The sequence below is a fragment of the Eucalyptus grandis genome, chromosome 1 (assembly GCF_016545825.1).
Source record: "Eucalyptus grandis isolate ANBG69807.140 chromosome 1, ASM1654582v1, whole genome shotgun sequence".
Classification (NCBI taxonomy): Eukaryota; Viridiplantae; Streptophyta; class Magnoliopsida; order Myrtales; family Myrtaceae; genus Eucalyptus; species Eucalyptus grandis.
In genome coordinates, this window is record NC_052612.1 from 30,768,027 (window position 1) to 30,838,755 (window position 70,729).

At 39.7% G+C, this 70,729-nt stretch overlaps 6 protein-coding genes and 1 long non-coding RNA gene across 9 annotated transcripts; 5 read left to right on the forward strand and 2 right to left on the reverse strand.

Annotated features, from left to right (window-relative positions):
• Positions 1-6,984: 6,984 nt before the first annotated feature.
• Positions 6,985-11,878, forward strand: LOC104438443 (heat stress transcription factor A-3). Of its 2 annotated transcripts, XM_018874643.2 has the most exons (4): positions 6,985-8,028; positions 8,895-9,767; positions 10,285-10,373; positions 11,588-11,878. In XM_018874643.2, exons 1-4 carry the CDS (start codon positions 7,411-7,413, stop codon positions 11,592-11,594), a joined length of 1,587 nt encoding a protein of 528 aa, XP_018730188.2. In that variant the 5' UTR covers positions 6,985-7,410; the 3' UTR covers positions 11,595-11,878. The 2 variants fall into 2 exon arrangements, 1 of the variants encoding a protein (XP_018730188.2); XR_005548682.1 differs by having other exon boundaries at positions 8,895-10,373.
• A 2,659-nt stretch (positions 11,879-14,537) lies between these two features.
• On the reverse strand, positions 14,538-17,052 carry LOC104438427 (ribosome production factor 2 homolog). Of its 2 annotated transcripts, XM_010051581.3 has the most exons (7): positions 16,969-17,052; positions 16,810-16,891; positions 16,445-16,648; positions 15,632-15,877; positions 15,307-15,549; positions 15,145-15,210; positions 14,538-14,910 (listed from the first exon to the last, which is right to left on the reverse strand). In XM_010051581.3, the coding sequence occupies exons 2-7, from the start codon at positions 16,876-16,878 to the stop codon at positions 14,791-14,793; spliced, it is 948 nt and encodes a 315-aa protein (XP_010049883.2). In that variant the 5' UTR covers positions 16,879-16,891; positions 16,969-17,052; the 3' UTR covers positions 14,538-14,790. The 2 variants fall into 2 exon arrangements, with proteins under 2 accessions (XP_010049883.2, XP_039168048.1); XM_039312114.1 differs by having other exon boundaries at positions 16,810-17,037.
• Positions 17,053-19,720: 2,668 nt separating this feature from the next.
• LOC104438418 (polyadenylation and cleavage factor homolog 4) lies at positions 19,721-27,020 on the forward strand. The gene is made up of 7 exons (XM_010051568.3): positions 19,721-20,598; positions 21,712-21,813; positions 22,045-22,299; positions 22,492-22,611; positions 22,711-23,172; positions 24,290-26,059; positions 26,377-27,020. The coding sequence occupies exons 1-7, from the start codon at positions 20,206-20,208 to the stop codon at positions 26,389-26,391; spliced, it is 3,117 nt and encodes a 1,038-aa protein (XP_010049870.2). The 5' UTR covers positions 19,721-20,205; the 3' UTR covers positions 26,392-27,020.
• Positions 27,021-28,135: 1,115 nt separating this feature from the next.
• LOC104438407 (putative phytosulfokines 6) lies at positions 28,136-29,112 on the reverse strand. Its single transcript, XM_010051558.3, has 3 exons — positions 28,899-29,112; positions 28,720-28,787; positions 28,136-28,595 (listed from the first exon to the last, which is right to left on the reverse strand). The coding sequence occupies exons 1-3, from the start codon at positions 28,990-28,992 to the stop codon at positions 28,476-28,478; spliced, it is 282 nt and encodes a 93-aa protein (XP_010049860.1). The 5' UTR covers positions 28,993-29,112; the 3' UTR covers positions 28,136-28,475.
• A 17,437-nt stretch (positions 29,113-46,549) lies between these two features.
• LOC104438396 (PAN domain-containing protein At5g03700) lies at positions 46,550-48,097 on the forward strand. The gene has a single exon (XM_010051546.3). It carries the CDS (start codon positions 46,550-46,552, stop codon positions 48,095-48,097), a length of 1,548 nt encoding a protein of 515 aa, XP_010049848.2.
• Positions 48,098-53,377: 5,280 nt separating this feature from the next.
• Positions 53,378-55,710, forward strand: LOC104438382. Its single transcript, XR_005546770.1, has 2 exons — positions 53,378-53,439; positions 53,623-55,710. It is a non-coding gene; the product is annotated as an uncharacterized LOC104438382 (long non-coding RNA).
• A 5,571-nt stretch (positions 55,711-61,281) lies between these two features.
• Positions 61,282-63,801, forward strand: LOC104438376 (fructose-bisphosphate aldolase 6, cytosolic). Its single transcript, XM_010051514.3, is given in 4 exon segments — positions 61,282-61,439; positions 62,206-62,433; positions 62,641-63,114; positions 63,117-63,801. Coding segments are annotated over 4 exon segments (1,074 nt in total). The 5' UTR covers positions 61,282-61,411; the 3' UTR covers positions 63,461-63,801.
• Positions 63,802-70,729: the final 6,928 nt, after the last annotated feature.

Here is a 70,729-nt window from a genome sequence, read left to right on the forward strand (position 1 = left end):
TGAGGAAACATGACTATTTCGAGATTAATCGATATTGTTGCCATCAGTAGTGAGCAATTTCAGATTTTGTATAGATTATATCAAAGACTTACCCACTAGAATAGGTTCATTATGTTTTTTAACCTAGAACCTAACATTCTTGGGACTTGGAATCTACTCTATCACATATTCCAAAGTCAATTTCAGGTTATATTTTTATTATTAATTGAACAATTACAATAAATTATAATTTTTATGGTTAATATAAAAAAAATCATAAATTGGTAGATATGTGATAAATTTACCCAAAAATAATTTTTTTGACTACTCAAACTAGTACATTTTTAACAAATTTATTCCAAATCGGTACACTTATGACAAATTTACCCTTATATTAGTTTATGTTGAATTTTACTATCAAATTGCAACATTAGATGACATATAACAGTTGGTGTACTAATTTAGGATTTTACTTTCCACTTATACAATCGTAACATTTTTGTATTTTTCGTGGTATTATTCCAATTTAATGAAGGGTATATTTGCGACAAATGTACTAGTTTATGGTTTTTGGAGTTAAAAAAATTAGTTTTGGATAAATTTATTACAAGTATACCAATTTAGGGTTTGTTGTTGTCATTTAGAATAAATTTATCATAGATGTATCAGTTCAAGGATTTTTGTGATAAAAAAATTAGTTTTAGGTAAATTTGTTACATGTACATTAATTTGGGGTTTTCGTGGTATACTTTTAATGACCACTATTTGCTATTACAATCTATTGATTGTAACTTATATTTAGACACACGAAACATAAGAAACATTAACAATGTAAAAGTCTCAACCATAAAATAAAAGTTAAGACTAGTGATGTCATGAATTACTATAGAATTGGAAACATAGAATGAGAAAAACACAAGAACTTATTTCATGTTTTAGATTCCAAGGTCCATCTACCTAGATCCTATAACTTATCCAATGAAATAGGTTTCCTAATATTTTGAACCTATAACCCACCTTGCATATCTTAAAACCTGGAATTGGACAGGTTTCCTTTGGTTCAAATTTTTTTTTTTTTTTTTATATATTCCAAATCTTATCCTGAAACCATACTCACTCCTAATCACCATAATAAGCATTACACGACCCTATTGTCCATGGCTTTTGCAATTTTGTTAAAATCCTGCAATGTAATGTCAATGTTAAAATTATGACCATCGAAAAAAAAACATATAAATGTTACAATCAAACTTTATTAGAAAGTCATTTAACACTTTCACCATCACGAACGTTCTTATGAATATTTTAGGATGCGTTTGAAAAAATAAATTATTAAAAAAATGATCGTTTATATTATTTACAAAAATGAACGAACAGAAAAAAATGTAATCTTCAAATAAAACATTTAGGTATAAATTATTATTGGTAATGAAAATATTCTTTATTGATAACTTATACTAAGTGATATAAATGATCATTTATAGTAAAATAATTTTTAAATTACTTATTTTTTCAAAACAAACAGAGGTTTAGGGTATATATATTTCATGGAAAATTAATGATTTGCAAGATATTTTCCTGAAAATGATTGATGAATGAACAAGAAATATTTTCCTCGCTCGCAAAAGTGTATTTGTGTAAAATTAATGATTTTTGAAATATTTTTCTAAAAATAGTTATTTGCATAGCTTACAAAATATATTGATGTAAATTGTCTTTGATAATAAAAATAATCTTTTTGGATAATTATCTCGAGCAGCACGAGCTATCATAACATATTTTTAAAACTATTAATTTTTCATTAAATGAATAGGATGTTAATCTTCCCCCTCATTTCAGCCATGGGAGGATTGTCGGCGTTGGTAGTGAGGCTCTCTATATGTTTTGCAGGAAAATGAATTATTTTGAAATTATTTTCTTGAAAATGATGGTTTGTGTTATTTTAAAAAAGTGAATTAATTGAATATTTATTTATCTTTTATAAAAGTATTTAAACATGAAGTGTTGTCAATGAAGAAAATATTTTTCATTAACTAATTATTTGATCTACATAAGCGATTGTTTTTAGGAAATTATTTTACATATCATTCATTATCCACGAAAGCAAATGAAGCCTTTAAAATAAGCGAATCATGCGTAACGAAGATTTATCATACACCATTAGCTCCCTTTCTTTGATGGATGGGTACATTGAAGTTGAACGACCTCTTTTTTTTTTTTTTTCCCCATTATATATCTTACCAGAAAAAGTAGTTCTCAAAATAGTTATCTCTCAAGATGGTTTTTTTTCCAAATCAGGCTAATCTTATATTTAAAACATGTATATTACAAAATTTCCACAAATTGCGTCGGCCTCATGTCTCAATAACTATACAGCTCTTGCCAGTCGAGGGGGAGCGTAGTTAATTTAGCCAACCGACCCTTTTTCTAGACTAATCTTATATTGAAAAAAAAAAACATATAAATGGATTAAGAACATGTACTGAAGCTAAGTTTTTAATAAGTCTATTTTATGGCAAGCTAAAGTAGAAATTTTGACAAGTCCTGCCCCTCCCTCTCCCTCCCTTTCTTGACTTTTTTTTTTTGAACAAGCTCCCTTTATTGACTTTAGCCTCTCTTTTTTCTCCTTAACTTTTGAAAAAGAGGAATTTGACCTAATCTCTCCTTCCCCTCTCTCATTGTTTTTCCTGTTATTTCTTCTTGTTTCTTTCCTTGGATCTAGTTTTTGTATCTAGAAGCTTTGCTCTCAATTCTAGATTTGGAAGTTTTAATGAATAAGCATTCCTCCTTTAGTTTTATGTTCACCGTAATTTTGGTGCAAAACCTGTGCTCATGCAACTTGTTATTGTTAAAAGCTTTTATGTTTCGCACTTGCTAGAGGATTTGCTCCCACATGTGTCAAATATGAGCTCATTTAACATGTTAATGTTTTATCTGAGTGATGATTGTGTTAGGGTCGCTAAACCTAAATGCATACCGCGCTAAAGGTAAGGCTGCAACCACAATTAAAGATCTCAATGTGTGATTATCACAAATGACGACGTCTAATTCGATAATTGACCACTGATCATTTCGCTTTAATGCAATCACGTATTTGTTTATGAAGGATAAGAATATGATTATCTTTAGCAATGCTCTAATGATATACCTTGATTTCCTAGTTTGTATTGGAGCTCTATAGGCCGGCCTTGTTATGGCGACCTTCAAAATTACCCATAGATATTTTCATGTATTATTTTGATAATGAATGGAAATTTCTTTTGACAAAAAAAGAGAGTAAAATTTAACAAAATATATGACAAATACCGTTTCTTAGGCATAATATAAATATTTACAATTTTAGACATACCAATATCTTGATCAAATGAAATTGCACTCAAAGTATCAAATGAAATTCGAAATATCACAAATAAATTAAATATCAAATAATAAAAGGTACGTATCCTATTTTACGTCGTTTTCTATTGAGATTAAAGTAGTTCATTGTGTTATTTTGTTCCCGGTGCTAAAGCTTGAGTTTTTTTTTTTTTTTTCCTTTTTCATTTGAAAAGGTTAGGCTTTTCTTGGATTTTGCCAATAAGAACGTGACTTGTGTTGTCGAATTGACGAACTCAACACTCCAACCTCCAACTCAGCATACCAATTATTAAATCTAATCAAAGGATAATATTGGATTGGAAAAAAAAAAGGTACACAGGCGATACTGGTTTTGAGGTACGAATACATGTATCATGGGCGTCATTATATCTTTAAAAAATCTGTAAAATTTAAAGTTGTCGAGATTATATATAATGAATACTCATTAAAATAACTGGGACAATTATTATATTAACGAGAAGATTGTAACTAATTATCCAATTTTAGATGATCGTGTTTAAGATTCAATTTAATTAACTAATAATCATGCTAATTTTGGTGTTACGAATAAAAATTAAAACGATATAAATTTACCAATTATGAAGATATGATAGGTTCTTGTATAGGTTTTTCACATATTTATTGATGATCTATGTACCGTCATGCTTGATATACAATTAATAAATAAATAAATAAACGTACTTATATTGAGATAATTAACCAATGATTATTAACTAATAATATTGTAGTAAATATGTCAACAATAGAGGAAACAAGATGTAACATATGACTATTTCGAGATTGACTGATGTTGTTGCCATTAGAAGTCAGCGTTTCGGATTCCATACATGTTATATCAAAGACCTACCCCCTATCCACTAGAACATGTTTATTATGTTTTTTTAACCTAGAATCTACCATTTTGGGGACTTGGAATCTACTCTATCACGTGTTAGGTTATATCTTTATTATTAATTGAACAATTATAGTGAATCATTATTTTTAGGATTAATATCACCGAAAAAAATCATAAATACAACATATGTGATAAATTTATCAAAAAATAATTTTTTTGACTACTCAAACTAGTACATTTTTAACAGATTTATTCCAAATCGGTACATTTGTAACAAATTACCCTATATTAGTTTCTGTTGAATTTTACTATTAAATTGCAACGTTAGATGACATGTAATAGTTGACTGGTGTACTGATTTTGGATTTTAGTCTCCATTTATACAATTGTACCGGTTTTGTATTTTTCGGGATATTATTCCAATTTAACGAATGGTATATTTGTGACAAATGTACGAGTTTATGGTTTCTGAAGTTAAAAAAAATTAGTTTTGAATAAATTTATTACAAGTGTACTAATTTAGGGTTTGTTGAGGTCATTTAGGATAAATTTGTCATAGGTGTACAAGTTCAGAGATTTTTGTGGTAAAAAAATTAGTTTTGGGTAAATTTGTTACGTGTATATTAATTTGGGATTTTTCGTGGTATTAACCGTTATTTTTAATGACTACAACTTGCTACTACAATCCACTGACTATAACTTATATTCAGACACATGAAGCATAAGAAAAATCAATAATGTAAAAATCTTAGCCATAAAATAAAAGTTAAGACTAGTGGTGTCATGAATTACCATAGAATTGGAAATATAGATTGAGAAAAACACAAAAACTTATTTCATGTTTTAGATTCTAGGTTTCATCTACCTAGATCCCATAACTTATCCAGTGAAATAGGTTTCCTAATGTTTTGAACCTATAACTCACCTTGCATATTTTAAAACCTGGAACTAGACAAGTTTTCTTTGGTCCTTTTTTTTTTTTGGTTCCAAATCTTATCCTAAAACCATACTCACTCCTAATCACCATAATAAGCTTTACGCAACCCTATTGTCCATGGCTATTGCAATTGTTGTTAAAAACCTGCGATGTAATGTCTATGTTAAAATTACGACCATTGAAAAAAACATATAAATATTACAATCAAACTTTATCAGAAAGTCATTTAACACTTTCACTATCACGAATGTTCTTTTGAATATTTGAGGATGCGTTTATTTCGCGAAAAAAATAAATCATTAAAAAAAATGATCGTTTATATCATTTACCAAAATGAACGAACAACAAAAATTTCATCAACAAAGAAAACATTTAGGTATAAATTATTATCGATAATGAAATATTCCTTATCGATAAATTATATCAAGTGATATAAATGATCATTCATAGTAAAATAATTTTTAAATTACTTATTTTCTACAAAACAAATAGAGCTTTAGGGTATGTATGTTTCATGGAAAATTAATGATTTGTGAGATATTATCCCGAAAATGATTGATAAATGAACAAAAATATTTTCCTCGCTCGCAAAAGTGTATTGATGTAAAATTAATGGTTTTTGAAATATTTTTTTAAAAATAATTATTTGCATAGCCCACAAAATGCATCGATGTAAATTGTCTTTGATAATAAAAATAATTTTTACTGGATAATTATCTCGGGCGGCACGAGCTATCATAATATATTTTAAAATTATTAATTTTTCACGAAATTATCTCCCCCCACCTCTTTTTTTTATATTTTTTTTTTTTTTTTTTTTTTTTTGAGAGAGTTTCCCCCTCATTTCAGCCATGGGAGGTGTTGCTACCGACACGTAAGGCGGCTTAATCAGACCCCGCGCGCCCCCATTTTGCTAGCTGGGGGCGGGTAACGAGGAGCATATTTGACTTTCTTTCCCATCGCACGTATCCAACTTAGAAATCGCCTCCTCTCCCATTGGCCAGTCCGCTTGCCTTCCTCGCTAAGCAATTTCCCTAATCATGACAAGGACATGCGAACACGGTTTTAAATTTTCATTTGTTTAATAGCAAGCGACGCTCTCCACAAAAAATAATCTAGTTGGGATTATCCATTTTGCATGTACTCTAAATTAATTTTTACATCACAAGAAATCTAAAAACTAGTAATATTCATAACACGCGTTACACCGATCAGTTGAATCGAAGTAATTCTTGTGTCACAAAAAATTAAGAATTTTGGTAGATTTACAATACTTGAGAGAGCTGTGGGGTAAAAATTAAGCGAATTTCTCAATCCAATATTTCGGTGATTTGATATTTTACGTGATATTGAAATAAATTCCAAGTAAATGTGACGGTAGCTACTAATTTTGGAGTTATATGACAAGAAAATTAATTTTGGACCAATATAATGTGTATCTACCTAGAGCTATTCTTGTGATACAAAATTAGTTGAAGATAAATGCGGTACACGTACAACCGACTAGTTTGAGATTCCTTATGGTATCAGCCTTTAATAGATGCGTAATGAGTTTATTTCTAAAATTAATCAAACGTAAATTTATTCTTAGTGGATTTAACTAATATATTAGGAACGCCCCTGTCCACAGTATGAATCGCCATCTGGAAAAAGGCAAAAGAGATGTAAAAAAGAGAGTAGAAAAACAAAAAGAAAAACCAACCATGGACAAAAATATCTTCTCCTGCGCCCACCTCTGCGACACAACACCACAAAAAAAAAAAAAAAAAAAAATATATATATATATATATATATATATATATATATATAAAGAAAGGAAAGAAAAAAACAGCACGAATACAAAACGCGAGCAGAGACAAAACACGACACAAATCTTAACGGGCGTAACTACCAGGAAGCTTTCCCCAGGATTCAGCTCGAGGTCGGTGCCCCTCTCCCTCTGTCTCCGTCTCCCCTATTCAATTCGGAAGCAACGCAACACGCGAAAACCGGAAGCCCCACCACCCCGAATGGACCGATCCGTCGCTCTCAGCCGTCGATTCCCGCGCAGCGACCCTTCACCGCCTTACTGTTTCTGCTGGGATTTTTCTCGAGCACCTTGTCGGCATAAGCCCCCCAAACCCATATAAGCTCCCCTGCACCTCCACTCCCCGACCATTTTACGCATTTTTTCGCTCAGTCTCTCTCTGTTTCTGTCTCTGTATTTTGTCTCTCTCTCTCTCTCTCTCTCTCTCTCTCTCTCTCTCTCTAGTGCTTCTCGCTGAGAGAGGTGAAAAATTCGATGAACCCAGAAGAGGAGCGATGCCCGAAATCTCCTCCCGGTTCTTCTGACCGCGGGAGAGGTAAAGGCAAGGCTCCTGCCGGTGCCGGGTCGTCTTCTTCGGCCGCGTTGCAGCCCGAAACGCCGTCGTTCGTGATGGGTTCGGAGGCATTGCCTTCTGGGTCGTTCTTCGATATGGAGAGCATTGGCCTCTCCGGGTCTCCTTTGCCTCTCATGGAGTTCGAGGCGTTCTCTCCTTTGAACACGTCCTCGTCGTTCGACTTGTTTTTCGAGGTGAAACCGGAACCTGTTCTCGAAACGACCCGTCCTCTCGGGCCTCCGTTTGGTGCTGGTGCAGCGGAAACAGAGGAGGCAGGATTTCCGGCGAGAGGCGGTGACATGGAGACTACTGTCGGTGCTCCTCAGCCTCTGGAGCGCCTACAGGGTACGCCAGTCCCACCGTTTCTTTCGAAGACCTTCGATTTGGTCGATGACCGATCGTTGGATCCAATCATATCGTGGGGGTCGAGCGGCGAGAGCTTCGTGGTGTGGGACCCTGTTGAATTTGCCAGGAGTGTACTCCCAAGGAACTTCAAGCACGGCAATTTTTCCAGTTTTGTTCGGCAGCTAAATACTTATGTGGGTATTTGCTGGAACACGGCCTTCATTGGCTGCTGTTCTCTTTCTGTAAATGCTTTTTTTTCCCTCTGCCTCTTTTTGCTTTTATATTTTGATGTATTTCTTTTTCATTTTTTGCTGCACCGCTGTGCCTTTTCCTTTGTTTCCTGCTTGACTTTGTTGTAAATCAGGTTCGGCGCACGTTTAGTTGTAGTTCCACTGCATAATGGGGGCATAATGGAGGCATTCTTGATGCTGTAATCTGTAGCGAGAGCTTGTAAATGACTTTGAAATTAATGAGTAATTTGTTCACATATGTTTCTAATTCTTTAATCCTCTGGATGTCAGTTCTTTTTTACAGATTATTTAACTTATCCCATGTCTTTTCGATGTTTCGCAATTCTTGTCCACGTGCTGTTTTATTTGATCGTATTTCCTTTAGACTTCCCCCCCTCAGGTTTGGTGCTAGTTTTAGGTGCCTCTAGACATGAAAAATAAGCTTCTTTCTTCACTCATCCTTAAGTTCGAGGCTGGTTTTCTGTCTTGCTACTCCTGATGAAAGAATGTCTCCCACGAGTTTCCTCCGCCGCTGGGATTTCATTCGTCTCCTGCAGGTAGAAATTCTCAGGTTTTGGTATATTGTTGGTTCAATGTATAGGTTCCCATGATGGGTTATATTTTATTCCTTATGCAGATTATGCAGCTAAAAGATTTTCTATGAACCGAAGTGCAGCTTCTCCTGTTTATGAAGACTGTTCATTTTTGGCTTGTATGCATGAATGATACATGCTAATCTTTCAGACTATAATTTCTCCTTTTGGTCTTTTGGTAATTTTTACAAAATTCCATTCCCTATTCATTCTTGGACTTTCATATAATGTGTTCAGGGGTTCCGCAAGATTGACACTGATAGATGGGAGTTTGCTAATGAAGCTTTTCAGAGAGGGAAGAGGCAACTTCTAAAGAACATTCAAAGACGTAAGTCGACTCAGACACAGCAGATTGGAAGCTACTTTGGACCTTCCAGTGAAGCAGTGAATCCTGGGTTGGAATTTGAAGTGGAGATGTTAAAGAAGGAGAAGAGTATGTTGATGCAGGAGGTAGTTGAACTGCAGCAGCAGCACTGTGGAACAGCTCAACATGCAGAAGCAGTACATCAGAGACTTCAAGCTGCTGAGCAAAGACAAAAGCAGATGGTTTCGTTCATGGCAAAATTGCTTCAAAACCCATCCTTTGTAGCGCACTTGAGGGAAAAAAAGGAACAGAGAGAAATCGGTTCTTCAAGGGTGAGGAGGAAGTTTCTCAAGCATCATCAGCCAGAGGATGTTGAAGCAGTCGCGTCTAGGGAAGGGCAGATAGTCAAGCACAAACATGATATGGGGACTCTTGATGCATCTTCTGGATCTCCTATTTTGAATCCTATTCCTGTCGAAAACCCTAAACATCTCCCTGAAGCTTCAACTGGCACAGGTTTAGGTGAAGAGAAGATTCCGCCTCAAGTTGAGGATGTCCTGTCAAGAGAAGCAAGGATACCACATGATATAGCATCTGTACAGGGCTATCTCAAAACTCGGGATCTGCTTAGAGAGGGGTCATCAAGCTTGGGAGCTGATCCCCAACTCAAGGGGAAGAGTGTCAGTGAGAGCTCAGGGCAAGAGTTCACTCCTCATTACTTTGTCTCTTTCCCAGAGGAATCGGCAGAGATGAAGGACTTTCCAGATTTCTCGTCAGGGTTCGAAAGCATGATTAAGCAAGAAGAGGTATGGGGCATGGGTTTTGACGTGAGTGCTGGTATGTCTAGTTCTAGTGGTGTGGAATGGGGTAGTCTTGCTCAATATGATGCACTGGAAGTGGGAGTCACTGGTGGGCTATCTGATATATGGGATTTAAGATCAATGCAAGCATCTGGGCGTTCAGACATTGATAAGTGGCCGGCTGATGAAGCAACCCGTGATGAGCATGAGGGTCAAGCTGGCCAGCATAAAGATGATATACATAGGGAAATGGATCCATAGGTTGCCCTTTATGTTGCCAATTGATGATTATATGGATTTTAGTAATTGTTAGTTGATGGCGTCTATGCTCCTAGATGAAAAGTATAGACACTTATTGATTAGTAAAAGCTTCCATTCTTGATTGATTCGAGTCTTGGTTCTCAGCAAGGTTTCTGGTTCAGCTGATTTGCTAATACAAGTTTATGTCCTTATGAGCTGCACTAGAGTTGCAGGGCTTTCCTTGGCTCACAATGTCCTTTTCTTTTGAGTTGTGAAATTGCAGGTACCTGACCTTGGATGGAGATGGACACTTCCATGGGAGTTTGGTTGCTTTTCTGAACCTGGACTGCAGGGTAATGGTTCACAAACTTGGTGAGTTGATCCTCTTCATGCCACTTGATCCTTTGCCCTGATTTACGAGACCAGTCTTTCATGGTGATATGACATTCTAGCACCCCTTTTTCACCCATTCAAATTTGATCACGGAGGCAATTTTATCAACTGGGCACATTGATACAAGTGTTCACAGTACTTTCACGTGACACGAGATGGTTGCTCTTTCTAGGTCTAACCGTATTGATAGACTCTGCAATAGTCCATTGCGGTGATTGCAAAAACCGCATTGCAGACATTTCATATCTGAAATGCTTTTCCCTGGATAGGCAACTGAAATGAGATGGAAGACAAAGCTTAGGGAGATACTGAGATTAGCTAACCAAACGGAGCATTTGTTCAGCCATACCAGAGAACGCTGGCTTGGCCAATATGTTATCTGATCAAATATTCCTGAAGTCGATGAAGACTAGATAGGATGTAGTAACCAGGAAGTCATGTTAGCTGATACATCATCGAAACTTACTGAATGGAAGTTGGCTCTAGGGAATCGGACAGGTGACAAACTGAATAAATAGCTCTTCAAAAGGTTGCAGAATTATATATATCCAACTGTGTCTAATGAACCCATTAGCTTACTGCATATGCAGAAAACCATCTGCAGGTACGATTCTCGCCAATTCGAAGGGACTATCAGTTGGTTTTTTGGTTGGCAATGACATAATATGAGATCCAAACCGAGATCCCATCATACAGATGTTTGTGAGGTTAACATAGTATAGAGAAGAGATTCTATCGTGCCCCAACTTGCTTTGATGACCTGCTAACTACAGATCAAACTTTCAGAGTCCACTCTTGTAATTCGAACGGGACAATGTTGGACCCACTACAGAGGAAATCATTGTAGGAACATTTCTTTACTTGGGAACTATTTAAAGTTTGTTTGGGAAAGTATCTTTACTGCTAGGATGGTTGTCACATGGAAAGAAAAGGAAGGTTGGCTTCTGAAACTAGTTTGTAACTTTCACTTGACTTCTACTGTCTCGCAGAGTTACTATTAGAAGTAATTATTTTTATATGCTGTGTTTTTCTTGAATTATTTTGGCCAGGAAGCGCTTTGTTCTGCATTCTATTCTTCCTAAATTCCCTACAAACATACGAATTAACAGAAGTCTCCATGCTCCCTGTGATTCTTTCTTATACTGAACTCGTTTTGTGAGCTTATGTGAGCAAGCTTGTTTGCTCGTGTGCAGGTTCTGATGAAGGTGAGCTTCAATCTATACAAATCTCTTTATCAGAATCTGTGTCATGGTGCATGTGCAACCGCATCAACGAAGATCATCCCTATTTGGCCCACCTTTGAGCATGGCACTTTACTCGCCCACCATCCTTTAGATACATATTTTTCGTGTAGCTTGATGGAGAGCGAAAAATGCAGTCCGCATGCATACTCACTATATTCAGTATGAATTTATTTGGACTTGCCTTCTAACCGATCCACTTGTAGTTGATTCTTGAGTCAGTTATGAAGCTATCGACGGTGATGGTGGTGTGTTACTCCTAATCTCTTCTCGGAGCGCTGTTAGATCAGGTGGGTCTCAGGCTCGCTTATATGATAAATCAGATAAACCGGGTTGATCCACATGAACCTTGTCCATGGAAGAAATACAGAATAGCCTCATCTTTCGCAGGGGTCAACCATCATCGTTGTTAGCAGTTTTCGTAGCAGAGTTTGGAATACGGCGAGGCAGCACGTTGGGACAATAACAGTATAAAAGGTGATTTTTTAAAATTGGAAAAAAAAAAGTTGTATAGATAGGAATTGAGAAGGTGTGATGTTGTAAGAAATTTAAAGAAAAATTGCCCCTTGACATGTGAAATAGATAGAAGAACGCATTCCCTATAAACAATGACATCATTTAATTTTTTTTTTCTAATTTAAACGTTTCTTAAGTAAAAGCAATGCTTGGTCATATGTTCTACTAATAAACACCTGTTTAAAATCATTTTCATTTGATGAAAGATTGTCACGTCTAACGTTTTTTTAAAGGAAAATATCGGAGAGAGTACCTCACATTTCACCATGACTGGTCGATAAATCTTCAAGCTCAAAAATTATGAAAGCTCTATCAGATGTGATCTTATCCTGATAAGCTACCAGAGTCGCTTATTTGATTTTGAAAAAGCAAAGACTTTTTACATAAAAAAAAGAAGCAAAAGATTTTGCTTTTAAGATAATAAATTACATTCACTATTATTTTTAAAGCAACAGATCTCATTTATAGCGTTTTAAACAGTATTTTTAGATGAGAAAATTATATTTTTGTTTTTAAAACTAATTTGGTAAAAATGCAACCAGACGGCCTCTCCGGTGTCATTTGGATACATTTACTTTTTGTTTTCATTTAGAACTGACAAAAGAATATACCGCATTTTTTTTTTAAACAACGTTTACCATGTTTAGTTATTAATTGTATTTTTCTTGTATTTTATTGCTCCATTATACTCTTTACTCATAAACTATATAATCCTAACAAATATCAATTAATCAAAATAAACAAAAGAAACGCGTGTTAATATAAATATGCAATATGAAAAAAGTATGTATATACAATATAATATCTGTCATGTACGTATTTAAAGGACAAGATAAAAAGAAGAAAATTAAAGTATCACGATTGTATGAATTTTAGTGCAACACATTAGAACCAAGATGAATACAAGCATTTTGTTAATTCCATAAACTTATTATTTACAAGACAAGTTTTAAATAAGAAAAACGCAATCTGATAAGTGATTCTAAGAAAAGTTTTGAGGAATTTCGATCAATTTTGTTATAAAGAAGGAAAAAAAACATGCACATTCTTGAATAGAAGGGATTTGCAGCCTTTTGGGATGAAAATTTTCCTCCACTAATATGATATTATGAGAAAATTCCAAATAAGAATCCGAAGTGTCTTCATTTTTTCAAACAAAGACCCGAGATGACCCTTATATCAAATAAGAACTTAATGTGATCATGATTGTTTCAAATAGAGGCTTGAAATGGCTATGGTTATTTTTAAAAAGGGCCTGATCTCACCAGCCTACTAAATATTCTGACTAGTCAAATGGCGTTTTTGTCCGAATACAATTTTAATTTTAAATTATTTTTTATTCTTAGTTTTAAAGTTTCACTTGAAAGAAACTACAATTCTTCCTCAAAGGCCTTCTTTGGTTCCATGACAAATGATTTCTTGAGGCAGTCCCTCATGTGAAAGATGTTCCATTCTAAACATTTGGATCTTACAAAGTTAAAGGTCTTCTAGGGAGGTATCCTCCTCATGGGCATGAGCATTGATCAACATCGATGTCGACCATTGGTGACCCACAGCGGTAGCATCCGACAACGGTGGTGACGATGGTGATAGACATGGGCTTTTGATAATGGTGTTGAGAACGAGATATTAGAATCTTAACGTTAGCTAATCCTGAACAATCCAATTCCGCACTTTTTGAGGAATGTCGTTCACTCTGTTAAAAACCCAGTTCGCCATTTTAATTTTCCTCTGGACGTGACAAACGTAGGAAATGAAATTCCTCTCCGTATTGAACCAAACGAGGCCTAAATATTTTCAAACAAATAACCCGTTAGAACAACTCACACTAGCTTATTTCGAAGTTTGCTTTTTTTGTCAGAAAATTTTCCAGCTAAAAGCAATGCAGAAAATGCTGAAAGCACCCATCTCTGGATTGTACACTGGCATGATCCGTTCTTGTAACTTTAGAACGAAGACAAGATGCAGCAATTCAATTTCTTCAGGCTCAATTGCAATCGCCATTTGCCACTGGAGTGGCGCTCGCAATACAGCAAACAGAGCACGAGCTAGCTATAGGTCGAGATTCACCAGCTCTGTGTATTGCAAGGGCATCTCACATCAAGAGATGAACTAGCCTCCTGGTCGAACGATTCATATACGAAGATGTTTACAGCTACAACCCAAAGAAGAAGAATTCATGTCGAATCCCAAAGGCAACATCATGTCCTTGCATTGAGGACCTTGCCATACATTGCCAATGACTAAAGGCTAGGAAATGTAGCACTAGCTATAGTTTCCTAATAGCCAATCTACTAACATGGAGGATGAAAAACATGCATCCCATTATGAAAGATGATGTAGACATAAGAATAAAGGGCCTGCCACCTACCTCTCTTTGCGCGAGTGGCAAAAGGAATTTGCTTAAGGCACATGTAGTGCCATTAAAAAAGTAATACATAAATGTATTGCATAAGAGTAGAAAAAGAATCTGGTCAGGCTGATGGAAGGATTCAATCAACAATAACTCATTTAACTGAGCAAAGGTGATAATCATCTATAACAGAGAACAAAATTGCAAGCGCCTCTTTAACGGCACGGGACTAAAACAAAAATGATCGCCACAAAGAAGGCAACTACAGATGAGAAAGTAAGACATATTAGTTAGAACCTCCCTTCTGCTTTTTTGGTGCATGTCCATTCGCTTGTTTGTTCATTTTAGCTTCGCGACGCTCTCTCTTCACTCCTTTCGCTTTATTCGGTAGATTCATGTCTCCAAGCTACAAGAGAACAAATTAACAAATACAATTACATCACCATAGGAAAGTGAGGCAAATCTATGTGTCCTAAAGTTTGTTTTTTATAGCTCTTCCTATTTGTTCTACTCCCGTTTCTTCTTTTACATTGAGCATAAGGGAGGACTACGGGAAAGAGTGGGGATGTAAGGAGGGTAATATAGGTTGGTAGCTCCATAAGACTATTATGAAACTCAATAATATGATAGAAGCACTCACCTGTTGATCAGGTATATAAACCTTCCCGATCTTCCCTTGTATAACATCGCGGCCAACATTCTTTTCCTACAAAGATGATACATTCGAGATCATCATGTCGGTTCATCCCACTAGAAAATAATAAAGGAGATAAAACTGGGGAATAACATGTGATTAGCCAACCTTCTTTTTAGGCTTGTCCGCAGCTGTTTTCATGGCCTCTTTTCTTAAACCATCATTAGGAAGCCGATGCCTACGTAATACCAAGTCCATCGAGGGACCAACTTCCACCAGTTCCATCCTTGGAACAATCGTACCAGACTTCTTAAGTCGCAGAGCACAATGCGTGAAGATGACCCGATTAGAAGATAGAGCTGTGCAAACATAAGCACGGTCTACGCCGGCAAGATTCAAATTCTCCACAACCTGCATAATTAACATGATAAATCTTGTTGACGACATCTCTACCGAATTTAGAAAGAGAAAACTTCAAAGATATTAGACCCACCTCTCCTCGAAACAACTCAAGTAGAACTTCCTTCAAATGCTTCAATTCTTCAACGCTCTCGAATCCTTCTCCAATAAATGCAATAAAAGGTTTAGAGCCCATCTTTGGAGCCAGCTTCTTATCATATACAAAAGACTCCATAGATTTGAAATTTTCTACGCCAACTTCGACAAGGTCATAGATGTGATGATCATACATTCGCCCTATAATGAGATTGTCTGGTCGCTTCTTGGAGTGAGAGCCAAACTGTGATCAAAGAAAGCCACTAAACACCATCAGACAGAAAAGATATCATTCAGACAGATGATCAGTCTATAGTAGTCTCTTTTCCAGAACAGAGCTAAGCACATTCGATTCCATACCAAATGCATAAGGCATCTTAACTTCATAATGCCATAGCTTGTAAAAAATTAGATGTGGCCAACCCCGATTGAAATACCGAGAAACCCCAGATATATTTCAGACGTCAGTTGCTCCTTCTTCGACAGAGCAAGAATGAGTAACCAACAGAGGAGATAAATAGCGAAAATCGACCAGCAACTTTTGCACGTCATCATGCTGTTGCTGATTGAATCAGACTTGCTATTGCACAATGAAAACAAGATTTAAATGGTAAAGGCAGGCTGCAACGTCCAGTCGAAAGAAAGGAAGCTGTGAGAGTCCACATTCAAGGAAGCAACTCATGCCGCTCAAAAGGCAATGGAGAAAACATTCATCAACACCCGCAATCTCCGCATAATCCGCTAATCAGGACTACAAAATCAGCACAGCATAATCCATCGAGCGTAACAGAAACCAGAAGCCCAAGCTCACCACAAACATGCTGCAATCGGTCTTTTGAGAGAAGAACTCCAAGGAGGTCTCCCCGCCGCTCTCGAACGGCCTGACGTTGTCGTTCTTCCGCGTGTACCTCACCGAGCTCTCCTTCTTCAGGTGATAGATTTCGGTCAGCACGGAGTTCAGCAGCCCGCTGGTCTTCATGCCTTGCAATATCAGCGTCTTCCTCCCAGTCTCGACCTGCGACGACATCGCCGCCCCCAACCGAAAAAAACTCGTCATTCATTCAGACCATAAAACATGGTAAAAGAAAAAAAAAACCCGAACTTTCTGCGTTTTTTCCATATTTTTCGATGAATGAAAGGAACCCAAGAAAGAGGAAGAGCTACTCAGGGACTCACGATCCTGGGGGCGCGCTTCTCGAGCTCTCGCCTGATCCTCCCTTTCTTCGGAGTCTTGAACTTCATCATGATTGCCTGCGAACTGAAACTGCGAGCTCCGTCAAACGCTTCGTCGCGTTGAAATGGAGGAAAAAGGGAAGAAGACGAGCTTGTACGCACTTGCGACGATAAGGAGGAAGAAGAAGAAGAAGAAGAGGAAGAAGAGGAAGAAGAGGAAGCGGCAGGAAAGCAGGAGTTGCAGAAACAGCGGTTTTCCTAGGGTTTTGCTGCCGGAGGAGAAGATGGTGTGAATCGAGGAAATGGGTCATCCGACCCGATTTTTGGGACCCGACCCAATGTGGCCGCTCGGTCTTGTCTAGGCCCGGCCCATTCTCACCCAATGGGCTGGACGAAGGCGGCCCGGAGAAAGGTGAAAAAGGCCCGGACCGATTCAGACTTTAGCTTGGATCTTTTTCTTTAGTTTTTGAATTTCTTTTCTCAAAGTTTCAAATCTCAACGTTCGATTAATCGATAGAGTTTACTCACGATCCAATAAATTTCATCAAAGAGGCGAACCTGGTATATTCCACTTGAGCATGGCATAACTATTAGGTTACATTTGGCCGTCTGGATTTTTTATCAGGACGGGACTAAATATAATATGATATGAACTCCAGGGAATTTTGTTATGTCCTATCCACTATTTCGTGATTATAATAATAAAGTCAAATTTATTAACATCACATTATATATATATATATTGTCAGCTATAAACGTCTATATGAGGAATCACAAATTTTATAAACAAAGACGGTAAAAATTTCTCACGATATGTTTGTCTACTTTTATTTTTTTTATTTTTTTATTTTCTCTTTTTAATTAATTTTTTTATTTCTTTCTCCCCCTTCCATCATTCTCTAATAAAATATTATTAAATAGAAAATTATACTAGTATACCTAAAATACTAAAACACCTAAATATTTAATAAATATATATTTATATATTGAATTTATATTATAAGATAGAATTAAATTTGAATATACAAATAAAAATAAGATTAAATTAAAAAGTATTTTTCATTATTCTGAATTCTTATATTAGAATTCAAATATTATTTATATTGAAATATAATTTTAATTTATTAACGTAAGAAATTTGTTACTTGAGAAAAAACTTTCCTATTATGGATATTAGAAATTATATCTATTTTTATCTCACATTCTCTATGGAATAATTTTATCCGATCTAATTCCCTTTATATCCAACTTTATCCTATCTTAAGTAGGCATTAAACACAAGGTATGTTTAATTTTATCCTATTTTAAAATTTATTTTGAGTGCCTAGCATAACCAGACTCATGAGCTTGGATGATTGATTTCATATTTTTATGACTTTACTGAGATTTATAAATAAGTGATAACGGCACTATTAGTCCTCAAGCATTTTCAATTTGTTTAATCCCGTCCTTCTATTGCTCTTATACCATTTTGATCCCTAAACCATGTGTTTTGTTATCCAAATTAGTCTTTTCATTAGAATTACAAAGGGAAATGCTGACGTGGATGACTACTCCAAAATCATATCCACGTCAATGCTAATTGAACAACTCATGCTAAACTATACTAAAATGTTAAAATTTCTTTAAAAAAAAAAAAAAAAAACCTTCCAACTTGAGAGGGGTTTTTAGTGTCGCTGGTGGCTCCGCCCAACCACCTATGAGCACTACTAAAAGAAAATAAAGAATTAGAGAGTGATGGAAGGGGAATAAAAAAAAAAGAAATCGATTAAAAGAGAGAGAAAAATAAGATAAAACAGAAAATAAAAGTAAAGTAGACAAAAGTGTCTCGAGAGATTTTTATAATATCTATTTGTAAACTTTGTAATTTATTTATATTAATATGTCGTAAATATCAAATAATATATATGATAAGATGTGAATACATCAAACTTTATTATTGCGATTACTAAATAGTTGATAAGATATGAAATAACAAAATCTCCTGAATTTCGTATTTTAATCTGTCTAATTAGAAATCCAAACGAAATAGAGGGTGAGAGAAAATGATTGAGAGAGAAGTGATGGTGGCTAGTGACTGCCCCTTAGCTCAACTGAAACGGGGTCAAGCAATGTTGCAAGCATCTCCTAAATAAGAGTGGACAACGGGGCTATATTGAAATGGATTATCCATTTCTTCTTATTTTTAATTAAATTAATTAAATAATACACTAAAAAAATAAAAAATTAAAAAACAACGTAAGATGCTATCAATGCCATTTGTAGTTTAACAATCACGTCACAGCCACGCTATGCTCATTAAAATTCCCACGAAATGAATTAGTAAACTTTAATTGCTATCCTTAACTCTCAACCTTATATTTTACGGTTCTGATATTAAAGTCCCGTCTCCTAAATAAGATTGGACAACGGACAACGGGGCTATATTGAAAGAATTAAACTTACTAGTGACGTAATTGCGAAAGAAGCGGTCCATGCATGGGAACGAAAGAATCTAGGGTAATCAATGACCCCCATGCTCGGACGTCGTCGAGACTCGACTAGCTTGTTACTCGTTACCATAGCTTATCATGCATACCTCCTTTTCTTTTTCGAATATCGACCTCCATTTTCTACCTCCCCTCTTCTAGAAAAACGAAATCACATATCTTGTTCCATTGTCAATTGAGTCTCGACACTCCGACACTCCATTTCTGTAACGTCTCGACTAAAGAAACGAAACGACCGGGGGCATGAGGATCGATATACAAAATATCAGACATTTTCAACCTGTCACTGCAGTCCGATGGTCCGCCGGGATCGAGATTTGACTCGACACTGTCGAGCCACCGTCCCCACCCCCTCTCTCGCCCCGCCCCCTTCGCCACTGTTATAAAAACGGCGCTCCGCCAGCTCCGCGCACAAAGGCAGAAACGAAAATCCCAAACCCTACCTCCCCCCTCCCCTCCCTCCCCCGCTCGACCAGAGAACGCTCAAGGCTCGCTGGTCATCGAGGAGCTCTCGCTTCCCCCTTCACACTCTCCTCTTCTCACTCTCTCGCCCTCTCTCTCTCTCTCTCTGCAATTCACCGGGCGCTTCGACCTCGAAGTCGCGGCCCTCTCGGGCTCGTTCTCCGCGCGCACCGTTTCGATCCCCGCGTCCCCCCGTCTCGCCATCGGTTTCGGGTTCCCTTTTCGAGTCCCCTTTTCGGTTTCCCGATGTGTAATTAGGGCCGCGGTTGTGCCGCAGGAATAGGGGTTTTCCGATTGTAAGATCTCGGTGTTTTTTTTTTTGGTGTCGAATTGGGTCGTGGGATAGGGGGGCCGGAATGATCGAGCTTTTTCTCGTTTGGTAATTTCGGGTTGTAATGGAGAAAGGGGTAGTTTTTTGATTAGGGTTTTTTTTTTTTCTTCGGCGGAGATGGATGGCTTGCGTAGATCGTTCGATAGATCGAGGGAATTGGTCCCGAAGAAGCCGCGGCTGGCGGCGGAGGAGCTGGGCGGGCGGCCCTACGCTCTGAGGCCGGGGGCGCCGGTCGTGAACCCGCCGCTGGTGCAGCAGCAGCAGAGGTTCAAATTGGCCGATAGAGAAGTGGAGGGCAATGATCCGAGCAGCGAGGCGTACCAGCCGCAGCCCCTGCCGCAGCACCAGCAGCAGCAGCAGCACCAGGAGCTGGTGGAGCAGTACAGGACCGCGCTCGCGGAGCTCACGTTCAATTCGAAGCCGATAATCACCAACCTGACGATCATAGCCGGGGAGAATTTGCATGCCGCCAAGGCGATTGCGGGCACTGTGTGCACGAACATTATCGAGGTGAAAATCCAGTTTTACGATCACTATGTCGCTGTTTGTTCGATTGATCTTTTTCTTTTCTTTTCTTTTTTCTTTTGCTCGAATTTGTACCAGGAAAGCCAACGAATAGTAAAAGGTGTCTCTTTTTAGCTTGTAGTAGAAAAGGATAAGCGAAACATGACAACTGTTTGAAGTTTCTCCTTTACCTTTTCCCCTCTTTCTTTTTGTGGAGTGGATGCTCATGCTCTAACTTGCCAACCTTATACGACTTTAATCTACGCACTGACTCAATAAAATTACCACCTTTACGAGTATTTCAGTGTCCCTTGAGGAATGCACTGCTTTGACATATATGATGTGGAATTACTTAGTGGAGTTATTTTGCATTTTGTTCCTTTCTCTCCTGTACCTCTCCCCCTCTCTAACCAAAAGAGAAAAAATAAGAAGAAGAAAGAAAGAAGGAAAAGGGTTCTTCCATCTTTCAGGGGATATATTGCTAAAGAAGCGAAGTATGATCAACTTCGATCTTCCATGGGAGATGTGGTCCGAAATGGGCTCTTCAATGCTGGACTTGGGAGGGCTGATTAGTGGTTTGAGATTCCTGGTGTCTTGTCCTTATTCTTTGGACCGTGGACATATGTTATCAAGCAGCAATTGGGGTTTCAGTTGAAGTTAGGATAATCGTTTTTGAAGTACTGTGTTAACATCTCTTGAATTAGTAGCTAAGTTTGTGATGCACTGTCTTCTATACAGACAGAAGATTGGATAATCTCCTTTTGTTTCCTTAAGATTTCCGGAGCTAGTCAACAGGATGTCGTTCAACAAGAAGTTTAGGATTCTGTAACAACTCTATTTTTATGCCTATGAAGGTTCTGTGTACCAGCAATTTTATGGTATATTTTAATGCCTATGAAGGTTCTGTATACCGACAATTATATGGTCTCTTGCTTGACTGTCTTCATTTGTTAAGATGATGTAGAGGACTATGGCTTAGATATTACATAGTCCTTTTTCATTTTCTTTTTGGGATTGGTTTTAACTTTTACTCTCTATGCACCATTAAGGGAAATTGGACCTGCAGTTTTCCATATACCCAAAAAGGAGGTTATATCTGATTGTACTAGTAATATGCAGGTTCCAAGTGACCAAAAGCTTCCATCACTTTATCTGTTAGACAGCATTGTAAAGAATATTGGGAGGGACTACATTAAGCATTTTGGAGTTGAAATAGCGGAGGTAAGAATCTTTCTGCTATAGTCTTCATTTACAATTGTTATGATTTTAGTTTCATATTAGAATGGTTATTAATTTTTGGTTTTGATGTAAAAAATTGAAATAATTGACGAGTATATTATGAATTGACTTTCCATTTACTTGCACCTTATTGATTTCATTGTTATTGATAGTCTGATTGTTTTGCATAGTTCTAGTCGTCACTCTATTTTTTTAATCCTGTATGAAAATTAGGTTTTCTGCAAGGCATATAGGCAAGTTGATTCTTCAGTACATTCAGCCATGAGACACCTTTTCGGGACCTGGAAAGGAGTCTTTCATCCTCGAACTCTTCAATACATCGAAAGACAACTTGGCTTTGGCTCTACGGGTAACGGTTCGTTGGCATCTACAACATCTAGGTCTGATTCACAGTCTCAACGCCCAGCACATAGTATTCATGTTAACCCCAAATATCTAGAGAGGCAGCGGCTTCAGCAGTCAAGCGGAGTAAGTGCAGTAGCAGTTTAAATGAAGGAATGGACTTTGAACTGAACATGCTTTACATTTGCTTTCTTTTACAACAATCATGGAAATAAAAGGGATAGCTTATTATGGTCAGTGAAGGATGATGCTAGTTCTAATGTATTATGTACTTGAAGAGAATTTCTGCTTATTTTGTGTTTTCCATTTTCTATTAAGGCAAAGGTAAATGATGTAGCTGGTGCTTTGGCAAGCTCATCTGAGGATTTAGAGAGGCTGGATGGAGCACCTAGTGTTAGTGGTGGACATACATGGGAGGATCCGCCAGTGAAAACGCAAGTAAGTCTAATAGCTTGAACAATGCTGTTTTAGATTTTTTAAAAAATTTTATGCTTTTACCCCTTTGGTTGGTGTCTTGATACATAAAGTTATCTCCAGAGCATTCAACGGTTGCAGAGAGATTCTCTTGGTGAAGCAGTTCAAGAAAAGAGGATAGGTGTAGTTTATGGAAATTATGACTATGGTTCTGATACGTCAAGAAATTCAGCACTAGGAGCTGGAAGAATTACTGGAAAGATTAGTGAGCAGGGACTTAGCAAGCCTTGGTATGGAACTGGAGGTAGTGTTGCCCAATCAGCATCCAGCCAAAGAAATGGTTTTAGTGGGAAGCATGGGATTTCGAGTTACCAGCCATCGAAAACTGCTAGTGTCGATTCTCATCTTCAGCCATCACATGGCATCACAAATAGAAGTGGTGGGATCTCTAGTAGCTGGAAGCACTCTGAGGAAGAAGAATTCGTGTGGGATTCTGTGGACCCTGGATCTATGGAGCGAGATGTAACCAACGTCCCTAGTATCTCAAGAAAAGATCGTTGGACTCTCGATGGTGCAGAGGAAATGGTAAGCTCATGGATGTGGATACTTTTTTGAATTTCAATTTCTCATGCTTATTTTATGTAATCGATTTTCCCCATATAGCATCTTCATCACGTCCTACTAGTAAGTATGGGCGAAGTAAGAAGCATGAGACTTCATTATTTTATGAAGAAATCGTGCTTTTTGGTCAAATTGATGTCCGTTTGTAACCAAAAGTAAAGTCAGTATAGGTTATTACTAATATGTAGGAATTGGAAAGAAGTCTCTTATGGTTTTATGAAGTATGTGCCATTGAGGATCAAAAGTTAGTACTTCTACCTAAAGAAGATGGTTTACTCGTCTGATAGAGAAGAGAGGAAAAATTTATGTTCATTGAGTCCTGTAATATTGCGAATCATTTTCTTGGACTAACGTTTTTTCTCGTCTCTAGTACTTTGATTTATGAATCCTAGTTTTGTATCCGAAGATGATTTGCTAACTGTAGATAAATCCTTTCTACATCAAACCCCGGTGCAATTGGATTGTTTTGTGTTGAAATTTACCAAAATGATCCTAAAGGTTGTAATCATGGATTGTGCTCACCTTTGCTGTTGTACTTCTCAATTGTCCCCATGGGGCAAATATATTGTTGAAGAGAGGAGAAATCCTAGGTTGGTTCATGTACACTAGCCGGTATTGTATCTGGTGACTAGGACACATTTTTACTGTAACATAAAGTTCTGTTAGAGATGAAGGGGATAATATGCTGTCTCTTTTCCTCCATTCCTAAGAGTTTTGCCTAGGTTTATGTTTTATTTTGCTTTTTAGTGGAATGAAGATGTAGTGTTACACCTTTTTGTCTAGGAACTTGTGTTCGATTCCTGATCTATCATTCTCTTAACAATACTCACATGGTGCATGCCTGCTGGCTAGTGGCCCAATGCAATTTCAGTTTTTCAGTGCTTCTCAGGATTTGAATTTTGCAAATGTTAAGACACACGTCCAGGTGCAGACTTATGAGCAAAATTTTCCATTTGCTATGCCCTAACTATAAAAATGGGGTTCTAAATGGCAAGGATGCCTTACTTTCGATGTTTTTTCCTTTGGTGCACTTCTTTGCTATTTATTTTTCTGACTTCTAATTTGCAATTATAATGTGTAGGGATCAATATCTAACCTTGCAAAACCACTTTCAAAGGATGGGTTTATACATACCGGAACTAATTTAGGTGTGTCAGAGGGTTACCCTGGTAGAGTTGGTGGACTGTCATCAAGTATGGGTTCCTTTTCAAGGAGGGAAGTTGGATCAGAGATGAGATCTCCTAACGTCAAACAAATAGGCCCCGGCTTTTCTCCTAGCACAGTCTCCTCAGGATCCACAGAAAGCCAACGTATACAGTCTCTAGGGCCTGCATCACCTTCTGGACGGTCATTAGCATACCAGCCTCTTTCTACTTCAGATACACGCCTCACCCATCAAAAGTTGCAAAATTTGTCCGACCCGCGAGTACATATGTTGCCTCGCACTGAGTTTAAGACAGCTCATCTGCCAGAAAAGTCAAGTGTAGGGCCAAATAACCTTTATAATCAGGATTCCTTGTCTAAGTTTCGCCTCAAGGAATTGAAGCCTTCTCCTCCTTCTACATTTCCTCTTCAAACAAGGCACCATCGTCCTCAATTGCAGCAGGCACGATCAGAACCTGCAATGCCAGAGATATTAGGTCAGAGCAAGAAGCCACTTCAATCCGAAGTTTCTGAACGTGATGCTTCTTCTGCCTCAGAAACGGCAAGACAATCAAGTAAGGGTAGTTTTTTGGCTACCGAGATTGAAGGTGGAGCTGTCTCTAGTGATGCTGCTGCTAGGCCACCAAGCCCGAGTGCTGTGGACACGAGGTCTCTGCCATCACGAGTACGTGCCAAGCCTCCATCATTGACTGGGCCTCCCCCCATCGATTTGGTCTCCCCTGATTTGGGTGCTTCATTGTCAACTCTCTTAGCATCTCGTCGTGATGACTCATCTATTTCAAGAGATGCATCTAAAGTGAAGGCGGGACTGCCCCCAGTGCCACCAGGTCCAACTCCAACTACCGTTGATAATGCAGCTGACAGGAGTTCTAGTGCAGTAGAAACAACCTTAAATCCAGTGTCGAGTCTCTTGAGCACATTAGTTGCAAGGGGTCTGATAAAGCCAGAGTCAACTTCTGTGCCTTCCCAAATGCCTATGCAAGTGCAGGACGAGGCCAAAGATGATGCTACTGCTGGATTTGGCCCAGATTCTTCAGCTTCAGTTTCAACAGCTGTGCCGCTATCCTCGACTGAAGACGAGGTACCTATTGTGAAGCAAGTTACTGAGAGCTCTGCTCCCTTGCCTCATTCGCCTAGGGAAATAAAGAACCTCATAGGTTTTGAGTTTAAGCCATCTGTTGTTCGAGAGTTCAGTGAATCTGTGATCAGTGAACTATTCGAGGATTTTCCACATAGGTGTGGCATCTGTGGTGTGCAATTAAAATTTCAAGAGCACCTGGATCAACATTTGGCTTGGCATGATGCAAAAGGTGTACTTTTTGGTTCGAGGGGCTGGTATTTAAACTTAACAGACTGGGTAGCTCGGAAAGAATATCTTCCATCTGGATCTGAAAATATTGTTTCAGAAGAAAAGAGTGGCGAGACGACTGAGATGCATGGCCCGATGGTTCCTGCAGATGAATATCAGTGTGCTTGCATCTTATGTGGTGAGCTCTTTGATGAGGTTTATAGCCTTGAAAGGGATGAGTGGATGTTCAAGGGAGCAGTCCACATGGATATCCCAACTGCAAGCAGTACTATGATCGGCATAAAAAACCAGAGTTCTCCCCAGGGTCTCGTCGTCCATGCATCTTGCGTATCAGAAAGTTCACTGCAGGACCTGGGATTGGCAAATGACATAAAGCTGGTGAGCTTCTCTATATTCTGTCTCTTAGATTGGGACATATGCATTTTGTGTCACGGTTGCATGGGGTTCAGTTGTTGGATCTCTGTCTTCTCTGTCCTAAAGGTGTAAAAAGCCTCTGCCAGCTGATCTTTGCAATACTCCCTTGGTGTCAGTGGACCTTAAGATCCAGCCCTAGCTTATATCTTTGATCATCTATTTCTGAACCTGCTTTCTCAGATATAAAATGCGTTGCCCCTCCACATGCTGAGAATTATATGCATATCTGCTTATGGGGGTCAATGTATCTCACTCTCACATGGTTATCATTACTTTGCTAGGAGAAAATTGCATAATGTGCGGGGTGTAGGAGCTGTCTGTAGTGCACTGTTGCCAAATGAAGCCAATTGAGGGAAATCAGGTTTGCTCATTGTGGGCCAGGAACTATGGCTTGCATTAAGCTAAATTTTGTTATGTTCCAAATGGTGCTGAGATCTGTTTCTTCCGCATTGAAATTTTCTTGCCTGTAATGTTTATAGTCTGAAGGAAATACACAGAGATATTTGTTTGCGCCTCAATTTTTCCTTCACTAAAGTGGTTTTTATGTTGTTTCTCTCTCTCTCTCTCTCTCTCTCTCTCTCTCTCTCTTAACTATATGGAGGGGCTGTGCGGTTGGGGACTTGCATCCGATGCTTTATGCCTGGCACTTTGAGCCTTCTTGATTATCCTCAAGTTGGATGGAATGTGAGCTTCAAGGCACCCATTGCGCTGTCCCTTCTTTTCTGCAAAGATCATAGATCCTGTATCAATACATTCAGCAGTTTCCGAGGTTCTTTTTTTTTTATTCTTTTTTCCTTTTCCTTTTTTCTTACATTTGCTAGTTTCATCTTCTTTTAGTTGTATACAATGTTTCGTCTCCTAGACCAATGGGGACTGGAGGTTTTTTAACCCTTGATGGAAGAATGAAGTGCCCTCAAATTGATCATGTACTGTTTTTCCCTTCTACTTTTACTTTTCGATGTAGAATTGCCAATGAGGACTTATATAAGCTTCACTCTAGCGCACGATGCTAAGGTGGCTCTACAAATTGAATGGCTTTCTCCGTGCTTGAGAATTGTTAATCAGCATTTATGTTCTGTTGTCAGATTGATCACATAAATTCACCATTCTTCGTAGATGCTGTGTTAATGAGAAGGAACCCGATTGATGTCTGAAAATTCAGTTGTTGTATTATGATTGCGACATTATGGTTCTTGAAAGAGTTGCGATGTTAGCATCCTTGAGAGGTGGCTCCTTCGAGCTTCGCCAGTCCTTTCTTGGATCAATTAGTTGGTCTTTGATATATGGAGATATGGGGAGCAGTAACTTTTGTAGTTGCTCCTTCGAAGCATATAAAAATTGAAGCTTCTTTAGATACTTTGGCTAATGTATTGCATGAACGACTCTCTGGCACTTTGCTGGTCGGACGCATCTCGTCTTACAGGGTTAGCATTGATTCTCATAGCTTGTACGAATTTGCTTTTGCTTTAGGTTTTTTGTGACCCTAGACTGAATATTATTTCGCGACCTTGTACTTGTACCACGATCACATCATCATATATGACTGATAGGTAAAATGAGCACATTTCTGATTAGGTTGAGTAAGGAAAAATATTCTAAATTTCTGATCATGTCTTGAATCTGACCATTTGAGCCCAGAAAACCAATTAGAAACTCAAAGCTTTAGATGCCTGCGGTAATGAATTGGTCGTAGGTTTTCGAAGTAGAACGTGGTGAACTTGTACCGGTCGATCACATGGTCGGGCGAGGGCAAAGTGCGAGTGAATCGACCCTCAGTCCCCTCAAGTTTACTCTTGCTGTACATAGTGTATGGTTCTCTGAAATATGTAGAACTTCTCAACTACAAATCCGTATAGAGCAAAGTAGTGACTTGCTGAGAGCTTTCGGATGGAGTACAGACGAAAGCACCTCACCAATTGAAGGTAGCAGATAACGAAAGAAAGCAGAAACAGCACGAGACGATGGCAGAATCATGTGCGGAAGGCAGGGACACGAAAGGGACGGACGAGCTACAGAGGTTTGGTCGGTGGACATATTTGCTTTGGGAAGCGTAAAATATAAGGCATTTTCATTTGCTCTCTCCTCAGATGGAATCTTTCTTACAATCGATATCTTTATTGCTTTTGTGCATAAGAAGCCAACTTCTCCTGTCTTCTGGATTCCTTACCAACACAAATATAATATGCACAGGCCAACCGGTAGTAACTAGTGATACAAAGTGTAGATCCAAATCTTTTTTGCTTATTTTTTGGTCCTTTTTTTCCCTTTTCTTTTTTGATGACATAAGCTAGATTTTTTTTTTCCGCACAACTAGGCTTTCCTCTTTTCTTCTTTCTAGATTTTTTTTCAGCCCATGAATATCACTGATTGGAGTAGTAAATCAAGGCTTGTGCTTCTGGGTGTAGATGTAATCCAAGTGAGCCTCTGCAATCATCCTCCTTTTGAGGCATTCTTCATCTTGGTCGCCACATGACTCCTCCTCTGCCTCCATCCCCATAAGCTGCAAAACTCAAATCCAAGCACCAGCAAGTCAAAAACAAGAAGGATGGAATTAAGAGGGAGCCATTAATGAGATGAAACTAAGGGAAATGAACTGCGGAAAATCGATTATAATTGATTCTTACATCTGAGAGATCAGTTGCTTCTATGACTAGGTTGCCGTCGGCCTCAGGTTTTCCTCCACCCAGGACGACTAAGACAAGTTCAAGAAACAAAGTACGGTGAGCACTTTTTGTTGTGGTGGTCATGAGAATAGGAGAGGAAAAGAAGATAAGAAGATGGTACAGGACAGTAGGCTTTTTACCTTGTGTATTAGTAGTCGATAAGGGGCGAGCGAACGAGGAGGAGAAGAGAAGAAAAGCGAAGAGAAGCAAAGCGAGTCCACCACTGGCCTTCATCTTCCCCTTCACAGTCGTCTTCAAGCTCTCGAGCGGGTCTTGAACAGCTTGGAAACTTCGTGTTGCCGGGAGCAGAGAGAGAGAGAGAGAGAGAGATAGAGAGCGACTATGAGGTTGGAGGAAGTGAAGCTATTTGGTCGTATAAATAACATGAAAATTCAGGCTGTCCCTTTGTCTGTCCTAGTCCCACCACTTTCCTTTTTACCTTTGCTTTCCTTTTTCTTTAGCTTTTTTCTTTTGATTTAGAGATTACAATTTGAAAGAGACATGCCTCAATTACCACTAGGACGAAAATTACATAGCCGGGTTGCTCGTGGATAATTACTTGATGAACTTAGTAGGCGCGTTTAAATAAAATTAAAGAGTCACATATGTCGATACAACTGAAATGTTACCAGATCTGATAATTCAGATATAATTTAATTAATTTTTTTTCTCATAAGTGTTATTTCATATGTTATGGATCTATAACGAATTTATGGTGGAGGTTGTGCTGGAGTTGCAGAAGAGACGAAATTCAAGAAATTTTTTTGATTTTTTAAAGGAATCGTCACGTCTCATTCTATCTTGGGTCTAATCTAAATCTAGACCTAAATTTTTAATTTTTTATCTCTTGTGGGCAACTACTAAAGTTAGAAAAAGGAAAAACAAAAAACGGAGAAAAGGAGGGATGCATGCGAGTGCGCTTACATGCGTCAACAAGTCAACCCTAGAGACCGTCAATGGCCGACAGCTGTTTTGCATACTCCCGCATAAATTCTCGCATGTTTTGCACGGTTTCTATTGCCTTTCAGTTTCTGTTTTCCTCAATTCTAGCTTTTGTTTCAAATTTTTCTTCTGTTTAGGCGATTTACCAACTTTGATTTCAAAATCCTTGCCAGAAGACCTTAATTGGTGCACAAGGTCTAACAACACATGAGTAGAAAACTCACTGATTATTCTTTTCAGACATGGTCAAAAGATTAACGAGGTTGGTGGGTCTTTAAATGCCTCTCTCTCTCTCTCTTCTTCTTCTTCTTCTTTTTTTTTTTTTTTTTTTTTTTTAAGTATGGGCAAAATTTGTCAATGATTTTTTTTTTTTGGTCTAAATTTTTTTGTCAATGATTATTTACTAATTAATATAGTAGTGTATCTTGCGCTTAGAAATATGGTGGAAATCAATATCTGTTAATAGAAACTACATTTTCATTACACTCTAATCGGCCCTTGAACTTCATCAATTCATGGGAGAAAATTGAAATTGCGCTTAGTGGTTGAGCTTAGTGAAAAGAACAGCAAAAATTAATTGAGCATAATGATAGGATTCATCCATATATTGATACGTATACCTATTCTAATTTCAATGATATTTCTCGTACGCATGTATGTAAAAAGATTCATCATTCTTGCCACGCAATACGTCTAAATAATGGTTTTTATTCTCTCTCTATCTCTTTTCTAAAAATGCTAGTTGAAGTGGGAAGCTAGCTAACTTTTTTGGTCATGTTCGCTTCTTTCTTCTGAGGATATTAGTGTGAAACCATAAGTCTCACGCACGATGCGACCAGACGTAATATATGTCCGCTCAAACCCTGATTCGCGATCGACTAAAGGTTTTACTTCATATCTACGTCATCTTGACATGGCAACCCCTCTTGCGAAAGTTATTGCCGTAAGACCTAAATTTTTTGCTTCCCAGGACGCTAAAAGAGTTCGTTCGTTGCTCGATACTTTGGAGCAAAAGAAGCTGTTGGGGCCATCTTGCTTCTGAATTTGGAAGAACCTTTTAGAGACATTGCGATGCTTCTACGCATGTTCAAGCTGCCCAACAGAACCGAATGACGAATCTTTTTTTGGGTCGGTAACCAAATGACAATTCTCACGCTATAACCTGTCTTTTTATTCCAGATTGCGAAAGAGCATTCTCGAGAATGATACTTGTGGAGAGAGAGAGAGAGAGCTAATGATGGCTTTATCGGTACATGCCCTCTATTATGAAGTTTCAAATGAGTGGTCATTCTCCTTATAAACCAACTCCTCATCTTTTATTATTGGTGGTCGCATCGAGGGCTACTACGTTGCATGAATGCATTTATCACGTTTAGACGAACTGGCTTTGGGATAACTTGGGATATCTAAATCTTCGGCTGGACTAACGGATGTAGAAAATTTTTGTATCTCAGTGAATTGGTTTCCGTCCAAAAGAAGGAACGCTTAGCCCGTAAAGTGGCGGTCATTATAACTTGAATGTAAATTGAGCCGAACTTTGATGATTGTGTAACTTGGAACCTGTAAAATCTCTATTGTAAATTTTCTTTAGGTCCCCTAAAATAGTGTGAAAATTAGGGTTTATGTTGCGTGTTTGATTATTCATCTCTTCTTGATACGGATATCTTATGGCATGCCAGGGACTAATTTTATTTTTCTGGTAATTTATGGCATAAGCATGGATGGAGACTCATGAAGTACCTTACGAATCTCATGAACTAGTTTAATGCAATTCTTCGGCTTGCGCTAGTGGTCCTACTGCGACGCAGTTAGTGAAGTTTCAGCCGATGACTTCCGGTTTTTTAATTGCAAATCCCCCTAACACCCCAGCCCTACGAGTTATCCTTGTTCTGGTTTTCACATATTAAACCGTTAATATTATCACCAAAGGTCAGACCTGTATAATAAGTTTATGAAGTAGTCGACAGGTCATTTTCAATTATTAAATTGGGCGACCGGCTGATTGATTTGCTTGGGTTCTAGTGTGAGTATGTGTTCATGTTCATACACCCGAGGAGCGAAATATAATGGGGTTTCGCTTTCCTTGACTATGCCGGATCAAGACAGCCACGTACCGCAAAATTTCTGGACTTCACGTGACAAAACGACCGACGGAATCTGAAATGGAGGTTTCCATTCGTCTGCTTTCAGGATCCATGTGTCACGTTAAAATATAAACGTGAAGCTCCGGGCAAAGGCATCGAGTTTGGACTTATCCGGCAATTGAGAGAGTTCACAGAAACGTAGCGACAGAAGGGAACCAAAGACAAACTTGACAAACAGAGACAGTTAGTAATGCGGTCCATAGATTCACACTAAAGTAGATTGAACCCTTGGCAGTTGTTGACACAATGTTTACAATTACAGATGCAGTTAATCCAAGAGAAGTTCAAAAGCAAAACGCCGAGTGTATTCCTTCTCTCGTGATCGGTGGCTTTGTTGTATCTTAGAAGTGACTTTGCCCTAATGCAAATGCTACATAGTGGGGCCAGATATCACCTTGATTGATGGCACGTTTCAAAATTATTGATCTTCATGTAAGACATAAAAATCAAATGCGAAAGCTAGAATCGATTATAGACAAACCTCCGGCCATTGTTCGTATTCATGTTCGTTGGAAAATCCTAAAAATTCAATGCAATATCGGGCAACACGCTACTAACACAATTCCCTCACATATACTGATGGTGTATTCTAAAAGGGAGGGTTTGTGTTAGACCTTGTAATTGTCCCATTAGAAATGAACGATCGTTCCTTTATATACGTCTCTCATCAAGACGGTTACCAAATAAGTGGTCATCACGAAAATGTATGAAATGTGGAAAAAATGAATGTCGAATAATCACCATTTTAAAGAGAAAATGTGGGTCAAGAAATGTGGGATCACAAAAATAAATAACACTTCATTCACCCCGTATTTAACTTGTGATTACTCAACGGCGATTGAATACTTTTAGGATACTTTTTACGGGCCAAATAAACGGGTTCTAGCCACTACATCGTGGTCGTTGATGCCCATCTTTTTACAAAAGGGGGTAAATTCAAGATGTTAATTTCCTTGGACATAAACACTATTGGCTACTTCATCACGCATGACCAATGCTTGATGTGTGTAGTACGTGCACGAAATTTCACAGCAATCGAACGCCTCGAAACCCTAAAAAGAACACACACACACTCTGATTGTGCAAGCCGACATGAATAAACTAATGTACGAAAAGAATGCCACCACCATGAAAAGAAGAACGACTTTCGTCCCGACGTCTTTGTCGCGGCTGACTAGGTCTCCCCTAGTCTCCCCCATCATTCACATTTCTTAAGTCATCCGATGGGGTCGCCAAAAGGGTGGAAAAAGAATAATCAAAACCACGGCCGGACCCGCACGTAAATTGATGTTTTCTGGGGGTCGTCAATTATTCACACTCCGCTGTCGTCTAACGCTCCATTGAACCCCACCAGCACGAAAAACATGTTTGATGTGAGACCAACGACCGGCGGACATTGATCTATACCTTATTCATCACGAAAGCAGTGACGCTAGTATTAATAATTTAACTGGCCTGGAGTGCGACAAGTGCATTTCATGTCATGAGCGATGAGATGTTTCGGTCCACACATCGTCATTTGGAGATCTTCTCCTAACTTTGATGCAATAATGGAGTAATTTCCTCTAGAAATAAATCAAATTTGAGAAGGTTCTTTTTGGGATGTTGTGAAGAGTCTAGGGGCTAAATCTTTTCGGGACTCGCGCACCAAGATTCGCAAGTGCTCTTCCTGGATACGTAATGGAGATGAGTGTAAATATTCTGAAATTTTTCTAATGGCATGTCGTTATCACCATCGTGCGAATGCATGAATCTGCGTCGGCTTATCTTTGTATAGCAGACAAGACACACTTTGACCCGCACATAGGTAATTGCGAATTTGCGGGTGTTCTCTCCCCATCGGAGGGGGACGAATACATCAATGATGAATGAAAAGGTGACATTGAGATAATCTTGCGCAATTTTCGCAAGTTGTCGCAGCACTTTTGGGTCATTTATATCTAGGTCACTGAAGCGTGATTTGATTCTGGATAACTTAATTTATTTAGCAATAACTTGTTTTAGCTAATTAGTATTAGTATCCGTCTATCATCATACAGGCAAACGAATGAAGCTCTGGTGCCACATCACAAAATAGTTGAAAAGAAGGAGAAACTTAAAAAATAAAAACAGGAGGAAAAAGAAAGGAGCCCTTGATGGAGGCAGAGGCCTTTAGCTTTGGCGGTGCAACCCAGATTACGGTTCAATCTGTTTCTTGATTCCATTTCTCCAAAGAAAGTGGAAAGCATGCTACTTATAAGGATGGAAGCTAGATTGACTTGAGACACTGGTCATATACCATATATAAAGTTATAAACCCAACATCATGGAGTATATTCCAAACTCAATTCAAACACCAATAGAGTTTCTCGATTGAAAATTCCAAATCCAACTCAATCAAATATAAGGGATCTCGGATATATATGATCTGGACTCGATCGCATCATATATTTTCTATAAAACCATCTTGTCTTTGTAGAAATTCCATATGTACAGATATTTAAACCATCATATCACCAACATTTGCCAGCCTAGTCCAACCTTGGAGGAGCTGTTGTCTTTGCCAAGTGAAGTAAGAGAGACTAGAGTGAGAGGATGAAGACGAAGGAGAAGAAGGAAAATACTATTTAGTGTTGAGGAAAAACTAAACGTGCTTAAAAGATGAAAATATGTTAAGGGTTTGACTAAAATTTACTAACGAGTAATATTTTTCATAGTTTTAGAACTTAAGCACGATATTTTTGAAATTAGTTTGCCGGGTTTGAGTTTCATCATATCAACTGAACATGTCTTTGACCCATACCGAACCCTATCTAGTGTTCCTTACATACATGGGACCCCAAATCCTTTCCACACCTCGAAATTCGATAATGACTCATTAGAGTGCGAGCTAGCAGGGGACCTCATCAATCTGGACCTGTTTTACCGTCCCTAGTACGTAATACATTAGCACCACGTGGCAAACACAATCCGAGTTAGGTGTTGACTTTTCGAAGGACAAGATCAAGACGTGAGAATCATTGCGCTTGGCTTAATTAGGACTGGGGATGAAGTCTCTTCCTCAAATCTAAACGTTTCTCCGATTGCTAATACACGTTTCGATGAGCTCTTGATTACATGCGCTTAGCTGCACAAGTGATTTTGTATCCACGCGTGATGATATGCCCATGCACGCCGGACCCCCGCATCCTTCTTGTTCTCACCCAGAATTGTCTTCCTGGTTTTCGAGAGAGTGCGCCGAAAAATTAAACTTAAAACAGTAGATAGAGCTGCTTTATGGAATGCGCATGATGGGACACAGCAAATCAGAACGATTGCAATGCGTGTCGGAAAAATCGAGTATATTTTAATTCTACGATGGATGTAGTTGGTCAGATACGGACGATTGCCAACTCAACGATTAAAGGTCGCTTGTTCAAATCTCAAATTATATGCACACTCTCTTGAATTTAGATCATATGCTCAAAAGTCAGATTATGAAGATAATCTATTTATGAGACCTGTGAGGTCTCTAGATAGATAAGTCTTTGCACTAATGCCTTGAATTATTAAATGATTTGAGTGTTCTTCTCCTGGTTTTACTGAGTCTATGGTTCTTTTATAGATGTAATCGACTCTTTGAGTATAAGGAGAGGGAGGCTTGTCACCATGTTTTGCGCCTCTCTTCTGAAGCCCAATGTTCTTAAAATTTATTATAATGTATCATATTAAAATATTTAAATATTAAATTATGCTTGCATTTAACAGCTTACATTTTTAGAATAGTTGATAGTTGTTCCATAAAATCTCACATAATATTAACGTATGAAGTCTTGAGTTCAATTATTTCTAGGCTTTTATTTGCCTTCTCCATTATATATATTTCCACACTTTAATTTTAAGTCAAAGTCTAGTTTACATGTGAGGGGAGTGTTAAAATATTTAAATATAGACCATACCTTCATTTAATAAAATTTTTAGAACAATTGATAAAAGTCTCACAAAATCACACATATTAAATGTGTCCACTTTGGCTTAATAATCACAAAATTACAAATTACTTCAAATTTACCATTGAATGCACTCTATGCATCCCCTTGGATTTTGTAGTGAATCTCGAGCACAGAGTATGCGAACTTGAACTCACAGGGCAATGAACCCCTTATTGCACCAGTTTGCCGACCTGAGCTAGGCAAGTGGTTACCGTCTCTAGTCCAAATTTGGTTGACGATGTGCGTGAGAGATTCACGATGGCCATTGTTAGAGATAATAATGATATTTTTCTTAATTTTTCATATCTTTGGATTGTGCGTAACGCATAGCTATGATTGATTCCGTTAGATAATCATCTGATAAAGCCTATGTTCATGTACTCATCATTATAAAACACACAAAAATCAAGTGGTAACAGGTTAATATAGGCTCTGTTATCCTGATACCCAAAAGCAAGGTGACTAGAAAAATCAAGTGGAGTATGAAATAATCGATTTGATTTGGAGCCATTCGCTTCACTTGTAGGTGTACGAGTTCATTATTGCGTAAGCCCCACAGGCATGCGTGTGTGATTGGTATGAAATCTCTTCACATGCGATAACAAATACTCAACGGACAAGCAACCGAGAGTTTTGCACAAAACATAACTTCAGTTGCTCATCTAGGAACGACGGTGTAATTTCTTCATCATTGAGCTACTACACTCTGCGATAGGTTCAAAGAAGTAGTTTATTAAGAGAATTTGCAGAACTTATGGTGTTGACACTAAAAATTTGATTTGATCATTGATATGCACGTGTTTGGCATGAGGGTGAGAAATATATAGCATATAGGTAAAGATGTGGTAGTCACATGCATAACGTATAGGTGTCATCTTATATGTATTAAGCCATCAATAAGTATAGGAGTTAACACGAGATGATCGATGACAATATTCTTTTATATCACGTGCTCAGTTATCGAAATATGATGACGGACGGTTGGTGACTGCCTATGTGAGCATTGGCGGCAATTGGAAGTAGTACAAATACTGCTCAAATCACTAAGACGGTTAGCATCAAGAATCCAGGTTGTGGAGGGAGCACTTGCCATTCAAGGACCCAATCATGGAACGGTTGTCAATAACCGCAACATCGACACGCAATGAAGATAGTTACACGAAGCATGGGCAAAGGAAGTTTGCAAGAATAAAGGAGTATGGATGAGGCCAATGGAAGTTACTTGGAGAAATACAACCACCGAGCATAATCAAAGACTAGTTACTCCACCTTCACTATAAATACCAAGACTACTTAACAAGAGACCCTTCCCGCACAAATCAAGAAAATGTTATCTTTCAATTATCTTTACTTTTTTTGCACTATACTTTAATTTCCTTAGCTATAGTTTTTGGATTCGCGCTGTCGAATAGATTCTAGTGTGCATCTTTATCCCAATACCTCGATGTTATAACTTTTGAGTCTTGTTGATTAAATTTCGACTTGATTTGGGATTATACAGTGTTGTTTGATTAAAGAAATCCGATTTCTTATTGAATGAGATATTTTTTATTCAGAATTGGAGAAAATTCAGGTCTCCTTTAAAAAAAATTGAAAGACTTTTGGTGAAAAATGTTACGTTGCGGGAGCAATACGAGAGCAATACCGGCGCGACAACCGGATATAATATGATGGGAAAAACAGTCACCTTGACCAAACGTGTTGCTCCCACTACTAGTTTCTGGACGGCCTATTTGCCATGCCTTACGGAAGACTATATTTAATGAAGGGACGGGTGTCAAGTTTGACTATAAAAAGAGTGTTCTCGACGTCCGGGCTCATCCATCGCAAGAACCATACATCCCACACTCCACATGCGATGCGCATATTGGTCCTACGTAATCTTTCTTGCCTCAACGCATCGACATGCTTATCACATTGCACAAGGCTCCTCGAGATCTCAGGGCAAAGCCCATGTAAGACCAACGTGTTTTATGCGATGATCTCAAAAGCCACTACTAGGGTTTGACTGCCACAAGCCGACTCGATTTAACTAACATCAAAACCCTTCTTTTCTGAGGTAGGCGAAGACGGCGGAGAACTTGAAGAATAGGATTCATGCGTGGGCGTAACCCACCACGAAGTTAAAGTAATTAAAGGCGCTTTATATCGTGGCAAAATGCACCTCGTGCACGTTTGATTGGCTTATTGCGCGAGCACGCATACATTCTTCTGGATAAGTTCGGGCGATTTAATCTTTATAGAAGAGGTGGATTAACGATAGCTAATTTATTGGTCAAACCATGGACGAGATCAATGTGAACGGAATGCTGAAAAAAGCAGAACTCAAGTCGGACTTAGCTACTTACACCTTTTATCTTTCTTCGTCCACCACACAAAAACTAGACAGTTTGAATATGAGCACATGTTAGTTTCCACTACGCGTGTTCAATATCCTTGCGACGCAAGCATCTACTATATGGTGACGATATTTTATCAAAACATGTCTTTTTCACTATAGTAGAATGAGGTTCTTGAAAAGCTGACTAAGGTTCACTTTGGAGGCACCCTTATCTGCACTGCGGAAGGGGGGGTGGGGGTGGAAATCTTACAAGCGCCTAGTCCAATTACTCACATTTGTATTGAACATTAGCTTATAATTAACAATGCAAGAAATACTAATCACTTAGGGCTTTTTCGCACTGTCTTGGTTTTGATTGTCTCATGGGTTTGGAAAGTCTCTACAAACTGATGATTTGGTCAAAGGACATAGTCAAAAACAAAATACCATTCGTTTTGAATTTTCAGTTTGTCGATTTTATTTTCCAGATTCCCTAGAACATGGATCTCTAGGCTTGGTTCTGGAGGATGATCAACTTTACTTCTACTGTTCCAGGCGGCCAATTCTGGAAAAAACATACATCAGATCAGACTTCTCAACCCTTAATTTCAACCTTGATGGTGTGTTGTGATAGTTATGGTTAGACAAGGAACCCAAAAGCCAAAATAGGTTTCAAAGAGAGAATTGTCAAAGAAAAGTATAGACCGCCTAACTGTTGTCTCAAATGAAATGACAACCGCAAAGATACAACACAATCGTATTAGAAATACTGAAATCCAGGATCTCAGGATCTGTAGCAGTAGCGAATCCACTAAACGGATATTTAAAAGAGACCAACTTCATCAGAATTCCGTGTTTCCTCCTTCCCAGACGAATGGAAGACACTGTTTCTCCTTTTCTTTTCCTTTCAGTGGGAAATTTTTATTATGGAAAACATATGTTTACTAAGGAACTAACAAAATGTGCTGATATCCATCAACCTCCACCAGCAGCCACCTGTTATAGTTGTAAACCCTAGATCCGCTTTATGCTGGTCCAATCTCCAAAGAGAGTACTCAAGATGATGACTATTTGAGAATATATGATGGTAATACTGTGTCAAGCCATAAGCTTTCTCCCATCTAATGATGTAGTGCCATCTGATATAAATCTTAGAATCAGATCCACGTCCGTCAAGTCTTAAAAGGAAAATTTAAGGTTTCAACTATCTAGACCGACTCTATTCTTATGTATCAAGGTACAAGTTCTTTCCATCCAAGATGGAATCTGCGGGTATTATAATTGGTAACGATTCCATCAATCTGAGGGATAAAGCTCTTAGGAGTATTCAAATGTTCTACGGAGCCATGGATGGGTCAGCAAATTTCGTTGCCCCCTTAGCAGTTAGAACTTGTTATGATAACTATTAAAACTTTCCACCGTTCCCCCCCTCCGCCCCTAAAAAACCTAGATATTTTACCCCTTAAATTTCATATTGATGGCCGTGTCAAGCCATTCTGTATTTTTTCCTCTGTAACTCTGCTATTGAACTTTTGACTCTATCTATTCGTTAAATTTACTTGATTTTCATTTTTTTTTTCATTTTTTATATGCTAGTCAATACAAAATAGTTTCAATTAAGTTTATCATTGTTGATGATCATAAGGGAACATCAATTTTCTAAAACGATCAGCGTTGAATGATTAGGGGATGGGAGAATCGAGGGTGTGGGTAGTGAGAGGCGTTGGCAAAGGCTAATGTTCCAAAGAATCTCAATAACAAGCTCAACAACACTTCTTAAGATCAACAATCCTTTAGCTTGATCATATGGGCGACGGTCTCAAAGGGAACTGGATCAAAGGAGTGGGACAGAAAGAGGGTGCAAAAATTAAATCGAGCAGAGGTTGAAGATGATTGAGGAGAAGACGTGGACGTAGGCAGACAAGGAGTTGGGGTCCAAGAAAGGCTGAAAGGGGAGAAGTTCCTCCTTATTCTTGATGAGGTATGGGAAGCCAGTGACTTGGATGAATCAGACATCTTTGACTCCACAACCACTAGGGTTCTAAGATCATATTTACTTCACGATATTTAGAAGTTTTAAGGGAAATAATGACTAATGTCTAATTTAAGGTGGAGTTCCTGACTCCTAACAGATGAAGAAGCTTTGGGAATCATTCACTAAGCAAGTTTGTTTATTGGAGAGCATCAAACCATTAGCTGAGGACGTCTGCAACAAATATGGTAGTTTGCCCTCGGCTCTGATTGTCATGGTTTCGGCGCTGAGGGCAAAGGAGAGATGTTTTTTGGCGACATGTCTTGAGTGAGCTGCACATGTCGAGGCCATCTATTTATGGCATCAAAACTCAGGTCTACAACTAAATTAAGGTTGAGTTATTACTTGCTACATGATCATCTGAAAACCTTGCTTTCCTGGCGCTGCTTGTGTCGCGATGACTACACCATTCTTGATAATGAAATAGTACGAGATTGGTGAGTTGAAGGTCTTTTGGGTGAATTGACTTATGATGGTGAAGTTGTTAGGGGTAATACTTTGATGGCTGATTTGGCCGAGTCCTGCTTACTGGAGGAAGTGAGTTTCTTGAAGCCATAAAGATGCATGATGTGGTATGCAATGTTGCTATACAGATTTCAACCTCCTTTAATCAAGAAGGTAAGTTCCATGTTCGAGCAAGAGATGGACTAACTGAAATCCCAAGCATTGGAGTGTGAAAACTTGGAAAAGGTTTCGTCTATGGATTGTGAGACAGTAGGATTTTTTGATCGTGAGGCGAGTTGTTTGAAAATCAAAACTCTGGTTCAAGGTAATTGTTGCCCGAGTTGTGTTACAGAGACATTTGCACACGGATCGGGAGCAGTTGAAGTACTGAATTTAAGTGAAACTCTATTAACATCGTTCCCCGTTCTCTTCTCTATGCTTCTAGCTTAGCAGAATGCACACAGCTTCAATAGTTGAAGTACTGAATTTGATATGCCTAGAAATATGCCTAGAAAAACTCACAATCCTCGATCTTTTAAATTTCATATGACTAAAGGGATGGGACGATTTGCTAATCTACAAGTGTTATCTTCTTACAGATGGCCAATAGTGCATAGAGATCATCCACATCACTTTCATGAGGAAAACCATCAAAGCGTCCATGAGCCTCCTATAGAAAGGAGGGCAACATTTGATGAGCTGCGGTCTCTGATGAAGTCATCCGTTTTATGCGTGGATTTATGTGATACACCCAAGGCATCCAAAATTGCGACATTTGCTGGACTAAGAGATTGACAATGTGTCAATATGGTTCGGGTTTGACTACTGCCAGACATCTAGCTTACAAGCTTATGGAGAGAGATGTTCATGGGGCCCAAGTTGAATGGTTCATCTTCCATGGAGAATCATTATTGTTGGATGATCAGCCCAATCTTTAATGAACCTTAAACATTCTGGTGGGGAAAAGAGATGGTTGCTTCTCTCAGTTGAAGCTTCTATAGATTGGACTAATAAAGATAGAGTAGGAAGTAACTCGCAATTTCACGACTTGATCACCTTCTGCAGAACAAAAGTACTTCTACGGTCCTTTGGACAACCTAGTGTTAACAAAAACTGCATTTGTTGATCGAATGAAGAAGCAAAACTATTTTTGCATAGTCATACAAACACATCAGTAAACTCCCCAAATCGATAGATTTACCATGTAGAACTTTATACCTATGTCGGGTGCTTCAGTATGATCTCCTTGAGAAGGCTACAGAAAGCAACCAGATCTGGAGAGGCTTTTGCTATCACATATCTTATTCTGTTTCTTCCGTCAAGATCAGCCCCTACAGCTTGTTTGCGTTTTGTAGTGGGTTCGAAATCTCTGATTGGAGGTTGTTAAAGTTTTGTTTTCTCCGCTTTAGAAAGGTTTCTAAATCAAATTATAATATGGGAAAATACCGAGGACCATCTTGAGTTTTCATTTCAATGCTACTTCCCATCCTTTATTTTCAAGCAATACATATTTACATCCTTCCTTCTTAGTTTAGACTTTAGACACCACATCCCATCTCAAAACAAGTATTTATCTATCAAGTTTCGATTTTCCAATACCTCCTTCATTTTCCCAAGGTTCACCCATCCGGTTAGAAGAACCCTAGACACACTATCCCAACCTTTACCAGCAGCAGTTGCTGCCTGTCATGTCTGCCTCGTGGCCGCCTGCTTACCCCCCTTCTCTGTGTTGTGTGTTTGTCTTTCTCCCTCTCTCGATTGCTGGAGCGGTCGGAGTGAGGTTGTGGAAGTCATGGACAACCTTTGCAAACTTGCCAAGGTTACCGAACTTCTCATCACCACCACAGAGAGAGAGAGAGAGAGAGAGAGAGAGTGGTGAAGCATGCTTGGTAGGCGGTGGCGGCTCTCCTGGAGATGAGGATGGGGAGGTGGTCAATGGTGTTCAACAACGATGGCCAGTGGTAGGTAGAAGAAGATGGGGTTAGGACTTGTGGTGGGCTTGAAGATCTGGATCTGGATAGTGGCGTTTATGTTAGGTGAATCAAGAGTTAGGGTGGTGGTTATGAAGGAGGGGGAAATCTGGTCTTTCTACATTGAGATTCATCTAGTTGAGATGGGGAGATGCGATTACGGAATGATGAAAAACGTAAGAAAGAACAAACCATCTTTCTTTCGTAGAATGGTAAGCAGCAACAACATCTTCGATGCCACTAGTACCAACCGTCCCATGGTGGCCCTGCCTCTAGATGAGCATTGTCAGAATTTCAAAGAAGGAATATGATATCGTACCAAATTCTATCATACCCAAGTCAAACTATATAATTACTAAATCTAAGGGTTACTGAATGTAAAACCTTAATATGCAGTAGGCTTTCTAGACAATTTCCGATGTGCACGCCGCGAAAGTCCAATGGTTAATTGGATGTGGACAGTACATGGACGCACGGTGTGGGAATAAACCTCTGCGCACCCAATAATTAATGAGTCTATGTTTCGTTGTTCTTTGTTTTAATTTGAGATTGTCATGAAGTCACGCCTTTCTTTGCTAAACGTTTCAGCAACCTGTGACCTTAATTAAAACAGAAACGAGGAGTTGGTCAACCCAAAATGGTTGGACGACCGCCTAAAATTTAAGTGTAGATCAGGATCTTCCCATCTGTCGTTCCGACTTCAGGCATTACAAAGAGAAAATAATGTGAGAGCTCGCCTTGCAGACTGACTTAGATGGAAGGGGCAGCGCATCGTGCTTTTTTAGTTAGGTTCTCCCTTTCTTGCATGTGTAAAGATTGAGTTGACAAAATTTTGCTCACTGAGAAGTAACATGGGAAGAATAAAAGAGGCCCAAAAAGTCAAACATGTGCGCGCTCGCTTATCGTTGACACTTCTCGCCTAGACAATTTCCCTCCTCCCCTTTCGCGGTAAAATTATCAAAATAGTCCTAAACCTATTGTAATTTTTCCAGTTCAATCCTAAATAATTTTTTTTATCAATCCAATCCTAAATCTTTTATATTTGTACTGATTCAGTCTATTTGATCAATTTTAGCCAGTCGTTATTGATGTGGATACCGATCGCTGACGTGTCATTTAAAAAAAAATCATTTTTTTTTCTCTTTTCTTCTTCCACGATTGACTAAAGGCTAGGGCTGGCAAAGTAGACCTCACCAACCACTAGGGAGGCTAGCCCTCAGCGGCATTGGCAAGGGTGAGCCTTAGCAAGGGTGAGCCTCGGCCACCCCTGGCGAGGACTCGTCGTTGCAGGCGAGGGTTGCTGGGTGACTTGACCTTGCCTAGCTACCCTTGATTGCGATGGCGACTCTGTGCTAGGGGTGACCAAGGCTTGTGGACACCAAAGCTTGCCCTCACTTGGGCTAGATCTAGGCTAGGCGAGCCTCAACCAACGTTGCTTGTCCTTGCTTGCAACGACGAGTTCTTGCCAGGGATGGCCAAGGCTTGTGGCTCACCTTTGCCAAATCTAGGTTGGCTGAGCCTTAGCTAGGGCTGCTCGCTCTCGCCCTCGCTAGATCTGGGCTAGGTGAGCCTCGGCTAGTGCCATTCGGCCTCGCCTACAATGGTGAGTCCTTGCCACGGGTGGCCAAGGCTCGCCCTCGCCAATGTTGGTGAGGACGAGCCTCCCTAATGGTTGGCGAGGTCAACCTCGTCGACATTAGCCTTGATTGATCACCGGATCGGCCATAGGAAGATGAAAAGAGAAAAAAGGAAAAAAATGAGAATATATATATGTCAGTACCGGCTTGTCAAAATTGATTGGATGGACGGAGTCGGCATGAACATAAAATGTTTAGGATTGAATTGAACAAATTACAATAGATTTAAAACTATTTTAGTAATTTTTCCCACTTTTGGCCTCACCAGATGAGATGCCATCACTTGTTATCTAGTTGAATTTTTGTGGAATAAGAAAGATTTTCTAGGAGATTGGGGTGCTCAAAGAAGGGAGGGGAAGGAAAATCAACCTTAACGTATGGTTGATTTAAAGTTAATTCGATGAGATAAAATGATATCACTACTACTCGTATGGTTGATTTAATAGCATGAAATGGAGGGGACGTAAATGTCAAACTTGGGGAGAAAAAGTGTCTTATTACCTTAATTTTCATTTACCATTAAAAAGAATTAAGAAATTACGTCAAATAACATATATTGTTAAGGGGAGCTTGTCTAGTTGATTTCTTACTGTCAACTAACGTACGAATTTCCATTAAAGGAAGAGAGGTGACCCACTGAACTTAGTGAAAAATCTTGCCTTTAAAGTATAACCACTGAGATTCGAGGGGTTCAAATCCCCATCTTCTCAGGGGGATGGGGTGGGGACGAGTAAATTACGCCTGCAAGAGACAGGGCAAAAGTCTGAGAGTGAGAATGAGTGTAGAGTAGGCATAGAGTAGGACTGACAAAAATAAAAAAGTATGGTTGGTCAACGGTCAACGTTTCACATGCCATGCTAGTCTCGACCTCTCGACAGATCTCACATTAATTGCTGAGAAATGGTATCCCCTTTTCTCATTATTATTATCGTGGTCCGCTCCTGAGCCTGTGTTCACTTCCATTTAAAAAAATCCCTTCAAAAGATGCGAACCAAAATAAATATTTTGAACTTTAAAACCTTTGCATAAAGCAGATTCAACTGCCATATGTTCTGAAAGATCTTAGGCATTCCACATTTAATATAAAAGTTAAGTTGGAGAGTTACGACAAAGAAGAGACAAGCACAGGAAAGTCACCCCGAATTAACCAAAAGTTCTTACATGCATGCGAGCGCATGTAAGCCTAAGATATATTAGCTATTAGATTTAGTGGGTGCCACTCGAGGTCGACATGATCGGTGTCTTATACTGTGTTAGGTCTGCATGCACCAAATCAAGGTAAGATTAGCTTACCAAACGCAGAGTACTTAACCGTTTTCTAAGCTTGAACTTTAGGCTAGATGACTTATTTATGTTGATCACATTCATTCTGTTTGATATTCTTACATGTTTTTCCTCTCTATCTATCCCGTCCAGTCAGTCGGGTCCATATCTTGCATTTCATGTTGCGAGTTGACTTATACACGAGGCAAGTATTAAGAAATATGCTGGTCTATTTCTTGATAAACGAAAATTTTGAGATAAACAATTCATCTAGATACACTGCTAAGCAAAAGAGGGGAAACGAGTGAGTCTCATGGTTAGGTGCCCTACTCAAAGGCTGCTTTATGTTTCTTTAGTCCAAGCACTGCTCTCTAGATTTGAAGAAGTCAAAGACTTCATCCTCAATATACAAGAAAACTGATTTATCAATATGGCACGTCACATAATCACCTAAAGTCCTACATCGAGTAAATCTCTAGCACTTCTAATATCAAGAAGCTGATGCAACTTGCTAGTTGCTACATCGTTCGTTTCGCACTTCTTTATTGTTTGACCCGCAAAGTTTTGATCTTCCCATGGTCTGAGAAGTACCTCTACGGACGAGTTAAGCCCCGACCCTATCTGCACTTGAAGAAGATATATTATAAGGACAGTACGTGAAAAATGAAGACAGTTATCATTATAAGCGCACCTACATCTAGTGGAAATAAACCAATCTTAACGTTTTTTTAATGTTTGATTAAATTAAGACATGTAGCCAGAAGTTGCGTCGAGCTGCGGCTGCGCAAGTTGCACCAACCCACGACTCCACGTCGGACTTGTGATGTCTGGAATCTGAATCCATTCATTTACTTTCGGTGGGTGGGAGGGACGCACGCCTTGCTCTTGCAATAAACTAGCAAATACTAAACAATACCCTTGATCTTCTCGAGCGCAAAAGATCTATCTGTCTGGTGTTCCCCAGTCCATGCCTCAGATAAGCAATCCAAAAAACCATTGTTTTGTCGATTGGAAAAGGGAAACTTTCGCGTTCATACGATAATAAATTAATAAGTGAGTGGCATTTCGGCTGTGCCCGTGAATGGCCCCATGCAGAAGTCCCTCAATCTCGATCCGCTCTCCGGCTTCTCAAACCTCCGCAGCAACGTCGATTCGATCATGAGGATCGGACCATCCCTTCTCGACGCGATCGCTCGGCTCGCGATCCTCGCGACGCTCTGCTTTCTCCGAGCCAGCTCGCAGGAGCTCCACAGGGGCTTCGAAGCCGCCCCGAAACCTTCCGTCTCTGGTTTCCAACCCTTACTCACCGACCCCACCGGCAACTTCTCGCTGAGCTTCCTCCGAGTCAACGGCACGAGGCTCGCCCTCGCCGTCGTCCATGTGCCGTCCTCGCAGCCCCTCTGGGTCGCCGACCCGCCCCGGCCTGCCCGGTGGTCCGACCGCAGCACGCGGCTCTCCTTCAACGGCAGCCTCGTCATCTCAGACCCCTCGTCGGGGGTGTTCTGGTCGACGGGCACCGACGGCGACCGGGTCGTGCTCCTGAACAGCTCGAATCTTCAGGTCCAGAAGCAGAGCGACGGCGGCGGCGGGACCCCTGTCGTTGTATGGCAGAGCTTCGACTTTCCGGCGGACACCCTCGTGGAGAACCAGAACTTCACGGCCGCCATGTCGCTGACGTCGTCGAACGGGCTCTACTCGATGCGCATGGGGAGCGACTTCTTCGCCCTCTACGCGAACTTCGGCGGCGATTCGGACCAAATGTATTGGGAGCACAAGGCGCTGGAGGCGAAGGCGCAGGTGGTCGACGGGGCCGGCGCGGTCTACGCCAGGGTCGACCCGGGCGGGTTCATAGCCATGTACCAGAACGGCAGCGTCCCGGTCGACGTCGAGGCCTTCAACAGCTTCCAGAAGTCGATCGACTCCTTCCTCCTCCTCCGGCTGGAATCGGACGGGAACCTCAAGGGCTACTACTGGACCGGGTCGACCTGGGCCACGAACTACCGTGCCATCTCGGGCTCCTGCGAGCTGCCGAGCCCGTGCGGCCCGTACGGCCTGTGCTCGGCGGACGGAACCTGCTCGTGCCTGGACAACCGGACCGAGGCACGTCCCGGTTCGTGCTCCTCCGCGCCGGGTTCCGGCGACTTCTGCGGAAGAGGAGCAGGGTCGGGAAGCGGCGGCTTCTCGGTGCTGCGGCGTGACGGCGTGGAGCTGCCGTACAAGGAGCTGATGGGATACGCGTCGGTGCCGTCCCTAGACGACTGCGAGCGCGCGTGCGAGAGCAACTGCAGCTGCTGGGGCGCCGTGTACAGCAACGCCACGCGGTTCTGCTACACGATAGATTACCCGATCCAGACGCTGCTCGAGGTCGCGGACGAGACCAAGATCGGGTACTTCAAGGTGAAGCCCGCGCCGGCCGGGAAGGGCAAGGGCTACGAGGTCGGGTTCGGTGTAGGGGTCCTGATGTGGGTCCTGATTGTGGTCGCGGTGGCGGCCGTGGTCGGGCTGGTGGGTTATCGGGTGTGGAAGAGGAGGGGAGGGTTGAAGGGGCATCTGGCGGGCGAAGACGGGCTGGCCGCCGGCCCGTACAAGGATCTCGGGTCGGCGAGCTTCCGGTCGATCGAGCTGAGCAGTAGATGATCCGACCGACCAGGCACGAAAAGCGGACAACGGTCTAGGCAAAATCATTGATGTTTGGTCATTGGGACCGGTCGAAAAAGTCGTGGACAGTCGATACAAACTTTTTTTTTTTGTGTGTGGTTAATTTCTACTTTTTAGAACCAAATGGGGACGTCGTGTAGGTCTTATTGATTCAATTGACTAAGATGGGACAATACAATAGTGCAAGTTGAGACAAGAGTGCGAGACGATAGAGGAAGCAGTTCGAGGAGGTGTGACGTAAGACATGACGTATTTGGTTGGATTTGGTCGGCGGCAGATAGCGTGGGGTTTGACCGACTGCAAGTGGAAAGCGAGTGGCATAACGATGCCACGTGGAAGCGAAGATAACTTGGAGATTCGATTTTCTCTTTTTCATTTTTTTTTTTTGGGGACATGGTGGGTGGGTGGACTGATGTGTGCGCAGAAGTTGGGCGGCGTGCCGGATCGGAGAGATCGATGCCAGCACACGTGCGCCGCGTCAGAGGCGGAGCCACCGCCGACCTCAGTCGTTGCCGTTCTTTGACATGTTCGAGACCTCTCCAAGGGAAGAAAAAAAGGGCAAATGTCAAATATAGTAATGGCGTTTGCGAACTTACCCCGACTTCTTGAGAAAATCTTAGTTCCTTGTGAAGTGAATTTTTGTTGTTGTTGACTTTAATGAATTCGTGTTTGTGAATTATGACGGTGAAACCACATAGTAGGTCAATGGAGGTCCTACGTTCATGTATCCACAGCTCCTTCTATTGATTGAGAGTAAAGTCTATAATATCCGGAGCTTTAGCATGTGATCGGAACCGTTCAACCTAATCTGTACAAATTTCACTATATTGGAATGTGTTATTTTGTTTCATGTGAGATTTATTATATTCATTTGAACCCAATTTTCAAACACACAAGTACTCTCTAGTGTGGAGGGGTTGCAAATGGGAATATGATGTTTTGTGCAATTTATAATTCTCGGTTAGGGGCTTGAACTATATTAAAATGTTCAACACTAGTTTTTCAACAATGGAAGGGTTTTTAGTGACAAAACTCATTACCAAGAAGGAAAACATCGGATTTTTAGTGACAAGACTAATTCAACACCAGCAAGGAAAACAACAAATTCTCCCTCGACATCTTTATTTCTATGGAACCTTTAAATCAGATGAAATGAAAAAAACGAAGGATAATTGTTCACTATGCTTCAAACGAGAACACCAAATTCTCCCTACTTTGTACTAGCGAGAATCGTGTATTTTGACCCGATGCTAAGTAAATGAGAACGTCTACAAAAGGTGAGCAATTGAAGCAAAAATTATTTAGTTAAAGTGAATAATTCAAAGAGGCTCTATTTGTTTCATTGAAAATGAATGATTTAAAAAATATTTTATAAAAATAATCACTTATATTACATGAAATAATTAGTTAATAACAAATATTTTTTATCGACAATAATTTATGTATAAACATTTTTGTTGACAATGCAAAAATTTTCATTTATTCATTTTTATAAGCAATGCAAACGTTTTTCAAATCATTCATTTTTTACTAAAGAAACGCATCCATTGCAAGTTCAATTATATATCACATTCACATTGACCAAATCCGCACATACAATTTTCTCCATGACATTGTGTCTCCTTAGATTGGTGCCTGCTTCAACAAATTCCACTAAAAATAAATGAGATGATGCCGTTGGACACATTGAAATAGTTTATGATCTAGTTAAAACGATTTGAAATTTCAATCATAACATGTTGCACATCAAATTAAATTCCACAAACATAATTAAACTAATAAAAATTCAATGATGGCATCAATTAATCCGGGCAGGAAGTGGAATTGAGAGAAAGGCTTGCAAACTGGAGAAAAGGGAGGAAAATTGTTTATTTCGTGAAAAATGAATAATTTCACAAATATTTTTGTAAAAATGATGACTTGTATTACTTATAAAAATGAATGGATAAAAAAATATTTTCATTATTCACAAAAATGTTTAGATATAAATTGTTGTTGGTGATGAAAATAATTTTTATCTATTAATTATTTCAAGCGATATAAGAGATTACTTTTAGGAATTTTATTTTCACATTATTCATTTTTTACAAAATAAATGGAACCTATATAGGAAGAAAGGGAAGGAAGTTTGAACAGAATAATTTCACTCAAGAAGGGAATGTTTTATGTCAATGAATAGGTTCACTTGTCAGACTTTTCTCTCTTCTTCTAACCCCGTCTCTCTTCTCCCACTGCTTTGTTAGTTCTTTTTGCAAGCCATGGATCATGACCTCTCTCCTCTGCAACCCCCCTCTCCTTCCTCTGGCCCTCTCCCTCACTTGCACGGGGTGTGACAACGTCAATTACTTGCCTTGTCCCTCACCCCAGCTCGACCTCTACGCCTCCCCCATCGGCGATGGCTCCATCATTGAAATTGTCTGCCGGCTAGCAGCCCTCGAGTCCAAGAACAAGCCCAAGTCCCCTATTCTTGTCGTCATCACTCATGATCTCAAGTCCTTGCATCCTCGAGATCCTTTGCGCTCCAAGTTGTCGCCTCCCTCCACAGCTTCCGAATCTGATGAGGGCTCGCTAGATTTGGTGTAGGTGACCCTCACCCCTGGTTGCGATAATTGACCCTTGGCTGAATTTTCTCGTCAGATTTGGCAAGGGAAACGCTAGATTGTGGTCGGTTGGCAGCCATGGCTGAGTATCGGTTATAGGCCAAAGGGAAAGAAAGTCAAAAAGAGAGAGGGAGAAATGGCAAAGAAAAATAAGAGAAATAGAGATGCGAGTGCGAAAGAAGAGAGAGACAAAAGGAGAGAGATTTGACAATGGGCTCATGAGGGACATATGTCGCACGATGAGTGGATTAATATTTTGTTGAGTTGGCATATCTTGTGTATCCCATATTTTCTTGTATTTATAGAACTACTTGCACCTAACCCCTGAATTTAGTAAATAATAATTTGCTAGATAAATCAGAAATGAGAAGGACATCCTCTAACGAAATTGGAAATTAATAAACAAACAGAATTCCAAATTAAACATTGTTATCCATTCTCTATCACATACACCATGGATCACGACCATTTGGACGCTCGAGTAAATGTACACGGGCTGATATCTTTCCAAATATCCCTTAATATCACATCTAGAACCAATTTGCTAATTAGAAAAGTATTTACATCTCCATCCAGCCTGACAAAAGCGAAAGCTACTTTTATCAGTCTTGAAACCCTCATAAAGAGCCATTGACTTTGGCTTGTTGAATCTGCTCAGTGAGTAGCAAAGTCCAATAGTCAAAAAATCTACATCGATTTAAGTAGAAGCAACTGTCGTTGCAGCTTTGGATGATGCGACTTCTTGGTTGGTGGTCATTAGTTTTCCATGAATTTGAAAATATTTTCTACAGTTAGGGAAATAACAGATCACCATACAGTAGTTTGCCTATTTGGATCCCTCGCTTGGGCCATGCCCGCGCTTGCCTGGTGCACAGCGTCGATCAACAATGATCATGGAGTTCACCTATTTAAGGTGGACTTCCTCGTCCAAATAGATTAACGTTATTTCGCTCATTATATCGATCTCATAAATAAACCTTAATAATCTTAACATTTTGTTAGCTAAAGAGAGAAGTAATGTTGAGCGTCCCAACCATTTAATCACACCTACATTATAAGAAGAGTTTCAATTGTCAAAACCGGAATTCGGCATTGCAAGATCAAATCGTCAAGTACCCTTGTTTGCTTATCTAGTAAGTGCTCAAGCGACAATCCTCAGCAAAATTCTTCGCAAAACATAGGAGGCACGTATGCAAGTTTCGATTCCTCTTTAATATAGAATTTCTCTGTTGCTCATTGTTAAGTGCATCCAAGGGAAAGTCTTGCCTTCAGCAAGTAAAAATGAACTTTCCCTTTTGTCACTTGCAAGTAGAGTGGACTTTAAGATTGAAATAGCAAATTCCCAAGAGTTTCAGCTGTTCTTTTCTGGACAATAAAACAAAGCAACATTTTGTTTCTCTTAACAAACAAAAAAAAGCTAGATGGCCTTTCCTAGTGATAATAGCAAGGAAATTCATTAGCGTAACCCATATTTGCAAAAGCTTCAAATTGACTACATTCGTGGTCGCAGCAAATTTCATACAAAATATGAAAAAACTTCCGTACCGGTAAAATATGTTCGCTACATAATAAAATCAAGCAACGTTTGCTTATTTTCAGCTATGTATATGAAACACCGAGACCTCAATACATTGTAGAAACTTCCTCACCGAAATATATCATCCTAGAATATTACTAATTGAGATACGATGGCTTTGACTCATTTTTTAAAGGGAAAAGACGACAAAAAACTTCAAATTTTACCAAAAATGACAAATTTATCCAAATTTTTTTTATATGAAAAATCTTGAATTTTGCCAATCGTGGCACATTTATCTTAATTTTTCGTGAAATAAAAAACTTTGAACTTGTATCCGTGTGACACATTTATTTTAAACTATAGGGCATTTTAGTCTTTTACTTTAAAATTCTTTTTCTTTTTCTTTTTTTTTTTTCTTCTTCTCTCTTCTCTTTGGCATGGCCGATGGAGGGAAGCTGGAGTCAAGCATCGGGCTGCCCCGCTGCACCTCCCTCGCCCGACATTGGCGAGGGCCTAGCGAGGGTTGGCGAGGGCCATCCTCACTTGACACCGACGAGGGCGGTCCTCATCTACGTCGATTGAGGACAACCCTTGTCAAACGAGGTGCACTGTCAAAGCGAGGGCCGTGCACTCACAGCCAACCCAAGTGAGGGCCGCCCTTGCTTGATGCAGGCGAGTGTAGCCCTTGCCTGACTTCGGCTTCCCTCTGTTCGCTTTGCCATGGTCGACGGAGGGAAGAGAGAAGAAGAAGAAAAAAGAAAAAGAAAAAAGAAAAAGGAAAAACAGAAATAATAAGATGAAAATGCCTTTAGTGAGGTAAATGTGTCACGGTTTGTAAAATTTGGGATTTTTCATATCACAAAAAAAAGAAGAAGATAAATTTGTCACTTTGGACAAAGTTTAGAGTTTTTGGTGGTTTTTTCCTTTTTTAAACTTCTAGAAAACAGTGATTATTCGTATTCTTTGGTTGCAGCCTAGCCATCATCAAGAGAAAGGAGAAGACTCCTCAAAGCCGTGGACTTCTATTGTTCTTGAGAGCCCAAATACTCAAAAAAGGGGCTCGGGACCATTTCCATTTCATCGCATGGGCCTGTAAACCCTAATGCCATCTACTTCAGCTATAAAAACTCACACTGAGCATTTTCTTCCCGAGCTGGCAATCATCTTTGAGAGAAGTCATTGAAACCCTGGATTTCCATGAGGTAACGAGACTTACACCGAGCATGTTCCTAATTCGCGACTGCTTTCTCAGTTTCTCTGTGTTCATAGTCTTGTTCCTTTGGTAAATCCCCTGCGCTCGTGCTAGCTACTGTTTCGTTGTCCTCGTTGTGTAGTCACTTTGGCTTGACTTTTCTGCTCTATGCTGTATGATTTTGGCTTTTCAGTCTCCATGGTGGATAGTTTTTTGAGCGTAAGGAAAGAACAAAAGAGAGAGGGAAAGAAATGGTTGTCGTTGCAACAGAGTATCTGGTTGCTCCGACTAGGCGTCAATTTGCGTACTGTAATGTTTGATGAGAGCTCAGTAAGGATCTTCGAGATGGAGTGGATGAGATGAAAGCCAAGAGTTTCCGTTGGTGAGGCCGAGTTGATGTTAAGAAATGGTCGGTAGCGTGGGGGCGCATCACCATGTTAAGAAATGGTCGGTAGCGTGGTTTCCGAACCCCAGGGCCCGGTTCTTGATCGGTATGGATTGGAGGAAGATGATTTGGGTCTTTATGGGGCTTTCTGTGGAAAGCTGGAAGAGTTGCCTCCAGAAGTTTTACCAGTGTACTCGGATGGTCATTGGCATCGCTTTTGCCGCAAGATCAGATGCCTTGGAGTCCAGGACTGCAATCAACAGTGTCATTGTGATGGGAGTGTATCGACAGCTACTGGATGATGTAAAAAGGCTACTTATGGAAGAGAAGCTGTTCGATGTTTTTGTTGAGGTGACTTTATTACTTCACAGATGTGCTGTTCTTAAAGGGCTCGTGGAGAATTCTCTTATGCATTGAGCTTGAAGCTGATTAATGATGAAACTGCACTTGGAACTGTGGATCTTCTTCAGAAGAAGTTCGAAGATGACTCAATGAGGAAAATGCTCATCATGTATCAGCATCTAGTAAAGGAAGAGAAGTCGTTTGATGTGAAAAAAAAGTCTTTTGATGTTCAATATGGATGTCAAGGCAATTTTACCACATCAAAGACATGCACATATAGAATTCATGGAGAATTCTTTTATGCATTGGATTTGAAGTTGACTAATGAGGAAACTGTACTTGGAATTGCGGATCTTCTTCGAAAGAGCTTAGGAGATGATCTGAAGTGGAAAATTGTCATCATTTAGATGACATAGGAAGATCCTATAAATAAAGGATGAGGATGCAAGTTGTTGTTGACATGTAGATTTAGATAAATTACTCGTCCATTGGGCTTGAAGTTGGTTAATAAGGAAAACATATTCGGATTTATGGATCTTCTAAGTAAGAGGTTAGAGAGTGATCATAAGAAGAAAAATCTCATAATTTTCGATAATTTGTACACTAAAGTACCACTAGGAAATGATAAAAAAACAATAGGTTGTAAGTTATTGCGATATGATGAAATCTAGATATTTTGTGCATTGATGTGGGCTCTTGGACCAAGAGTTTATACTCCATGAGTTGAAGGATATCAGCAATGATTACGAGTCGAAACACAGTGCTCAAGAATTGTGCAAGCATGCCTTTGGCAGCATAAACATTGAAGCATGGGAGTCCAATTGCTTAGAGGATAGATGTAAACTTGATAGTAGTATTGAGCTAGAAGGATTTGGAAGATATTGTTCTTAAGCATTGGCCTTCTTGGTGGAACAACCTCAATCAAGATCCTATCATCTTGGAACATTTAAAGATTTCAATAATAGCAATAGCATAGAGGGCGCTAGGTATAAGCCGACTGAAGATCTAAACACCTTGCCGGCCTCTTCTTTGTTGCTTGGATAATGATGACAGGTGAGGAGGAATGATCATGGGGGTAAAGAGTCGCCAAATGATGAAGCTCAAAGAAATATGCTGGGATACTTTCCTCTTCTGTACAGAAGTTACTTATGTCTGGCTTTTTCAGGTTTCCTTGTTGTGTTTGTGAGTCTTTGGCATTGTTTGAGCTTCCCAAACCGAAAGGGATGTGGAAACTATCTATTTGCATCGGATTTTACAATGTGCAATTGCCTTTGCAAATTTTGGGTTTGCCATTGCCTTGACTTCATTTTTCAAGTGGAAGGCACGAAAAGGCAGGGTATTCCTGAGTAAACAATGTATAGCTCAGATTGTGTCATGCTTACATTTTCTTTCTTTCTGGTTTTTTGGCAATTTTTCAGTTTGATCAGATACCTTAGAAAGCATTTGAACTCTTCCCTGCTGAATTAGATCATCGGATTATCTTGTTTTGTACTCAAGATCATTGAAAGCTGATGCACACATAGCCCTTATAAACATGAGGGCATATGAGCACAATCCTGGTGTGAGGAATATTCTGCAGATTTGCCATTTGAACATTCATCTGAATGCCTGATAATGTGAACGTAAGCATGTCGCTGAGTACTTTCTCATTTCGAGGTCTCGCACGCAGTTGCGAGACTTGGACACACTAGTACGAGCGACCCAATTCAAGGGGGCTTGCCAAGGCATGTAAGTCAAGTTCTAAGTTTTTGTAAACTTCATTTTTCGAACCGCTTTGAGAATGTCCGAACGTCCGTCCAACCCATCTAAGTAGACGAGCGGCAAGCTAATCGAGAGAAGCAAACTAATCGAGATTTAGGAAGCCACGAAATCTTCCACGAGGAAACGATTCCTCACGGACCCTCCAATCTTGGCATGGATAATCTACATTTGATCGGACTGAGAAGGTGGATTGGATCTATTACGCGAGCGCTGATCCGAATGTCTTGAGAGCCATCTACCCAAGATGGTCTTCCTCATCGTTAGAAGAAAGAAAAATAAAAAGAAAATAATAAGGAATTTAAGGTACTGAGTACTCTTCTCGTGCTGTCAGGACATGGCTTACCACCCGACGAAATGGACACGCTACTTGTTCGAGACAAATCACATCACGATTTGTTTGCGGTACTCAATAATACGTGAGAATCATTCTAACACCTCTTCTAACACCGAGATTGTTGGTGAGCATAATGTGGAAATCATTTCGGAATCAAATTCCGAAAAAGCAGGTAGCTTTATATCGGCGAATCATTCTCACACAGAGAAAGATGCTAGGGTTCGGATTCACCCACTCCACATGGTACCATCAAAGCAGGGCATGTCAACGTAATTTGCTGCTCAAGTTGGACTGGGATGAAACTCACTTCATCTTGTTTTTCAATCTTGAGTTTAGGTGCGCGTAGTTTGAGGTTCCATTCATAATTCACTTCCTTATTCAGGTTCACTTGGAACTCAAAATCTATCTGTCAAAATAAGTCCCTTAATTTTTGTAACTTAGAACATATTCTGTATACTTAGAAACTTGGATCTTACTTTATTACAAGTTCCAAGGTCTATTTAAATTCCACATGTACTCTCAATTGAAGTTTACAGTAATCATCACCTCTAATAATCACTATTTATTACAATTCACTAATTACAACTCAAATTTAGACATATGAAGATTATGAAATATTAACAATGTAAAAAGTATCAATTATGGATATTGTCAGAATTAGAAGCTTAGACTAATGGTTTCAAATTATACATATACATTGGACGCCATAACTTGTTGCACGATCGTGTGAAAACATAGAACATGAAAAATAAATAAACTCGTTCTAGGTTCTAGGTTCTAGGTTTTTCAATTTTTGGAATTTGAAATTTACTTTACATGTATTAGAACTTGGAATTAGACCGACTCCTTGGTAAGAGATTCCCATTTTTTGGAACTTGCAAGGATCTTTGCCAAATAAGTGTTTGGTAAGGTTTTTTTTTACTTGCCTTTGCCAAAGGCAAGCGCCTTCCCAATGCAGGTTGGGGGTTGCCTTGGACATTCGGCCTTCTTGGAAGGCTAAGAAGAGAGTAAGACAAAAAAGTTTCTTCCACAAATGTCCTTACTAACATTTCGTTTTTTCGATTTTGTCTTCGTCACTATTCACCTTCTTCTTCATTGAGGTTGGTCGGCGAAGTTGCGAGAGGTCGGCGACAAGCTGGATGGATGTTGGCATGAGGCCGGTGTGTCACGACGACCGTCAGTAGCCAGTCGCGTGACCTCGACGACCCCCTGTGAGTCATGTCGCCGCGATCGCTGAAACCCCGGCGACCACCCAAGTCTGGGTCGCAGCAAGGTCGTGTGACCGCTGCAACCTCAGCGACGCTGCGACCCCCGGCAGATTTGGGTTATCGAAGGTCGCCGTGACCCAGATCTGGGCCACGCGACCTCTGGCGACCCAAATCGAGCGATTAGGATCGCACGATTTGGTTGCGATCGGGGTCGCCGGGGTCGTGGCGACCCTTGTTGGAAGGTCGTGTGACCCGCCGTGCCACAACCTCCGTGAGGAGGTCGCCGGGGCCGTTCGAATTGGTTGCGGCAACCTCGATCGCGACGACCTTTGCCGGATGCTTGCCCCTTGCTAGACCGCTTGCCCCTCGCTGGCAGTAACTAGCTAATTCTCATTTTTTCCTTTTTTATAATGACAAAAGTCTTTTACAAAATTAATTTGTCCAAACACTATTTTGCTCAAAATACTTTACAATGGATTTCACAAATACGATTTGCCAAACACAATTTGCATTTCGAAAAATTTCTTTAGCTTAAAGACCTTTACATTTTCTCAAGAACTTTCCCAAAAGTCTTCCAAAACGCACCCGTTGTCCCAAATGACAATTAGCCTTCCAGCTGCAGCAATCAACCTTTGTCAACGTGATCTTTGACCGGTCAGTGTGAAGCTAAACGCAGCGGCTAATCGACTGTTGTTGAAGAAGCATATGTTCACGTGAGTGACTTCTCGACATATAGATCTGATCTGATCCGACGTGCGTGCTCATGTGTATGCGACGAAGCTGTGACGAAGCTGTGATTAAGCGGACATGGTCCTGAGCTGCACTGAGAATACTTTAATCAATGCCATAACAGTTGGTAGCATCTGTCCGGCGACCATTACTATAGTTGAAGGTTGGACCGCTAAAAAAAGAAAAAAGGGCATTGGCATAAAGGCGTAACCGAAATCTTCACCCCCCCAAAAAAAAAAGGAAGAGAATTTCATAAAATAAATTCTTTATGAGCTTGACATGGCGATCCGGAATATCCTCCTAGATGCAGCATCTACGTCGAATATTCTAGAGGAGGGGTAAACAGTACATCTATCTTTATTAGATATCAGACTTTCAAAACTCTTGATTGGACGAGGGGGTAGAGCACTTTAATTTATGGTCGCATCCTACTCAAAAAGGAAATTGATTGCATTTAGTTCAGAGTTGTGTTTCGTTGTCAGAATTTTGGATATAGCAAGAAACTTAGATAATGGAAAAAACCCTTGAATTGCAAGTACGGATGACTTTTGTCTAAATCAAGTCATCTATAAAAGTAATTCTCAAATAACCTTTCAAAAATAATCTCCCAAACTTTGACTCCTAATCGCCAAACCAATGCTAAAATTTTACCTTTCCTAAAATATTTTTATAAAAATTCAATATTTGGCACAAACTTTACTATTTTTAGAATTAATCTATTTTGCAGATAATTAAAATTGACAAATAGATTGTCGACAATCCAAAACTAATTTTAAATTTTTCTCAGTCCAAAAATGTAGTAACTTATTTAGTTAAAATCATAAAAATAGGTAAGAACTTTTAGATCATGAAATTATAAACCAATGTCGAGTATGATTACGAAAGTGCTGTAAATTTACCAATTCGCCTCGGATTAAATAAAAAAAATATTAAAAACAATAAGATATTTTGACTAGTATGTGAAATTACACAAATTCGAAGTGTCCAATTATTTTGCTCATTACATCGAAGTTTACAAGCACATTGAATTTTTTTTTTCTATGGGGGGTCGGACCATAAGACATTGGATTAATACGTGAAATTATACAAAAAAAAAAGAAAAAAAGAAAAAAGAAACGTCCGAAATTTGAGTTGCTTTTGCGAGTAGGCACGGAAATGGGCGTTCGGCCTCGGGACCTACCAACCAACCTTTTTGCCACTCCAATCGAAGAATGGCCGCTGGATTTCTACCCAACCTGGGCAACCTAGAAAATCAGGGGGCGCAACGGATAGGAGGAAAGGCAGGTGGCACCGACTCAAAACTACCGTTGAATATTGCCGAGGATTGAGCCGACTTCATGTTAATCGCAATCTTTTTTATTCAAAATGTATCAATTTCACGAAAAATAAATGATTTTATAAGTATATTTTAAAATGATTGCTCATATGACTCATTTATAAAAATGAACGAACGAAAGGTATTATGATATTTCGCATAAAATATTTAGATATATATTACTACCAATAAAAAGAATTATTGTTGATTAATTAGTTTGAACAACATAATCGATCCATTTTAGCTGGAATATTTTTTAAATGATTTATTTTCGCGAAACACAGAAAACCCTTGACCTACATAAATGACGCGACTAATTTCAATGGAGTGTTAGGACCAAGAAAAAATCTCGATAGAGTGTGAGAAAACCATGCGGAAAGGAATTTCTTTTATCTTTTTTCTTGCTCAAATTTTTTCTTTTTATCTTGAGGTTGGGGGGGTTCGTCATAACAAACGAACCAATTTTTTTTTTCCTTTTTTTTTTTTTTAGCAAAAAGAGATTAAGAAAATGGAAGAAAAGGAAGAGGAGATGGAAGGAATGATGAGGAAGACAAGACCGGCGTGGAGCGGCTGCTGGTTTGGCGTCGCGGTCGCTCCTCGGAACTAACGTCGCCACCAGGATTCAGTTCGGCCGGCTGTCTTCCTTGTCTCCCCCCACCTTCTTTCTTCTTCTGCTCTTTTCGCCCACCTAATCACGAGCATCCGGTTTTTGAATTAGACTTTACGCGAATTACCGATTATACCCCTTCGCTGCCGTCGAAGGAAAAAAATATCAATTAGCCGATTTAAATTTATAATATCCATCATGAAGAATCCATATCTTTTTCTAATCCCTTCACTGCCGTCGAAGGGAAAAAAATATCAATTAGCCGATTTGAATTTATAATATCCATCACAAAGAATCCGAATCTTTTCTAGTCCCCTTCACTGTTGTCAAATGGAAAAAAATATCAATTAGCTAATTTAAATTTATAATATCCATCATGAAGAATCTGAATCTTTTTCTAGTCCCCTTCACTGCCGTCGAAGGGAAAAAAAATCAATTAGCCGATTTGAATTTATAATATCCAAATCTTTTTCTAGTCCCCTTCACCACGTCAAAGGGAAAAAAAATATCAATTAGCCGATTTAAATTTATAATATCCATCACAAAGAATTTGGATCTTTTTCTAGTCCCCTTCATTGGCGTCGAAGGAAAAAAAATATCAATTAGCCAATTTAAATTTATAATATCTATCACCGAAAAATTCAAATCTCTTTTCAGTATTTTGTTATGATTTAGACTAAAAATGATTTGATCTTCCGAGATCATTACGGAACGTGATTGAAACCAAATGAGAGAGAATCTCATTTTCTCGCTATGCACAAAATATAAAATGGTCTAAAAATCCATTATTTTTTCCCTTTTGCACCAATTTTGGCTACAATATTGATAAGAAAATTCTATGGGATCACATTAGTCAGGAAATATCGTGGGACGGGTCGAAACTCCAAGACCCGACCCGACCCGACCCGACCCGACAACGAAGAGGAGGAGGAGGGGGAAAATAGTAAATTCAGAAAGCCAACGGACTGCGTGCGGGGAACGACGCACGAGCCGCGACAAATCTCGAGGCCACTCGGAGTCCCTCCCCCGGCTTTTTCGATTTACTCGTTTCTTTTTATTTTTTTTTGTGAGAAATTTTCATCGAGTTTTCTTTATTTTTTTCCCCCTCCCCTTTTCGTGTTTCACTCACCCACCACCTTCACGATCTCCTTTCGAATATTATATATAAAAAGGCTTTCGGCCCTGCTCCTTCTCTCTCCAACCTCAATCCCTTGGTCAAATCTCTTCTCTCGCATTCTCCGTCATCTCAAGCCGCCTCCTCCTCTCTCAGTCCCTCAGATCGCCCGAAACTAGCGAAAACCATGTCGTGCTACAAGGGCAAATACACTGGTACTCTCTCTCTCTCTTTCTCTGGTTCCTTTTGGAAGAATATATCGGGTTTGATCTCCATCTGTCATGCCGGTTTGGTGGAAAGTCTTTGCTTTTCGTGGCTTGGCTTCTTTCTTCGAAGTGGGTTCGATCCGTCTCGTCTGCTTGATCTGGGGCTTTCTCGGTTGATCTGCCGATGCCCGTTTGAACCTGGAGAGTGTCTCCTCGTTTTTTTCGTTTGCTGTATGCTGATTTTCTTGCTAACTGAATTGGATTCGGAGGTTGATCCTGTTTACCCATGTCGAAGTTCGGCTGGCGAATATATGTCTGTGTTGAAAAGTGGGTGTCTGGTCTGATCTGCTCTGGTTTGGCCCTTTACTTATCTGGATCTCTGGCTGAGCAATTAGTTTTGTGAGGACTCTTACTGGTAGGTGTGGATTTGATGGTGTGGATTCGAGTTCTACGTCTCTGTAATTTGGAGGAGGACGTCGTAGATCTAGCCAAACCTGACAATTTGATTGTTTCTGTTTTTTCTTTTGCGCAAAGGGTTTTCGTTGACTACTCATGAATCGTGATGCCGTTCTTCCTAGATGATAAATTGACTCGACCCTTTTGTCTTTTTGCCGATTTGACTTTGTTTCATCGACGATGGACTGCTTCTTTGCGGGACTTTCTAGTTGGATCTTTTTCGCATAATTATTCTTGCCATGTATCCATTTTAGAGACGGTGGTGATGGACAGGGGTATAATAGTTCTAACGCGTGATGAATTTTTGGGGTTTATGTAGATGAGCTCATTGCCAATGCTGCCTACATCGGCACCCCTGGGAAGGGTATTCTAGCTGCTGATGAATCGACTGGCACCATTGGCAAGCGGTTGGCCAGCATCAACGTTGAAAATGTCGAGACCAACAGGCGCATCCTCCGCGAACTCCTCTTCACCGCTCCTGGAGCTCTCCCGTGCCTTAGTGGCGTGATTTTGTTTGAGGAAACTCTCTATCAGAAGACCGCCAGTGGTCAGTGTTCTCAATAATAGCTAATTTAACTAATTGTTTGAGCTGTATGTTACCCTCGATCCATTTATCAATGCAAAATTCAGTTGTCTCGAAATGAGTAGACGAGAAGCTCATCATGATGTTTTGGCTTGCGAGTCATCTGCAGGCACGTGTTAATGTTGAGTCTGGGGTTATTTCCTCATTCACTGAATGATTGTATTTATGCAGGTAAGCCCTTTGTTGATGTCCTGAAGGAAGGTGGAGTCCTTCCTGGCATTAAGGTTGACAAGGGCACAGTTGAGCTCGCTGGCACAAATGGTGAGACCACCACTCAGGGTCTCGATGGCCTTGCTCAGCGATGCCAACAATACTACAAAGCAGGTGCTCGCTTTGCCAAATGGCGTGCTGTGCTCAAGATTAGCCCAACCGAGCCATCTCAGCTTGCTATCAATGAGAACGCAAATGGATTGGCAAGGTACGCCATTATCTGCCAGGAGAATGGTCTGGTCCCCATTGTGGAGCCCGAGATCTTGGTTGATGGTCCCCACAGCATTGACAAGTGTGCCGACGTGACTGAGCGTGTTCTTGCCGCTTGCTACAAGGCCCTAAATGACCACCATGTGCTCCTCGAGGGAACCTTGTTGAAGCCCAACATGGTCACCCCCGGATCAGATGCCCCCAAGGTTGCTCCGGAGGTCATTGCTGGTACACCGTCCGTGCCCTGCAGCGAACAGTGCCTCCTGCTGTTCCGGCCATTGTCTTCTTGTCCGGTGGGCAGAGTGAGGAGGAGGCCACTTTGAACCTCAATGCCATGAACAAGCTCAAGGGCAAGAAGCCATGGAGCCTCTCCTTCTCTTTTGGTCGGGCCCTACAGCAGAGCACCTTGAAGGCATGGGCTGGAAAGGAAGAGAACATTCCCAAGGCACAGGCTGCACTTCTCAGAAGATGCAAGGCCAACTCGGACGCAACTCTTGGAACATACAAGGGTGATGCTCAACTTGGCGAGGGTGCTTCCGAGTCTCTCCATGTTAAGGACTACAAGTACTGAGTGGCGGATCTAGGCTTTGCTGCGATACTATTACTTGTGCTTCGTTTGTTTCGTGGATTACTGACCGTGCAAAATAAGGTTTGAGTTTTTGGCAATGGGAGTTACAATGGTTTTTCATTGATGACTTTTAGAACCCTTGGCCCTTTTCTTCTGGCTTGCTTTATAATTATGGATGCTTTTGAGAAAGAATACACCTTGTGCGTTGTTGAGAGACCATGCTTGCAGTGGTTGATGTACTCTTTAGACATGCGATGCTCATTCATTCATGTAATGGTTGATGGAAGAACATCAGCTCCACTAATCTTCCTGGTCCCAGTAAAATGGACATGATGTTTGAGTCTCTTCATGGCCTAGTCCTTGTTGCATAATTAAGGACAAAGTAGTTATTTAGATTCAGCATCGGTTGTTGGACATGGATCTACATAAGATCATAGGATGCTAGAAATGTTATCGTGCGCATCTTCATTACACCAAGGCTATTGAAATACTAAAACTAGATAGAGTGTAATTAAACCAAGTTCGTACCCCTTAGCCAAAAAGGGTGTGTTAATAGCGAGAATTTAACTCACAGAATTGGGCCAGACGAAAGAGGGGAAGCAATAGCATGAGCCAGAATTCATCTCTGCAGCACTCGTCTTGTTATCCTATCGTCTCCCTCAAACTCCAAGTCAGAATTTTCTAGCATCGATAAAATTGAGTTTGTTTGTCCTAAAAAATTTATTTTGCTGACCCCATGCCGTCTCCGGAAGCTCTGTTGTCAAAAGTGTCCATTTTCTGGGATTCGACTTGGAGAAAGCATTGACAAGAGAAGTTGCTAGGAGATAAGACCTTTCTTTCAGACGTGTAGTTGTAGTATTGTCTGTGTTTGACTTGAATTTCCATTTATAGTTCGCCTAAAAATTGGTGTTGTGTAGTGTGTGGTACGAGTTTCTCACAAACTATGCATTGGTCTATTGTTTCTATCGTGTAGTTGTAATTTACTTTTCTTTTCTTCTTGTACCTTTAATTTGTCTAGATGTTTCGACGAAATACCTTTTGAACTATGGATCGATGAATTGATCAACAAAAGATGTGAAGGGGCATTTGTTGATTCTTCAGTAGAAAATGCAAACTGATAGGAAAATTAAATGTACTAAGATAAAAAAAAATCGTGTCAAGCCATGTAAAAAGGGTACTAAAATGTAAAAATAAATTGGAAGCAAGACTGAACAACTGGTCCTTTGCGCAAATTACAATTCCAAAATATATAGCTACTATCGATAGTTAATAACAATAATGAAAAAAATCAAGCTTATCTTACGTGATTTCTTACGTGATTCCTAAAATTTAGCAATTTATATTTACAAACGATTAGATGACTGTCTTTACCAAAAAAAAAAAAAAAAAAAACAAAGAAGAAAACGATTAGATGACTGGATTACTCAACATTTATTTTACCTGGACTCTTTCATGCTGGCATAATCAATTACTTTCAAAGCTCCTCATTACATCGCTCGTTGGTTGCCATAACCCATGTTTATTGGCCCCTAGATCCATAATTCCACAATCAGATGATTATGGTGACTTCATCTTTTCATGGCTGCATATGGCCCTTTATCGATCGGGTGCTCGTGTTTTGAGACTTAGTTTTTTATTCATATTTTCCGTCGGCTTAAACAAATCATCTTGTTGACTGGTTGTACTTACCGAGTAAGAGCCTTCAGCACTTGGTAAAGTTTGCTTCTGTCGCATCTTGCTTTGCGTCTTTTAACTCGGGTTGAGCCTTAGAGATGAGTATTTTCTCTTTTGTGTCAATAGTTACGTAGATTCAATATAGTAAGAAAATACACACCCATCGCAACCATTATAGAGGAGTGTGGTGAAGATTCATACTCACAAGAAGACATCTTCTCTCATATTAGATCAATAATGGCTTCCTTTGATTAGTGTAAACCATATTTATTAATTTGATCTCATATTCATGTGATTGAAAGATCCTATTACCTCATAGCATTGGTTTATTCAATGCATGAATATGGTTATAAAATTCATTATGATTTTTGGTTTTTTTTTTTTTAAATGATTGACTCATGGTATTTCGTTGATGATGGAATAAATACATGATGATAATCATTTTTTTTTTGAATATCTTATGGCATAAATAGTGAAAATTGGGCTTACAGAATTGGGCTAGACGAAGGAGGGGAAGCAATAGCATAAGCCATAATTCATCTTTGCAGCAGTCGTCTTATTTTTCTACCGTCTTCCTCAATTTAATCAAGTTAAAAGACTTTGTTAGAGAATAGAGAGAGAGAGAGTGTCACCGGGGACGTGCAAAAGTTTTGGCCCATTAAAACCCCATGTCAGAATTTTCCAGCATTGATAAAATTGAGTTTGTTTGTCCTAAAAATTTTGTTTTGCTGCTTTACCCAAAAAAAAAAAAAATTGTTTTGCTGACCCCATCCCGTCCCCGGAAGCTCTGTTGTCAAGCATTGTTTGGCCAAAAAAAAAAAAAAACTTAGATAAGCATTGACAAAAAAGTTGCTAGCGGATAATATCTTATTTCTTGTTTCTTTCAAACGCGTAGCAGTTGTTGTATTGTATTGTATTTGACTCTAATTTCCACTTGTAGTTGGCTATTGATAGGTGTCATGAAGCATGTGGTACGGCTTCCTCACAGACTACGTATCGGTCTATTATTATTTTTGTGTTGTTGCAATTTACTTTTGCCTTTTCTTTTCTTCTTGTATCTTTACTTTATTGTGCTCGATTTGTCGAAATGTTTTAACGAAATACTTTGACAAAGGATGTGAAGGACCATTTGTGGGAAAAGTATCAAAAAAGTTATAAACTTATTGCATTGGTACCAATTCAGTGCTAAACTTTTTAATGGTATCAATTCAGTCCTAAACCTTTTAATATTGGTACCAATTTAGTCAATCTAACTAATTTTGGTCAGCCGACGTTGATGTGGACGTCCACTAGTAATCGGACGCTAACGTGGCAATTTTTATGATTTTTTAATGATTTTTTGAAAATTTTTATTAATTTTTATTAATTTTTTCTTTTTCCTTTCATTTTCTGCCTTCTTCCTAGCGGTGGTTGGTGAGGGCCACAAAGCCCTCGCCTGATGCTGGCGAGGGTCGCAGCCCTTGCTCGGCCTCTCCTAGGGCTACCGGCAAGGCGATTTCGCTCGGATCTAGGCGAGGACTGTGAAGCCCTTACTAGCCGTCGGCAAGGGTCGCCGCCCTCACTTGGCCTCACCCAGCGCTGCGGGCGAGGTGGCTTAGCCCAGATCTGGGCGAGGCTAGCCTCGCCCTGGCCTTGTCGTTGGTGATGGCCGTCGTGGCATTGCCAGCCGTGGGCGAGGTTGGCCTTGCCCAGATTTGGCTAAGCTGCCTTGTCGGCGGCCCTGGGAAAGGTTGGGCGAGGGCCGCGACCCTTGCTTGCTTCAAGTGAGGGCTTCGTGGCCCTCGCCCAGTGGCTGGGAATAAGGCAAAAAATAGAAGGAAAAAAAAAAAAGAAAAAAAGAAAAATTAATAAAAATTGAAAAATAATAATAAAAATCATAAAAATTGCCACGTCAGCGTTCGGCCATCGGCCAACATTCACGTTAGCGCTAGCCGGCCAAAATTGGCCGGATGAATTGAATTGGTACCAATATTAAAAGGTTTAGGATTGAATTGGGTCAATTGAAAAATTTAGGACTAAATTGGTACCAATACAATAGGTTTAAGACTTTTTTGATACTTTTCCCACCATCATTTGTTGATTTTCCAATAAGAAATGCAAATTACTGAGAAAATAAATATGTAAGATTGGAGAAAATTGTGTCCAGCCATATAAAAAGGTATTAAAATGAAAAAAAAAAAACTAGAAGTAAAACTGCACAATTGGTTCTTTGCACAAACTATAATTCAATGTTCATAGCTACTATTGACAGTTAACAATAGTTATGAAAAAAATAAGTTCATCCTACATTTTTTTTTTGGTCGAAAACACAGCTTGCATTTGAGATAATGGAAGTTTACAACCTGAAGATAAAACCTCTGCATAAACTAAATCAAACAAAACAAATGGGGGAAATAGTATCCAGTTATGGGTTGAAGCTAAGGTGTGGGCCTTCGCAGCCCAGTCGGCAACTAGGTTAGCTTCACGCTGGCGGTATTGTAGCTTTAGGTGAGAAAACTTCGAAAGCAAAACGGCAGCTTTAGCAATCACAGGTCGGAGCTCCCACGGCGGTGATCGCGTACCTTGCACTACTTTGACAAGATTAAGACAGTCGGATTCCACCTTTAGATTAGCTTCTTGGAGTCATTGCCCAAGCATATGTTGAAGGGAAAAGGTAAGAGCTTGAACCTCTGCTTCAAACGCGGATTGCGCCGGGACTCGTCTCAAATAAAATCCGTGAGTCTCCTGTTGTAATCTATACAAATACAAGCTATTGAACCTTCGGTGCTACCCGGCTTATAGCTTGCATCGATATTACATTTCAGGATACCCCTTTCCGGAGGACGCTGGAGTTGTGCCAGATCGATATAGTGAAGACAAGAACTTGGTCAAGACGCAGGAGAGCAGATCTGGTGTGAGTTCGTTTGAGCCATAGCTATCTGTACTATGAGGGAGGGATCTGGAAGCTGATTGCGAAAGATGAAGTTATTCCGCATCTGCCAGATTTGCCAAAGGATGTTAGCTACAAGCGCTAGTCTAGGTGAGTGCTGAGGTAATTTCGCCCTTTTTGTTAGCCAAGAATCAAAGCGATTGATTGTGAGTGTCGAATTCCGTATATTGATCTAGGGGTCAGACCAAATAGCACGAGTCCATGTGCATTGTAAAAAGATATGTTCTAGGGTTTCAGGAGCATTCTGTTGACATAGATGGCATAGAGGATTTGTGAGAATATGATGTTGAAATAGATTTGCTCTGGACGCTAGGGTATTGTGACAAGTAGACCATAGGAAAGTTTTTATTTTTGGTTTTGTTTTCATGGCCCAAATACTTTTCCATAAGACCTTCGAGTTCCGGTGAGATGTTGATGCTCTGTTTTTGTGTTGATTGCTGAGTGATTGCATTACAGTATGATAGTTGCTTCTTACAGTATATTTTCCATCGGTTGTGGCTGACCAAATCAGTTTATCATCTGAGTAAAGAGGTCTTATTGGGATAGTAAGAACTTCGGCAGCAATCTGTTCTTCGAAGAACTGTTGGAGCAGAAATTGGTTCCAATTGTGGTGGAGTGGATCAATAAGATTTGCCACCATAAGAGGTTCTTCTCTAGATTTAGGTCCATGAAGAATACCCATTGGTAACCACCGATCTCCACGGATTCTGATGTTGTTACCATTACCAACTGACCATCGAATATGTGGTAAAATAGCATCTCTGCCCATAAGTATGCTTTGCCATCCCCAGGATGGCTGAGTTCCTCTAGCAGCAGATAGGAAATCTGTCGAGTGAAAATATAGACCTTTAAATAATTTACTTCATAATGATTGAGGCTGCGGTAGGAAACGCCAAGCCTGTTTTCCAAGCATCGCTCTATTAAATGCAATAAGGTCTCGGAATCCCATTCCTCCTTTATCCTTTCTCTCTTTCAAAACTTCCCATTTTTGCCAATGGATACCTACTCTATTCCAATCATTTCTCCACCAAAAATGAGAAATTCGTTGTTCAATAGTTTTGTAAACAGAAAGAGGCAACTTAAATATAAACATTGCATGATGTGGAATAGCTTGAATAACAGATTTTATGAGAATTTCCTTACCCCCCTTTGAAATAGATTTCTCTTTCCATCCCTCCAATTTGGCGTTGAATCTTGCAAGTATCCACGAAAACATTTCCTTCTTTGATTGTCCCCATTTTGATGGTATGCCTAAGTATTTACCATATCTTTGCAAGATAGGAGTCCTAAGTTCTTGAGATATATTATCTTGAAGAGTAAGAGGGTAGTTTTTACTGAAAATCAGACCTAATTTGTTGGGATTAACTAGCTGTCCAGAAGCCGAACAATACAAATTTAAAATGTTGGCTAAGTTCTGGCATTCTTCAATACAACCTGTTAGGAAAAATATCGCATCATCAACAAAAAAGAGATGAGACAAGGTAGGACACCATCTATTTAACCTGATTCCTTTGATGTTTACTATACTGATAGCTTGTGTAATAAGAGTCGATAAAACGTTAGCCAGCAGGATAAAAATATATGGTGATAAGGGGTCACCCTGGCGGAGGCCACGAGATGGGTAGAAATAAGGCAACTGCTCCCCATTAAACTTCACGCTAAAAGATATTGTGGTGATACACTGCATAATCCAGCCAACCCATCTTTGATGGAATCCTAATTTAAGGAGGTAATCATTGAGGAAATCCCATTCAACTCTGTCGTACGCCTTCGTCATGTCCTCTTTCTCGATCTAAAGTGATGAAGAACCTCTTGGATGATGAGAATATTATCCTGGATTTGTCGTCCCTTTACAAAAGCTGACTGTTTTTTAGAAATCAGAATATCCAACCAAGGTTTGAGTTGGTTAGCAAGTACCTTTGAGATAATTTTGTATGCAAAATTGCATAGGCTAATTGGGCGATATTGCTCTAGCTTCTCAGGTTGAGTTGTCTTGGGAATCAGCGTTATAATAGTCTGATTAAGACCTGTAGGCATTACCCTCGACGTCAAGAAATTCTGCACTAGAAGGAAAAGGTCTTCTTTAACAATTTCCTAGTGTTTTTGATAAAATAAACCATTCAATCCATCAAGACCAGGTGCTTTGGTAGTTCCCATCTGAAATGTTATTTGCCAAACCTCTTCCATCATAGGTGAAGCAGTCAGCTGGTCATTCATTTCACGAGTGACCACCTGGTTACATTGATCAAGTAAAGGTGCATAGTTCATATAACCATTAGTTATATATAATTGCAAGAAGAAAGTGGTCGTCATATCTTGAAGAGTAGGTGGATCACAAATCCGTTGCTAATCATCAATTTGCAGCATAGTAATTTGATTTTGCTGCCATCGCTGAATTGTAGATGCATGAAAAAAAAACGTGTATTTTTGTTGCCCCATTTCAGCCCATTGAATTTTGGAGCATAAAGCCCAAAGTATTGTTCTTCTTGTTTCCAAGTCCGACAAATTTCCTCTTTTAGTTTTGATGCCTCTACCCTGTCATAATTGAAATGTGGTTGATTCATCAGGTTCTGTAACTGATTTTGTAAGCTCAACACCTTTTTGTGTCCATTTGAGAACTTTTTTCTGCTCCATGTAGTCAAAGCTCCTGTGACCCGCCTCACTTTAGT

Bases quoted from the DNA above. Each gene is read 5' to 3' on its own strand.
- LOC104438443 (XM_018874643.2), top strand. From the start codon at position 7,411: ATGAACCCAGAAGAGGAGCGATGCCCGAAATCTCCTCCCGGTTCTTCT. The intron at 8,029-8,894 runs GTGGGTATTTGC...TAATGTGTTCAG, and splicing joins TTCGGCAGCTAAATACTTAT to GGGTTCCGCAAGATTGACAC. The intron at 9,768-10,284 runs GTATGGGGCATG...GTGAAATTGCAG, and splicing joins GCATGATTAAGCAAGAAGAG to GTACCTGACCTTGGATGGAG.
- LOC104438427 (XM_010051581.3), bottom strand. From the start codon at position 16,878: ATGATGAAGTTCAAGACTCCGAAGAAAGGGAGGATCAGGCGAGAGCTC. The intron at 16,649-16,809 runs GTGAGTCCCTGA...ATGTCGTCGCAG, and splicing joins AGAAGCGCGCCCCCAGGATC to GTCGAGACTGGGAGGAAGAC. The intron at 15,550-15,631 runs GTGGGTCTAATA...TTAATTATGCAG, and splicing joins TTGAGTTGTTTCGAGGAGAG to GTTGTGGAGAATTTGAATCT.
- LOC104438418 (XM_010051568.3), top strand. From the start codon at position 20,206: ATGGATGGCTTGCGTAGATCGTTCGATAGATCGAGGGAATTGGTCCCG. The intron at 22,300-22,491 runs GTAAGTGCAGTA...TTTTCTATTAAG, and splicing joins GGCTTCAGCAGTCAAGCGGA to GCAAAGGTAAATGATGTAGC. The intron at 23,173-24,289 runs GTAAGCTCATGG...TATAATGTGTAG, and splicing joins TCGATGGTGCAGAGGAAATG to GGATCAATATCTAACCTTGC.
- LOC104438407 (XM_010051558.3), bottom strand. From the start codon at position 28,992: ATGAAGGCCAGTGGTGGACTCGCTTTGCTTCTCTTCGCTTTTCTTCTC. The intron at 28,788-28,898 runs GTAAAAAGCCTA...AACTTGTCTTAG, and splicing joins ATCGACTACTAATACACAAG to TCGTCCTGGGTGGAGGAAAA. The intron at 28,596-28,719 runs GTAAGAATCAAT...TGAGTTTTGCAG, and splicing joins AAGCAACTGATCTCTCAGAT to CTTATGGGGATGGAGGCAGA.
- LOC104438396 (XM_010051546.3), top strand. From the start codon at position 46,550: ATGCAGAAGTCCCTCAATCTCGATCCGCTCTCCGGCTTCTCAAACCTC.